This window comes from Papaver somniferum, chromosome 4, assembly GCF_003573695.1.
Source record: "Papaver somniferum cultivar HN1 chromosome 4, ASM357369v1, whole genome shotgun sequence".
Taxonomy (NCBI): Eukaryota; Viridiplantae; Streptophyta; class Magnoliopsida; order Ranunculales; family Papaveraceae; genus Papaver; species Papaver somniferum.
The window spans coordinates 157,418,690-157,490,778 of NC_039361.1; the positions used below are offsets into that span (position 1 = coordinate 157,418,690).

At 39.6% G+C, this 72,089-nt stretch overlaps 1 protein-coding gene, 3 long non-coding RNA genes, 1 other non-coding gene and 1 pseudogene across 6 annotated transcripts; 2 read left to right on the forward strand and 4 right to left on the reverse strand.

Moving 5' to 3' along the window:
• Window positions 1-12,192: 12,192 nt before the first annotated feature.
• Window positions 12,193-12,265, reverse strand: TRNAA-AGC. Its single transcript has one exon. It is a non-coding gene; the product is annotated as a tRNA-Ala (tRNA).
• A 3,529-nt stretch (window positions 12,266-15,794) lies between these two features.
• Window positions 15,795-18,284, forward strand: LOC113271709. The gene is made up of 4 exons (XR_003322287.1): window positions 15,795-15,807; window positions 15,903-17,570; window positions 17,673-17,758; window positions 17,954-18,284. It is a non-coding gene; the product is annotated as an uncharacterized LOC113271709 (long non-coding RNA).
• LOC113271710 lies at window positions 17,557-21,078 on the reverse strand. 2 transcript variants are annotated; one of them, XR_003322289.1, is made up of 5 exons: window positions 20,970-21,078; window positions 20,834-20,864; window positions 18,990-19,145; window positions 18,283-18,337; window positions 17,557-17,691 (listed from the first exon to the last, which is right to left on the reverse strand). It is a non-coding gene; the product is annotated as an uncharacterized LOC113271710 (long non-coding RNA). The 2 variants fall into 2 exon arrangements; XR_003322288.1 differs by having other exon boundaries at window positions 18,283-19,145.
• Window positions 21,079-50,072: 28,994 nt separating this feature from the next.
• On the forward strand, window positions 50,073-52,003 carry LOC113273339 (annotated as a pseudogene).
• A 668-nt stretch (window positions 52,004-52,671) lies between these two features.
• On the reverse strand, window positions 52,672-55,092 carry LOC113273342 (26S proteasome non-ATPase regulatory subunit 4 homolog). Its single transcript, XM_026523078.1, has 5 exons — window positions 54,854-55,092; window positions 53,887-53,958; window positions 53,678-53,768; window positions 53,380-53,565; window positions 52,672-52,824 (listed from the first exon to the last, which is right to left on the reverse strand). The coding sequence occupies exons 2-5, from the start codon at window positions 53,925-53,927 to the stop codon at window positions 52,672-52,674; spliced, it is 471 nt and encodes a 156-aa protein (XP_026378863.1). The 5' UTR covers window positions 53,928-53,958; window positions 54,854-55,092.
• Window positions 55,093-63,727: 8,635 nt separating this feature from the next.
• Window positions 63,728-64,641, reverse strand: LOC113274410. Its single transcript, XR_003323004.1, has 3 exons — window positions 64,519-64,641; window positions 64,284-64,411; window positions 63,728-63,851 (listed from the first exon to the last, which is right to left on the reverse strand). It is a non-coding gene; the product is annotated as an uncharacterized LOC113274410 (long non-coding RNA).
• Between the last annotated feature and the right edge of the window lie 7,448 nt (window positions 64,642-72,089).

Genomic DNA, 72,089 nt, shown 5'->3' on the forward strand with positions numbered 1-72,089 from the left:
TACCAAGGTTCCCGGACTTCAACTGACTTCACCAGTATGCATACAGGTATACATATTATAGCTCCCAGACTTCACCTGACCAACCAGTACGCATACGGGTATGCATACTAGATTGGCGGTCTTGGACGACACATATGCAAGTACGCGTACCGTGTTTATATCCAATCATGGTTAATAGTTCTAAACTCCATTTCAATCATTGAAAAATTCTTGGAAGACGATAATAGCTGTCTCACACAAACTATTAGCTTCAATGCAATTTTCAAGTGATTGAATGATCAATAAGAAACATTCTGAGTCTACATCAAATGACTGACTCACACAAATCATGTAAGATGTTACAAGGAGATTTTCACATGATCATATTTTGACTTTCGTCAAGAATATAATATGAACTCGGTTAAAGCGAAATCTTACCAACACATTTCGAGAAATATGTAAGCGAGTTAAACTTAGCTCGAAATATCAAATGTGTATAATTGAAGTCTATATAGCTATACGAATTTTGTCTCAAATAGGAGATAGAGTATATAGACTTTTGAGTGATAGATGAGTTCAAGTCTCCACATACCTTTTGTTGATGAAGTTCCACAAGCTCCCCTTAGTAGTTCTTCGTCTTCAATCGATGAACACCGTGAAGTCTAATGCTCAACTACACATTATATCCTAATCCGATACTTAGCTATAAGTAGACTATAAATCAAGACTATAGTTTTGACAACTAAACTTGACAAACAAACTTGAGATAGCAACGCTTGCGAGTTCGACCTAGCAGTGCTCTAACAAGATTGTCCCAGTTGGATTATAAATACTTTCTTGAACGATTTTCTGGGCTCCATGGTGTGTTTGAAGGGACCATTAAACTATTAGAGCATCCATTAATTAGAGATAAGAGGTGTCCTAGTGAGAGGAAAACCAACGAGCAAATTGTCCCTTTATTTTATTATTTATTGTTGTTTAAATTTATTTATTTTCCCTTTTCTTCAGAAAGAAAATATTACTTTTTTTTTAATTTTATTTTTATATATATCTTCTAACATCAATAGGTTCTCCGCAAACGACGAACAAACAGAGGTTCGTCTAAGTTATTTTTTTCCATAACAGAACATATGTTCGGCTGAGTCGTCTTTTTTTTATACTTCCTAGCCGAACTTCAAAAAGAATAAGTTATTACCTGTATGCAAAAAACAGATCGAGATTTTTTACTGTCGGATTTTTTTCGTTATTCTCCGTATGTAAAAAGTAGATTGGGAGTTTTCATTTTAGCCTAAGCATCGGTTGGATTTTTTTTCATTATTCTCCGTATGCAAAAAGCAGATTGAGATTTTTCATTTTAACAGAAGTATCGGTTGGATTTTTTTTTCTAAGGAACCTTAGTTTGTTCTTCACATATGAAGATTTTTTTTTTTTGAAGCATGTATTCATTGAGAAAATTATGAGGAAATTACACGAGGGTATCTAGTACCCATGGAGTCGCTGAGTACAATTTGATTAATGAAACTTGGGATTGCACGTTCCCATATTTTGGTTCCAAGATTCCCTATCTGGCTTCCATCCGCTGCGTGATTGGCAAGTTCATCTGCTGCTTGGTTTCCTTCCCTGTAGTTGTGTTGGATGGATGTGTGTGGTATATGATTGATATGATGTTTTATTTATGCTATCATTCGTTATAAATACCACGGTGGTGTTGTAGGTGAGGTAACAAAGCGCATTATATTTTCAGAATCTGTCTCGAAAAGAACTTTCATCCATTTTATTTCTTTCGCGGTTCTTGTGGCTAGCAGCAACGACCAGGTTTCTGCAATTATGGAAGTAGTAATTCCTAGTGGTTGCGTGAGAGCCATGATGACTTTTGTTTCTGAATTCTTTCAAATGAAGCATGCCCCTGCAATTCCTGGGTGTCCTCTGGCGGCGCCATCTATATTGATTTTTATCTAATCTAAGATGGGGGAGGACCATCCCACCATTACTGTTGTTGTTGCTGTTGTTTTGTTTCCTCTTGAGGGGGTGGATGTTGGGAAGTCACCCGGAAGGATTGGTGGTAGGGATTCTTGAGCCCATATGTACTCTTGTTGTTGCTTTAGGGTTGAAAATAAAATTTCATTTGATGCTGCCTGTTTTTGGCGGTAGACAAAGTCGTTTCTAGTCATCCAGAGTGACCAGAAAAGATAACAGAAAGAGGTGATAACTGCGGGAGGGTCTTGTTGTTGCAGGAGTTGGGAGATGTTATTTGAGGTGTAATTGTGTTTGGGATTGTAGTGTATGTATTTTGGGTGTTTGTGAGTTGATGAAGTAAGGTGTTCCAGGTTGTAATCGCTACGGGGCAGCGTAAGAGTAAGTGATCAGCTGATTCTATATCGGAATTACAACGAGGGCATAGATTGGAGTTGAAAAGATGGATTTTCTTTAAGATAGTGAAGGTCGGTGGTCCTTCATTAATTGCTTTCCACAAGAAAAGCCTAATTTTTGGTGGACATGGTAAGGTCCAAAGAAATTTGGCTGCTGGAAGGGGGTTATGTTGATGTTCTGCTGCTTCTTGGGTTAGGAATTTGTAACCAGAGGAAGTAGTGTATTTGCCAGATTTGGAGTGCGGCCAGATGATCTTATCCTCGTTTTCGCTTAGAGGGAGGTGAATATTCTTAATTCTTTGTGAAGCATGGATGGAGAGGGTGTTTAGTTTGTCATGGATCCAGTTATGAGAGATATGATCAATGATGTTTGCTACCATCTGGATAGGGTAGCATTGTGTTGGATCTAGGTTTGTAGAATGTGGGATCCAGTTAGCCTCAATAGGGGTAGTCAAACCGTTTCCTATTTGTTGTAAAGTATGTTTCTAGACTGCCGGTATGAGGGATGCCAGTTTTTTCCATTGTGGGTTAGCTGAAGGTGCAATGGTGATGGTTCCTTGAAGAATTGGCTGGTTTTAGGTATTTCTCGTTACATAGGCTTGTGTATATGGAGTCATTATGATCATGCAAGCTCCAAATTCTTTTCATGAGTAAAGCTTGGTTGTGTTCACTACTTTTCTTTATGCCTAGCCATCCCTCTGTTATTGTCTTGCTTAATTTATCACCACCCAAAGTATGAAGTTTCCTGACTGATGAGTCATGCCCCCAAAAGAAGTTTCTTGTGATTCGGTCAATTTGTTGATGGGCAGTTGTAGGTAAAATTTGAGTTTGCATAATATGATTTACGGTGGGTGTGAGAGAATTTTTTATGAGAACTAACCTTCCGGCATTCGTTAAGAATTTGGTCATCCAACCTTTCGCCTTTCGTGCTAATCGTCGGAGGAGGGGATCGAAGATGTTACGAGAGGTTCTTCCTGTAAAGACGTCGAGTTCATCAACGCTATTAGACTATTCAAGAGACGTCTTAGCCGATAATAACTTGATTAGTTTAACATGAATTAATAGGAATTAAGCTAACAACTATTTGGTTACGAAACTAGTACCGTTGAATAGATCTCGAAAAGTTACGCAAAATGGACTACTTAAACGTGTTATTCGGATACCGGCCGAAGGAGCAGGTGAATTAGAAGTTAGGGTTTGAGTAAAATCAGTGTTGTTTATGAATTTCTGATAGATGTTGAGGGAAATGATGGTTGCTATCTTAGTGTCATGGAGATTTTCTTAAGGTGAGTCGAAGGATTAAAGACTTAGGGTTTTGTTCTTCCCTAATCGGACAATAGGGTTTCTGTAAGTTGATTTGGAATTCGATTCGAGTAAGTTATAAGGTGAAGTTGATATTCAAAGGGTTGATTTGAGATGGGTTGGTTGATCTGGTGATAATGGCGGTGTTAATCCAAGTGTTGATTCAACATCAGGAAGAATCAAAAAGGTAACTAAGATTCTTTTGAATTGAAGATTAAATTGTGTTAATATGAGTATGAACCACTGTTATACCTCTTGTTTTTGTTATAATTGAAGTATGAAAGACTGTGTGTGATTTAAGATTGTTCTTTTTGTGTAATAGGGTATTTGTTGTTGGTTACAGATTTAAGATTTGGATGAAGCTGGAATTGGTTGTCTAGTTGAATTCAAGTAGGTGTATATGAATAACAGTGGCCGGACTGGGAAGTTAGGAATTGCAGGGTTCCTGTGAGTTTAATTGGGAATGAAATCCTATGAATAGGGATGTTGAGGTAAGTAACCTTATTTGGATTGTGATGATATTGATGTGTTGAGGCTGGTGGTGGTGTTGTTAGAGTCTGTTGAGCATTACAGAATGGGGATGAGATGGAGTGAATAGAATTAGAGCTACATGTAGTTATGAAAGGTGATGGTGATTAAATTCATAGTTGAATGTTGTTTATGAGAATGATTGCAGGTGGGTATAGTTTGTAGTATCCTTGATGAGTTTGATAAATGGATTCCGTATGTTTTGAGTTTTGAAATGAATTATGAAGAGGGTGTAATGGAACTGTGGTTGTAGTTTAGTCTGTGTTAGAGATGATAGAAGTAATTCCCTGTGAGGATGTACCTGGTGGTGGTTTGTTGAGTTTAAATATTGAACTGAAGTGATAAGTATGGATGATTGTTAGGTCTAGTGGTTACTGCGAAGTAGAGTTGAGTTAAATGTAGAAGTTGTTGGTGGAGCTGTAATTGTAATTGAGTTGGTGATTTAGGAAGGAATACTATAGTTTGTTATGATGGTGCTGAATTGAGATTGAGGTTGGCGGTATGTACTGCAATTGGGTTTTGTTCTAATGGTGTTGGTCTTAGTTGAGTTGGAACTATAAAACTGAAGGGAGAGTTGTGATAGTTATGTATATATGTCTGAGTTGAAGTTAGATATAAGAATTACAAGATTTATGAACTATAGAGGAAGTATGAATGTGCTGAATTGAGTCTCTCTTGGAAGCTTGCAGCTACTGCATTTGTAGGTAAGCTTGATTATTGTAAATGAAGTTTGAAATTATTTTAAATGAATGAAATGTGTTTTAATTGTATGAACTTTTGGTCTTGAAAACTTAGGCCTGCTAGTCATCCCAGTTAGCTCAGCTGAGTTAGTGTATCTGACCGAGTTGACTCAACTGACTCAGTCTAATGTACTGAGTTGATTCTTTTGACCGATTTAGACTTTAGATTTTGACTATTTGACCTTGTACTTTGACCCGACCTTGGACATTGACCATTAGTTGACCCTTAACCGTTAGTTCGACCGTTAGTTGACTTTGGTGGACTAGGGCTTAGGGTAGTTTTCTTAATTAGACATTTTGGACCTCTTATGGTCCGAATTAGCCTTTGGCTTAATCTACAAAGTTATAGATATTCACTAGACTTAGCTACGGACTATAGAATTAGCCTAATTGGATTAATAAACTCTTAGTTATGTTAAAGATAGAGAATGAGATACCATAATGGGCTTAGAACCATTAGATAGAATTGTATGATTCTTGTGTGAGCCTCTTTGGCTAGATTCTTAGACTTCTTGTGTGATTAACAAGTCTATATTTTAACAACGATCAACTCAAAGGACGAACCAGTGGAACGTGGATCTCGTCAAAAGAGGTGGGAATACATTTGACTCTCTTGTAAACGTTGATGTTTTGTTTTACAAAGATTTATGTTTATAAAATTCATGCATTGTTTGTCCTACATTCCATGCTTTGTTTAAATTGCATTATGATAATTATGTTGATTTTGTGAATCTTTCCACGATTTGGAAAGGAATTGTAATGTTTTGTTTGTCATTATGAATTGTTATGGGAAATACAAATTTCCACTTGTGGTATATAGGATACGCTCCTTCACATTTATATCTACATGAATTCAGTTTTTATTGCTTAGAGTGGGTCATCATGGTCTTGGTGATATCAACAGCTAATGAGTGTGGTTAGCACGAATATCATACATTGTTTGAAGAAGGAGTTTGTCCATATACATGTTTGTTTATTCAGTGACTTGGTCACTTTTTAATGTTTGGGAAAAAATTATTGTTTTCCAAATCTTGTCATGATTACTTGAAAGTTAAATGTTATTCCTACTGGGCACCCCTTTTAGGGATGATGTGCTCACCCATTCCCACTTTCAGTTTCAGAGACAGATCAGAGTTGCGCAGCGAAAGTTTAAGGGTTGAGTTCGCTAGTTGGTTAACTTTTGCGATGTTTATTATGTTTATTATGGTGTATATTTTATTTGTAAATTAAATGACTATTGTATATGTATCATTTGAGAGGAGTTTTCTTGTATATATATATTTCTAAGCGGGGCTAGTTTTGGGTTAAGTTTTGTAGCAGATCTCTTAGTTGATTGTTTAAATAAATGATTTAGATTCTTAGTGCCTCTTTATTTAGTTAATCTCTTGGATTAGTCAGCTGCTAGATGAGGGGGCACTACACTTCCCATCTTGAATTGGACCCCTAGATAAATTGGGGGTTCTGATGTTATTGGCATTTAGAAAAGTTGTTGTAGATTGTCTACCTTATGCTGCTCCAATCTTGGGTGGTGGATGATTATTGATTTTGAAGTATTAATAACCTTCACTGCTGATGAAATGTAGGATTGCAACAGGTTCTTTAGATGATTGATGCTTTCCGTAGATGCTTTAAAAGTGATGAGTAAGTCGTCTGCATACATCAGATGCAAGATTGGTGACGCCTTTTGAGATATGAGTAGTCCCCCTATGCTTTTGTGGATTTCCAAGTTCCCTAGGTTGGTGTAGAGAATTTCCGCACAAATTATGAAAACATAAGAGGAAAGCTGGTCGCCCTGTCTAATGCCTCTTGTCGGAGTAATATAGTCGTGCGGTGTACGATTGATGTTGATTGAATATGTGACTGTGGTGATGCATAGCATTATGTAGTCCACAAAAATTTTTGGGAATCCGTGTCTAGTGAGCGTTGTTTTGATGAAGCCCCAGTCGAAATTATCATAAGCTTTCTGAATATCCAATTTTAGTGGTATTTTTGGGTCTTTTGTGCGGGTCTAGGTTCTGATATGATGAAATAATTCTCTCGCGATTGCAATATTATCATGTATCGATCTTTAGGGAACAAATGCACTCTGATAAGGGCTCATCAAAAATGGAAGCAACAGTCTAATTCTGTTGACTAAAATTTTATCAATGATATTATATGTAACGTTGCAAAGTCCTGTAGGTATGAATTGTGATGGTTTTGAAGGATGTTCTACTTTTGGGATTAAGGTAATATTTGTATGTCTCATGAGTGGGTGTATGTTGAGAGAGTTGAAAAAACTGCGGACCATAGCAATCAATTGTGCGTGTGTAGTTTCCCAAAAGGTTTTGAAGAACTTACTAGTATATCCATCACGACCAGGGGAACTTTCGGAGTTTATACAAAAGAGTGCTTGCTTGATTTCCGCTGGTGTTACTCCTGCAGTGAGCGAGTCACATTTCCTGGGTTTCAGTCTGGAGTTGATTTCCACAAAGAGATCTTCATCGATTATTGTGTTGGGTGTCGTATAGAGGTCGGTGTAGTGGTTCAGTAGCAGCTGTACCACTTCATCTTTGTTTCTAATCCAGTTATCTTGCGATTCTTGTAGTTGGTGAATGTTGTTATGACTCCGATGAATGGTTGCTTTGGTGTGGAAGCAAGTTGTGTTGTTGTCGCCTGATTGTAGACACTGAATTCTAGATCTTTGCTGCCAGTAAGTTGCATGACATTGGAGTAGGGTTGTGTGGTGATTTCTTAATTGATTTTCTTGTTGCAACCAGTATTGTATCTCATTTCCTGAGTAGTTGCGCAATAGTGCTGGACAATTTTTATTTTCTCCTTTCATTTTTTAATCATTGTAGGGAAGTGACCGTATGTTTGCTTATTCCAATCCGAAAGAGCTTGGCTGGTTGTGATAAGCTTTAATTGTAGGTCAAGTGAAGATTTTGTATCATTTTGTTGAATCCAAGCAGTTTCTACCATTTTTCTGAGTTGAGGGTGAGATAATCAGAGATGCTCGAATTTGTAGTTTATTGCCCCCTTCCATTCCACTGCTTTAGTTTGCAGCAGAATTAGTGCGTGGTACGAGGCGAATCTTGGCAAGTGAGTAACTCCAGCATGAGGATTTGCAGTACGCAAATGTTGAGTTTCCAAGGCTCTATCTAGGCGCTCCATAATGTTATCTTTCCCCATTTGATTGTTGGTCCAAGTGTATGGGTCGCCTCGAAATCCCAAGTCGATAAAGCCCATCTGATCTACCATTTGGAGAAAATGTTGGGTTTGAGCATAGGTTACTTGCCTGCCTCCTTTTTTTTCTTTTATGATTGATCAATTGTGTCGTTGAAGTCTACCATCAAAAGTCATGGAGTAGTTGGGGTTATGTTAGGGAATATTGATGGAAAAGTTTGCCACAAATATGTTCTTGCTACCGGGTGTGGCGAGCCATAAATGCCAGAGAATATCCAAGGTTGTTCAGGAGCTGGGGGTGATTATTGCATGTATGTAGCTCTGGGTGTGTAGAGTTACTTGGATATTAATGTCGTTACTCCACATTAGGCATAATCCTCCTCGTGTACCGATTTTAGGAACAATATAGTGGTTTTGGAATTGTAGTGATTGCGCAAGGCCCATCATATGATTTCCATTAGCTAACGCTTCAGAGAGGAATAAAATGTTGGGTTTATGCGCAGATATTAGACTTCTTAGGTGTTGTATCGTTGTTGGTTGGTTAATTCCCTGACAATTCCATGTCAGGATGTTCATTGTGGTCGAAGGAGGAAATGGGGTGAAAAGAGGGATTATTTGTGGGAGCTGAATGACTATTTGTGACAGCTGATGGTGGAATGGGGGAATGACTTAGTGTTTGTGAATTGAATGGGTTAAAGGGCGGCTTGCCAGATGAGTGGATTTGAGATTGCAGCAGCTTGTAAAGTTACAGTAGCAATTACAAAGAAAATATCAGACTACAACAAATAAAGTTTTACAAAGACATTCTCTGAAGAATACATTGAGGTTTAGCTGAGTCCTTTTTTTAGTTGCCAAACATTACTCTGAAGAAAAAGACATATTGAACCAAATAAAAAAATCAAACATTTTCAAAAAGGTAAAACTAAAAAAAAAATTAAAATTAAAAAATAAAAATAAATATTAGAGCATTTTAGCTATTATCATAACTATATAAACAAGAGTTTTTCATTTTACTTCATAATATCAATAATGCTTTATATTCTGGAAAAAAATTCCGGAATTTACAATAAAACTTCGATAAATTAATAGCATTGGGACCAATGAAAATTATTATTTTAGCGAAGTAATCAATTTATCGAGATTAATTTATCGAAGTTCTGCCGTATACCGTGACTCACAGAAGACGGGACCCACTTCTGCCCGCTTATGTCCCAATGCTAGAGAGCATTGTTTTCATGCGTCCAATCCTTCACGGGATTTTTTACGGTTTTTCCGGGCATCAACGTATCATCACTCTCATCATAATGATCTACTAGATCAAGTAAAAATCTGAAGAATGGTCCCCTCAAATTTTTGATTGGTGCCCAAGAAAATCATTCATTTTCTCTGTTTACATCCTATCGGAAAGATCATGAAGTACTTGTCTATTTGCTTTTCAGTTTTTTTTTCTCTTAGAATAACAAAAGCTTCATATTTTTTTTCATCTCATCAATTCATAAGGTTTACATACACAGTGTGAGAACAGTACGTAATTTCTTACACACACGAAGCACCATAAAATACATCCAAAACTGAGCATATATAAGAACCGTCAAAGCTGGACAGGAAATGATTTCCGGAATATTTTGAGAATAAAGATTTCAGTGGCCAAAGTGTAACTGAAAATGAAGTAACTCCATAAATAGGAATTTATGCAATTGACTGATTGATCACGGAATCCAATGAGACACACACCTACTCTCTGTATATAAGACAAGACAGACAGAGAAATAAAACCCAAACGTTCTTCTTGCCTATTTCTAGTTCCCTTTGCTGTTGCTTCACTTCACTTGCACGGTGTTGTAATGTTGTTGCGTTGCGGGTGTTGGTGCGATTAAAGGTATTCTGTTCTACTGCACTTGACTCGAGTCTTCATCTCCATGCTTTTACTATTTTTTAAATTTTTTTTATGAACACTTCCATAATTTTCTAGCTAGAGATTGATGGACACCTGTCAGCAGTCTAACAGGAAAAACAAAAAAAAAAACACTTGTTCAAATGCAGTTGCTTAAACCTTGTTACTATCGACCCCTTGAAACTACTTGTTGTTACAAGTTTTGTATTTCAAGAAATTCAGTACAAAGGTAATGGATAATCACTTCTCCTCAACTCACTGACTTAATATTCTCTCGTGAAACCATTTTTTAATAATGAATTTGTGTTTTGGAATTGTAGGGAAGGTAAGAAAACTTTGTTAACCTCACCACCACCACCACCACCACTTTGCCGCCAGTGCCTCCAAAAGATATGGTAGCTTATTTACTCCAGTTTGATATTTGTGTTTTGATAATGTTTATATATGATCGATTTATGTTGTTTTGTATGTATTCTTGAATCTTGGGGATGCTATGCTTTTATGATTCAGAAAATTACAAAAGTTCTATAGATTAGCTGGATGCTGTTAAATGGTCGATTGTGATACTGCAGAGAGAGAGACGAAGGGATCAGCGGAAAGGCGAAAAGATGTTGCAGGACAGGAAAAAAAGTGATGGTGTTGATAATAATGAGGAAGAATTTGTTCCAAACACTACTACCGCAGGTACTACTAATGCTAATATGTTCGATGAAGATATGGTAGTATGTGATATACTAAGCAGAATCCCTGCCAAGTCACTAATGCGGTTTAAGTGCGTATCTAAACCTTGGTGTTCATTAATCAAAGATCCCTACTTTGTAGATTTACATTTTACAAGATCAAAAACACTTCAACGTTTCTTCATCATCGTTCCAAAAGTCGGAAATGAGATGGAAACCAGGATTATGGGAATGGATTACCAAGATCATGAGGTGTATTTCAAGACCACCGGCTTGTAATCTGACGAAAGCAACATAGTGGCATCAACCATAAGGAAGTTGAGGTTGGCTCGGTGTACCGAAATCATCGGAGCTGTTAATGGTTTGGTTTGCTTTGTTTACAGCTACGATGAAGCTGCTTGCATATATAATATTAGCACCAGGGAAATAACACCATGGATTAAATCGGCAGTCCTAATGGAAGCTGGAAAAGGTCATACTTGTTGCTATATTGGTTCTCCTACATATTGTTTTGCGACTAAGAAACACAAAGTCATGTGCATGTGGAATATGTCACGGAAACGGGATGATGGGACCATCGTTACTGGCCCAGTTTGTGAGGTCTTGACTTTAGGCCACAGTTCATGGAGAAAGATCGAAGCTGCCCCGCCTCATCATTCTTATCGCACTGTAAGTTCCGTATACGTGAACGGATCTATTTATTGGTTCCCTAAATATGTCTGAGTCTGACAATTGGAACAGTGGTGATAATTTGGTGGCATTTGATGTTGGAAATGAGACGTTCAGAACGATTCAAATTTCCAAGCCTTCTGATCCAGATCCTTTCCCCGGCCGCTGCCATTTGTTAGAAGTGAATGGATGTGTTGCCATATTACGTAGAAATACTGCCGACACGGCTGACCTATGGGTATATGAAGACAGCGACAAAGAGAGTACTACAACTATGGACTCTACTGACAAGAACTGGACTAAGCATACCATCACATTACCTGTCCGTTGGGTACAAGAGCGGGATATGTATTTTCATACTGCTACTGGAGCAGATCAAATCATCCTGGAAACTCATTTAATGAATTCTGATAGGCGCTCAAAGGCCGTGTCAGTTTATTCTTATGATTTGAAGAAAAAGTTCTTCGAGGAGATTAAGATTAGTGGTATTCCCTTGTCGGTTCCTTTATATTTCGATACTAGATTATGTATTTCGTTCTGCGAAAGTCTGTTGTCCTTATCAGAAGCCTAAGAAAAGCGTGGCGGTTTTTTTTTTTTTGTGCAACTGAGCTTAGTAGGTTGTTAGTGTCTTGGGAGTCTTTAATTTTTATTCTGCCATCTCCAACAAACTATGAAGATGGTTTTTTTTCTTCTAGCGTTTTGTTTAGGTGCTTTACAGTATCTCTCCTTTGTTAATCTCCTTGTTGCAATTGGTTTTGATCACTGACACCATACAGTACGCTGAACTCGGCCAAAATCCTTGAAAAGCCAGAAAAAGGCTTTCAAGCTAAAAAAAATTAAAAAAAAAAAAAAAAAACTACCTAGAGTGGAGATGCGGGGTATCGATCCCCGTACCTCTCGCATGCTAAGCGAGCGCTCTACCATCTGAGCTACATCCCCTTTGTCAAACTTCCGCTGGATTGCGAATAAGTTTGAAATGCTTAGAAGCCACTTAGTGCTACCCAAATCGGGGTACACCCAAATTAATTGGGATATGTTAATTATATATCCCTAGTTTTATAACACCCTACAAATATATCCTTATACAATTGGGGACCCTGGAAAAATAATTGGGGACCCTACCTACAGGACAAAAAAGGTCATGAAATAGTAATTAGGAGTTATCCCTTATCCCCAACTTTTTTAAATGGCTAAACTACCCCAAATCATTAGTGGTAATTAAGTTAATTAATTGCTAATTAATTTAGTTAGATTAAAATCAGATTTAGGGATAAAATTTTGATAAAAGAAAAACTGTGTTTTTGTGTTGTGGAGAGGAAGAAGTTGAGTTTTTGGGGGATTCCAGTAGAGGAATCATATTGCTCAAAATGAAGGAACCAATCCTCAACATGAGGAACCCGAAACTCAAAACAATCAGGTAAACTTCCTATACTCTTCAAATTGTATGAATGATGCCCCAAGTGGTCGATTCATGTATACTATGCAACTACTCGGAATGAGGGTCGTTAAGTCGAGAGGGTAATAAACGAACGACTCTAAGGAGTCGTCAATTACTTGACACAACCTTTGACGATTCAAACCTGTAACTTTTGCAGGTTATGAAAAATCGTCAACCAAGTGTGATATAATTGACGACTCCAGCTAGTTAGGTCATATAGAGTCGTTAACTTAATATGTTTAGAACCCAACGACTCTAAAACCTTTTACTCTCTGAAGATGTTATTTTTAGGGTCGTTAATTAGGCATTCCTATATACTAACGACCCTAGCAAGCCATTTCATAGATCAAGGGTCGTCAGGCAAAATTTATAAAACCAAGCGACTCTTCAATATCATTAACTACTTCAAAAATTTGACATGACTACCCTTCAACATAGTTAACGACTATAACCATTTGACATGACGACCCTTCCTATTTTTTGAACAGGGAACAAATTTTGTATCATATAGAGTCGTTAGCGATTTAGAAATCCCTAGACGACACTATTTTAGGCAGAAAACCAGGTTTAGGGTCGTTATCTAGTATACCCTAATGGTTAACGATTTTTTATCAATTCAACATGCATATCAAAAATCGTTAAGCAATAAAAAACCGTTGTTAACGACCCTGGAACTGTAACTGCAATTTTGCAGTTGAAAATCTATTTTTTTTTAGTTCATTTACGACGCTGAGTCGGTGAGATTTTTTTTCCTCAAAAATCGCTAATGGAATGGGAAACAGTGGGAGAGAGGGAGCGGAGGAGAAGAAGAATGAGAGGAGAAGAAGTTATTAGAGAAGGATAAAATAGTTATTTCACCATCATTTTGGAATCCCCATATATCTTTTGGTGTGGGTATAAAATGTGTCCTGGCCCCCAATTAGTTTCCATGGGCCCCAATTCAGCCCTGCAATAAATATATCCATACTTTTAAATAACCTTATCAGTTTAATACCCTCATCCATATAATATTTTACTTTATTTCAAAATGGAATAAATTTCTTCCTCTACCACTTCACTCGCACCACCACTACCACCACCACCACCACCAACATTCAACTATCATTCGACCACCACGGTTCAATGACCACCACCAATCTACCACCATTACACCACCACTCCACCACCATTACACCACCACCACCAGTTTGCCACCACCACCGACGCCACCATCGCCAGTCCACTGTCGCCGCCACCATCGTCGCCGCCACCACCACCACCAACGTCTCCATCAATCCACCACCCGTCGTCGCCACCACCACCACCTCTACCGCCGCTGCCACCAAAATTTTGTGTCAACAACAGAAGTTGATCCAAAATTAAAAGTAATAACTTTACTAATATATATTCTAGTTTTTTGTGTCAATAATGGAAGTTGATCCAGTGAGTGGAGTTAACAACAATAGTTGATCCATAAAAAATGGGATCAACAACAGTAGTTGATTCATAACAAATGGGATCAACTCTACTGAAGTCCAGAGATCTTTTTTATTTGGGATCAACAGCAGTAGTTGATCAATAAAAAATGGGATCAACGAAAGTAGTTGATCCATAAAAATTTGGATCAACAACAGGAGTTGATCCCACAAAAAACTGAAGTCCAAAGATCTTTTTACTTGAGATCAATAACAGTAGTTGATCCATACAAAATGGAATCAACAACAAGAGTTAATCACATAAAAACTGAAGTCCAAATATATTTTTTACTTACCATCAACACCGTCTGAATATATAAGCTCCACACACAAGCTCAGCTATTGGTTTTATTGCAAACAAAACTAATTCAGACTATTATTAATAAATCATACCAAATAACTAGCTTACCCAAAGGCAATATCACACACTACAGTGCACTAATTAAATACATATTTAAGTATTCAATCAAGAGCTAAACCCTAACCATAGCCGTAATTACTTAATTGTTACAAGTCAGCAAGTTTGTCAAATCAATATATATAGCTGCTTCTCAGAGAAATCCAAAATTAAATACTACCACCACTACAAGAATATCCACTACCACCGGTACAATACTAGTGAAAACAAATCAACTAAATCATTTCAGGAAACACTTAAACAAGAGGCCAATTATAAGCATATTAAAATGAAACTCATCATGTATTCAAGTTTACAGCAAAATAGTTTTACTTTTGACTTCTACTTCTTGAAAAACATGAACCACATGTAGAAATATATCCAAACGCGCTATTACCGACAACTATTGGTAGGTTGCACCTAATAACTGCAAATTGTCGTTAGGATGCAATTAGGAGAAGCCTTTCAGTACTGAATTATCTATCAATAGAAACCTATGTTATGAAACGGCTTTGTATATAGGTTGTAAATGCAATTGACCATGGGATCCAGTGAGCCAGACACACACTCTTGAATCTACAGAAGACCCAACGTTCATTTTCTCAGTCCCCGGAGATAACAATGTCAGTGCTGTTGTAGGTGTTGATGCGATTGAAGCTATTTCGTTCTACTGCTCCATGCTTTGATTTATTTTGTTATTTTATTTTTAACACTCCCATTAACAAAATCTCTAATATAAAAAGCAGAAAATAAAAATTAAAAATAAAAAGCAGAAATGAATACTGAAAAATCGCAAAGAAAGACCTAGCTAGTGATTGATGGACACTTGTTAGCAGTCTTCCATCGAAAAGAAAACACCTGTTCAAAATGCAGTACCTGCTTAAACCGTTGTTACTGTCAACCCCTTAAATCTGCTTTAGGGACCCCGGATTTATACCCCAAAAGTTCTACACCATTATGTCAACTTTTGGTTGGTTCATCCTTTAAACCGGCCCCCTGTTTTTCCTGTTGGGTAGTGTGGGAGGAAATCACGGTTGATGTAGACGCCACGTCGTGGTGTAAGATAGTGGTGTATAAATCCGGGTCCCCGTAGCACTTTCGTTAAAAACTTCTTCTTGTTAGAAAAAAAAAAAATTCTTTCAGAAACCCTAATTGATTCTAAATCCTACCAACAGGAGAAAGAAATACAAAGGTAATGTATAATCAATCCCTTCTCCTCAACACACTGACTTAATATCCTCTCGAGTAACCATTTTTTAACACTGAATTTGTGTCTTGAAATTGTAGACAAGGTCAGTTCATCTCACCACCACCACCACTTTGCCCACTGCCTTCAGAAGGTATGGAATCTTATTTACTCTATTTTGATTTAGTCTGTTAAAGTTTGTTTCATGAATTTGGAAGGGGTGGGTTGTGTGAATCATTTGAATTCTATCTGTTCTTGTATGTTGTTTGTGTGTGTTCTTGGGGATGCTGTGGTTTTATGATTCAGAAAATTACCATAAGTTCTATCGATTAGCTGGAGGCTGTTAAATGATTGATTGTGATATTGTAGAGAGATGAAAGGATGAGTGGAAAGACGAAAAAGATGTTGCAGAACAAGGAGAAAAGTAATGGTGATGATAATAATCAGAAAGAACTTGTTCCAAAGACTAGTAGTGTTATTAGTATAATTGACGAAAATATGTTATTATATGATATACTGAACAGAATCCCTGCCAAGTCACTTATGCAGTTCAAGTGCGTATCTAAACCTTGGCGTTCATTAATCCGAGATCCCTGCTTTGTCGATTTGCATTTTAATAGATCAAAAACACTCCAACGTTTTTTCTTCACCATTCCACAAGTTAGAAGTGGGACGGAAAAGAAACTTGGGGGATCTATTACCAAGATTATCGAGCGTATTTCAAGACCACTGGCTTATTGTCTAAAGAAAGCGGTAGAGTAGCGTCAACTATTCCCACCGTAAGGAGGTTGAGGTCGGCTCACTGTAGTGAAATTATTGGAGGCCTTAATACTTTGATTTGTTTTGTTTACAGCCAGGATGATGCTGCTTGCATATATAATATTAGCACCGGAGAAACAACCCAGGCTAGCAAATGGAAAACTTGTTATATTGGTTCTCCTACCTATAGTTTTGGATACGATCCTGCCACTAAGAAACACAAAGTCATGTGCATGTGGAATATGTCACGGAAACAGGGTGATGAGACCATAGTTGATGGCCCAATTTTTGAGGTCTTGACTTAGGCCAAAGCTCATGGAGAAAGATCGAAGCTGCGCCTCCTCATCATTTTTATCGCACTGTAAGTTCCGTATATGCGAATGGATCTGTTTATTGGTTCCCAGGTATATTTGAGTGTGGAGATTGGAACAATGGTAATGATGTATTTATGGTGGCATTTGATGTTGGAAGTGAGAAGTTCAGAACGATTCAGATTTTTAAGTTCAGATCTGTTGATAGGCCTGCTGACCCCATCCTAATTTCAACCGTTGTTATTTATTAGAAGTGAATGGACGTGTTGCTATATTCCGTAGATTTACCGCTGACACTGCCAAGCTATGGATATATGAAGAGGATGACAAAGGGAGTACTTATAAAGCTACAACTATGGATTTCACTGACAGGAATTGGACTGAGAATACTATCACGTTACCTGTTCGTTGGGACTAGTGGAAGAAGAGTTGGAGAAGTCATCTTATTTAAAAGATCATCAGAAGGTTTCTTCTCTGCACTTATCCCTATAAAACTATATTTGCAGCCTTCAATCAAAGAGAGCTTTTGATATGATATATAAATTTATAATATTTCTAGAGTGAGATTTATTGGCAGACGTAGTCTTTTTTGTTTATCATGTAGATCAAGGCAAAACGTACCTGGATGCAAATGGTTGCTGCAGATTGGTTAAGATCTGACAAACGAGAAGATAATCTTGGGATGGGAGCATTGTTCAGGTACATCCATAAATCAATTATGTCATCTCTCTTTCCAGATACATGCTTCACAGATTCGAAAGACATAAAAGAGTGTGCATTAACCGTAGGATGGTTTTGCAGAAATAGGGTGCATCATCTCCTGTAAATGAAGAAAATCTTTTATTGTTGATCTTCATCAATGGAAATGACGCATATAGGAATTCGAGGTTCAAGCTTATATTATACCTTACATTTCGAAAATAAGTGCAAGCAGAAGTTAATTTTTTACTTCAGACTTAGTGGATAACTCTATCAAATGTAGTTCTTATTTTATAATTCATTCGTTAACTAATTATTGTGACATTCAGAAAAACTGTTTATTGGATATAAAAACTAGGACTCATTGGGTTCTCATTCTTCAGGGGTCATGGATAGTAAAGCAAAGTGCTGGAAAGAATTACTTAGAGGACACTACACCATTTTTTCCGATCCGAAAACGTTACGAATCGGAGTTGTAATGGTTCATGACCGTTACGAAAAGGGGTGCCACAAATTTTTCGCGACGGCCCAGCAGCCATTACGAAGTTCTTTCGTAACGGCTCTTGTAACAGCTGCGAGCCGTTACTACGTGGCATGGTCGTAACGAGCAGTCAAAACATACTGATGAAATTACACAAAAATATCAATTGTAGCTGTCATAATTTCACTCTCTGAATACCAACATACTACATGAATAATGAGATATACTTACAAGAGCTGTCATCATTTCACTCTCTGAATCATAAGCATATATACCAACCTATCACCTATGTTAAAAGCAGACAAAACTAAGATGTTATACCACATAGGGATGCAATTACAAAAACATATCAATTGGGGAAAAGAACAATGAGAAATACTTACAGTGGTTTTGTAATAAAGAACAAGTCATTTACTCGATGCCCTCTGATGTATATACGTATTTCCAGTACTTAAAAAACAAATAAAAATTTACAAGAAATAGTAATTTTTTTTGATACATTTTTGTACAACACACTTGAACTAGGTTACATAATTTTCCCAGTTCACGACTGATGGCAAAAGTCGAAAAGACTTGTCCAAGAGTTAGGTTACATAAATTTTTTTTTTGATTCTGCTCCCATGTAATTCTAGTATTTAATTTAGCATTCAACTCAATTCTGCATTAATCTGCCTTATACATCTCTTTTGATATGCTATGATAGAAGTGCGGCAAGAATTAAGTAAAGACTCAACCAAGACAATGACCTGGTTATCAGATTCTAAAGTTCACTTCATTAGGGAATATGGCAGTCCAAAGTAAGGAAGGTGATAATGGTGGCAGGTCCTATGTCTCATTGTCTAATACAGATAGGTGAAATTATTAAGATTTGAAACTGAACAAAGATGTACGAATATACACAGAAACACAAAAATTTGCAACAGATATAAGTCATTTACCTGATGCCCTCTGATGTATATACGTATTTCGAGTTGCACCTACATACACTTCAGCGAACCAGGTAGCTAGATTTTTACAACTTGGTCAGAAGCAAGGGTCAACTCATCACTTTCCGAGTCTTCCAAAACACGCCGAATGGGTGCCAGACCATAAATCTAATTTCAAAAGAGATAATTTATCAGACCAACCTTAAGGAAGATACAAATTAAAATGACATCACAAGTAATCTCAGTACCAATTATGCAAAAACTAATTACTGCATAAAACTGAATAATCAACTGCACAAGATTCAGTTCTGAATAATCAACTGCACAAGATTCAGTTTTTGAAAAAAGCTAACTAGTTAAACTCTATAGCAGTCATAAGATCAGTGGCATGGATAGACTAATAGGTAGAGACAGTCCCGAAAAAGAAAGAGTTCATGCCAGTTGAGTGGTCCAGTGTCCTCATTCATGTAAGTAATACAGGTTAATCTTGCGGAAGTGGTTAAGATACAATGTTTGCTCCTCTATTAAAGTTATCCATGGACGCAAACATAATGGTTAAGTGTCCAGGAACTACAGATTTATGGAGGAAATCTGTACCATGGAGAATGCTCTAACGTAGTTTTAAGTTAACCTGCTAAGTTCCTCAACAAATTACCAAGCAGAAAGAACCATGGGAAATTTCCAGCAAAGAAAAGACAAGCAGACAAACAAGCATCTATCTCGGCTGTCAGTATGTAACTAGTAAGAATTCATCAAGTAAGGCCAACTCTAAAGAAGATACAAATCTAAATTGGCATACAAAGTTACGCCAGAAGTCATTACTGCATAAAACTGAATAATCAAATGCACAAGATTCAATTTCTTAGAAAACGTAACTAGTTAAACTCTAAAGCAGTCCTAAGATGGATGGCATGGTTAGACTAAAAGGTACAGACATCCCTGAAAAAGAAAGAGTTCATCCGAGCTGAGTGGTCCAGTCCACGTTTATTAAGTAATACAAGATAATCTTGCAGAAGTAGTTGAGATAAAATTTTCGCTAATCTATTAAAGTTATCCGTGGATGCAAAAATAGTGGCTAAGCGTCCAGGAACTATAGATCCACAGATGAATCTGTACCACAGAGAATATTCTAATGCAGTCTTAAGTTAATCTACTAAGTTCCGCAACAATTTACCAAGTGGAAAGAAGCATGAGAGTTTTCCAGCAAAGCAAATATATGAATACAAACAAGCACCTATCTCGATTGCCGGTATATAACAGGTAAGTGAAATTACTATTTCTTGTAAATTTTTATTTGTAACAGAATCTACTAGCAAAATTCAGAGAGAATACAAAAAACTCACAGGAATACAAAAGATGTATAGGCTGAACCAAATCTAAAGAGAAACTAAAGTTTACAAATTTACAAAGCCTATTTAAGGTCCAATTTAAAATCGTTTTTTCTTTTAGGAAAATTAACAAACAACATAGCACTGAAAGCAAGCATAGTTAGAAAATCTACTTCTCGAAGATTATCACTGATTTTATAAGCAAAATAAGAAATGGGAGAAAGCAATTGTAGCTGAATTCTATTAACATCACTCCATTTATAGGATTTAAAACTTACTGGGATGGAAAACTAGAATTAAGAATCACAAAAAAACACCCTAATCTCAACATGCTAATAACAAAACAGCTTCACATGAAACAATACCTAAAGAAGAAGATATACCAAGTTCAAACTCCGATGAGCAAACTGAAATGAACAACAAATCAATTCATATTTTGAAACCCTAAAATTAAATTAAACAACTCAATTCATAATTTCATACTAACTAAAACCCTAAAATTGAAATTAAACAAATCGATTCATATACCTTCAACTTCAATTCTTCACTCTTTCAAACCCTAAAGTGAAATCACAAAATCAGATTAGATCAATTAGTATATATCCTTGAAACCATATATCCTTCAAACCCTAAAATTTGATTCCACAAATGATGAAACAAAAACCTTCTAAGATGAGATTTCATATCAGATCTTCAAATTTCTTCAGTTCTTCAACAAATAAAACCCTAAAATGAAATCAGGAGAAAAAATCATATTATATTTAAGATGAAACACTAAGTGAAAGACGAATGATTTATCAGATGAAAAAACCCTAAAATGACATGACGTCACTAGGACCACTAACGCATTTATTGAATCATTCAACACGCCTACGTAAACATTACCAGGGTACCATTTTTTACATATATACGTGTCATGTTCCACGGTAGAACCCTTAGTAATGACCGACATCACCTTCGTACACCAAACCATAAATTCTTACTCCACCGCGCCAATGGCAAACCATGCCAGCCACGTCTCCGCGCCAAGGCATGCCAACCATGCCAGCCGCACCACCGTGCCAATGTCAAACAATGCCAGCCACGTCTCCGTGCCAAAGCATGCCAACCGTGCCAATGGCAAGCCGTGCCAGCCACATCTCCGCGTCAAGGCATGTCAACCATGCCAGCCGCACCATCGTGCCAATGGCAAACCATGCCAGCCACGTCTCCGCACCAAGGCATGCCAACCATGCCAGTCGCACCACCGTGCCAATGGCAAACCATGCCATCCACGTTTCCGCGCCAAATCATGCCAACCATGCCAGCCGCGCCACCGTGCCAATGGCAAGCCGTGCAAGCCACATCTTCGCGCCAAGGCATGTCGACCATGCCAGCCACGTCTCCGCACCAAGGCATGCCAACCATGCCAGTCGCACCACCGTGCCAATGACAAACCATGCCAGCCACGTCTCCGCGCCAAAGCATGCCAACCATGCCAGCCGCGCCACCGTGCAAATGGCAAGTCGTACCAGCCACATCTCCGCCCCAAGGCATGTCAACCATGCCATCTGCACCACCGTGCCAATGGAAAACCGTGCGAGCCACGTCTCCGCGCCAAGGCATGCCAACCATGCCAGCCGCACCACCGTGCCAATGGAAAACCATGCCAGCCACGTCTCCGCGCCAAAGCATGCCAACCATGCCAGCCGCGCCACCATGCCAGCCACGTCTCCGCGCCAAGGCATGCCAACCATGCCGACCTTCCCTTTACGGCTACCAAAACGAAGGCGTGCGACAATCAACGGCTACCCTTCCATATAGATGCAAATCTTAGCCGTCCAAGGTCACCAGCCAACGCATGGTAACCTTTGGCCCAACGCCAAAACCCTAGTTTTGGCCACGCCTAAACCGCGCGAAGGCATGCCGACCATGCCACATGTGACAATGGCATGCCGTTCCATCCACCTTGTCGCGCCTAAACCATACCATGCCGGTCTTGCCCTCACGGCTGCCAAAACGAAGGTGTGCGACAATCAACGGTCACCCTTCCATCTTAGATGCAAATCTTAACCGTCCAAGGTCACCAACCAACGCATGGTAACCTTTAGCCCAACGCCAAAACCCTAGTTTTGGCCACGCCTAAACCGCGCCAAGGCATGCTGACCATGCCACATGTGTCAATGGCATGTCGTGCCAGCCACCTTGCCGCGCCTAAACCAGACCATGCCGGCCTTCCCCTCACGGATGCCAAAACGAAGGTGTGCGACAATCAACGACCACCCTTCCATCTTAGATGCAAATCTTAGCCGTCCAAGGTCACCAACCAATGCATGGTAACCTTTGGCCCAACGCCAAAACCCTAGTTTTGGCTACGCCTAAACCGCGCCAAGACATGCCGACCATGCCACATGTGCCAATGGAATGTCGTTCCATCCACCTTGCCGCGCCTAAACCATATCATGTCGGCCTTCCCCTCACGGCTGCCAAAACGAAGGCATGCGACAATCAACGACCACCCTTCCATCTTAGATGCAAATCTTAGCCGTCCAAGGTCACCAACCAACCCATGGTAATCTTTGGCCTAACGCCAAAACCCTAGTTTTGGTCACGCCCAAACCGCGCCAAGGCATGCCGGCCATGCCACATCTGCCAATGGAATGCAAGCCACCTTGCCACGTCATACCATGCCGGCCTTCCCTAAGCGGTTTCCAAAACAAAGGCTTGCGACGATCAACGACCATCCTTCCATCTAAGATGCAAATCTTAGCCGTCCAAGGTCACCAACCAACGCATGGTAACCTTTGGCCTAAAACCCTAGTTTTGGTCATGCCCAAACTGCGCCAAGGCATGCCGGCCATGACACATGTGCCAATGGCATGCCGTGCCAGCCACCTTGCCGCGCCTAAACCATACCATGTCGGCCTTCCCTTCACGGCTGCCAAAACAAAGATGTGCAACAATCAATGGCCACCCTTCCATCTTAGAGGCAAATCTCAGCCGTCCAAGGTCACCAACCAACACATGGTAACCTTTGTCCCAACACCAAAACCCTAGTTTTGGTCACGCCCAAATCGCGCCAAGGCATGTCGGCCATGCCACATGTGCCAATGGCATGCCAGCCACCTTGCCGCGCCATACCATGCCGGCCTTCCCTATGCGGTTACCAAAACAAAGGCTGGCGACGATCAACTGCCATCCTTCCATCTAAGATGCAAATGTTAGCTGTCCAAGGTCGCCAACCAACGCATGGTAACCTTTGGCCCAACGCCAAAACCTTTGTTTAGGCCACGCCCAAACCGCGCCAAAGCATGCCAGCCATGCCACATGTGCCAATGGCATGCCAACCACCTTGCCGCGCCATACCATGTCGGCCTTCCCTATACGGCTACCAAAACAAAGGCTTGCGAAGATCAACGACCACTTTTCCATCTAAGATGCAGATCTTAGCCGTCCAAGGTTACCAGCTAACGCATGGCAACCTTTGGCCCGAAGCCAAGCCCTAATTTGGTCGCGCCCAAACAAAGCCAAAACCCTAGCTTTTGGCTGCGCCTAAACTAGGCCATATTAAAGCCATACCGACCATGCTTTCATGCCAATGGCTACCAAACAAAGGGTTGCAATAATCAACGGCTACCCTTCCTCTCAAGATACAAAATCTCGACCGTCGAAGGTTACCACCGAGCCGACAAGTCTCCCAAGCTCAACTTGCCGAACAACAACATGCTACATGTTTTCCACGAATACACTCGAGACATCAACACATGTAACAAACTGGGGGATGCTCATTGGGTATTGGATTGGCGGTTTACAACATGCGGCGTACACTACGCCCGTTATAAGACAGTGTCATAAGGATGAGGCGGTTATTAAATACAGGAAGTAATAGTGAAACGCTTTCTTTTATGCAACATCAATTCTAGGCGTTACCGGTTACCACCTCCTCCCATTTACTCATCTGTTTTCCATTTCTTACGGGACCAGAGTACGTTTCACTTCGACTTGTATAAATAGGTTTTACCTATTTCCACCGAACAACAAGTTCAGGTCAGGAGGATACAACACTCAGCAAATATTTGCAAGCTTTCCATCTGTTAGCTTCCCACTTTCTGATACAAGTCGTGAAACAACTACTCTTCCAGAATCAACTATTCTGGTCTCAACACTCTCTTCACTTCCCTCCCCAAAACCAACCTTTCTCCTTCACTTTGTGACCGAAGCAAGTCTGGAACGACCATTTCTTGGTTTAGGACGGATTTGTACAGATTGATCTCTTGAATCTAAAGTACTCCCTTGCAGTACATTGTTTGGGGTTTAAACTCGTTTCTCACCCACACACCCGAAATTACCAAAATCAGCAGAAATCGTTTTCACCCTCAAACAATTGGCGACCACAGTGGGAGATTGATCTTTCGGTTACAATGTCAACTTTCATCCTCGATCTCATATTTTGACCCAGACGTCAGGACGGTAGAATCCAAATGACCCGCCCAGGGATCGACGGCTCAGTTACCAGACGACCCGGTTACCAGTCATGACATGACAAAGGATGACTGTGGACTTTCCATATTCACGGCGGTGCTTCCCACAAAACTCGGTCTTACACCCGGGATATTCCTTTTCATCAAGAGATCCAAAAAATCGAGTAAGTCTTGCTAGACAAAATACATGGTCTACTACTTCAAATCTTCACAGGGGAGATAAAAAACTAATAGCCATATTTTTCCCGTGTTTCATGCTTTCTACTATCGCACAACATTCACATTTCCATGAATTCCCTGGGGTACTCATGCCACTTATATTCATAACCAAAAACATCAATATTCTAAAACAGCTCATTCCAAATAATAATCCAAAACCCTCAGGGGTAATACTTGTCTACCAATCCAAAAATCCAGAAAATAAAAACCATAAACCAAGCACTTTGTTTGCCTTTCAAAAAAAAAAAGCAGTCACCTACCCGTACGTGCCTACTTTGCATAATAATGATTACCCGTCACTATTCATGAGGCATCCGACGTTATTACGGTGATATTTAAAGAGGAATTGTTTATGACGAAGTGTTTCTACAAGTTCATGAAAGGCATACCCATGTCTAGGGTTTACACCAGTTCAGAAGAACAATATTTTTACAGATTTATGGAAGGCATACCTATGGCTAAGGTTTGCACCAACACAAGAAAACAAGAAAACAAATTGAAAGAGAAACGCTGGAGTACATAGCTGGAATATGCTTTTCCACTTTATTGCTACCGCTAACACCAGGACGTGAGAACAAAGATACGAGATAAAAAGGAGAGCCAACCCCTTTCAAACGCATAACACTTTTGTAATTTGAATAAGTAAATGATTTCCTATTTGAGCTACATGGAAAGAGGCAACTGGGCCCGCAAGAACAAGCCCGCGCCACGCCAATCCAGCGCCGTGCCAAGCTAACAGTCCGTGCCATTCCCAGCCGACAGTCCTCACCATACCAAATCCAAGCCAGCGTCCATGCCAAGCCAGTGTCGACGCCAAGCCAGCGCCCATTCCAAGCCGATCTATCGCTAACAACTTGCATCCTTCCAGCGCTAACATCTTGCATCTTTCCAGCGCCAGCAACTTGCATCCTTTCCAGCGCTAACAACTTGCATATTCCCTGCGCCAGCATCTTGCATCCTTCCAGCGTTGCTCTTGAACGCCCAGTAGAATGGAATCAACAATCTAATTTCATGACACGAAAAGATCAGGAAAGACTTCTCCAAAATCGAAGCAAAGAAAATTCAGCAGCCCCTCTGAGTTCTCAAAGAATTTTTTCCCTGTCGAAGATGCATGATTTCTGGGGACTTCGCCTGCAAAATTGTGCAGTTTAGGATGAAACATTTATGTGATATTCTATATTTCCCCAAGGCGCAACGTCAAGGCATATTTTCAGCCCTCAACCGCACTGCATCAGGGAAGCAGCTGTTTCCAACCAGAGAAGACATCCCCAAACCCCAACCTTTCCTGGAAAGAACGAGTGATAGATGGAACTGGGGACTCCTAACCATTGTTCGCTTGAAGGGTGTCCAGTTTGACAACACACTGATTAACACAACCGCTCTGTTTCAACATCCTACAGCAGCGACTCCGCTTCAATGATCACTCCGACAGCCGCCCCGTTTCAGCGTTCTCTCCATAAGCTTCTCCAGGATCCGAATACGAGTCTTTAGCGTTCGGCTTCTTAAGTTTCAACATCTTCTCCAAGAGTCGAAGATGCTTCAACGACGCTTCTTCCTGCAAAGGTTCGTACCACCACGCTCCCCATGTCAAGGATCATGATCAGAGCCAACCAATCTTCGTAGTCATTGACAGTTTGCTCGCTTACGCATCCATCCAATACTTTGACTTCCACGGATGCCCGTACAACTCCAGCCAATCCTTTTACTTCCATGGATGCCCATACCATTCCAGCCAACCTACTTTATTACCACGACATTGTGGTCTCTTCTGATTACATCTGCTACCAAGAATTGTTGCCGCTCATTTGTTGATACCAGCCAGAGCTTCACCACATCAGCAATCACTATAAAGATGGAAACATGTAAAGCATACTTGAGGACTGAGGATATACACGAATCCCTTCACTGTCAAAGCTCAGAAGACACGGTCAACCAAAAGACCATAGCCGCAACAAGGTCATCTACTCTTCAAGGGTATAGCGCAAGAATACCATCACCTCTCTGTCTAGAAGACGCCTTCAACACTTTACGAGGCCGCGGAGGATCCCAAGCCTGCCCAGAGGAAAATAACTTCAGAAACTGAAAAAAATGCGACCGGGGACTTCTCTTCGCAGTCCATCGATGACCATCAAAGACTCATGAGATAACTCCAGAGACGCGGCTGAAAAAATTTCTTGAAGAAACAGAGGGAGCCATGATAAACAACATAACTCTCGCATTCCTACATCTTCGCTATCCAGAATATTTCGTTTATGCGATATCCTTAGCATCCCAGCATCCCATCCAGAAGAGTACGATAAGCTTGTATCAAATCACGTGGACATGGATTCAAGGAGATTCAATGAAAATAGGATACACATGGGGACTACCAGCATGAGACGCTTTCACTCCCCTCAACCAGGTTATTTCTGATTTCAACATCATCATTGTCGAAGTTTCACGAGCCGCAGGAATTTCTCAACACGAAGCCGTACATGTACACCGAAGACTTCAAGAGCACGCCACAAATATACATTCATATATTCATCCATGCCATCGGATCAAACCGAAGTATAACTGGGGACTTCTTACCACATCGCATTTCATACGATAGTCCAAGATTCAGAAGATGGTTCGAAGGATGTCGCTTGGAACAAAGTCCTAGAATACTTGATAGCAGCACATCGGAAACGGAACGTCTCCCTATTTCATCCGGGGGCGCCAGAAGTTTTCGACCATACAAGCATTCACAACACATCATCATCGCGGTCAGAAGGTCCAGGCACTGAACAACCTAAAGCCGAGGATGGACCGACACCGCAACCACAATCTCCAAGATTAACCCTGATATGATCGTTGCCGAGCATATATTCCATCCATCCGTCCCAAGAATGCAATGGAGTTTGGTAAATTTTGGAATCCACTGGAGAGACACTGCAGTCGAAAGCGCGGATACAAACGAGCAACAAAAAACAGAAGAAGGTCAATACCTCTTTTCATACGGACGGAGTTTCTAGAGTTTTGCACAGAATAAAGCTCCCTTCTTGCTCCATGAACGGGAACAGATGACTCGGCGCGACTATGCTACCCCGGGCCCGCAACATCCCTCCTGAATTCTTCCCGAGTTTCACTGTCGGGCCGTTTTTACCTCCTAAACGAGTTTAAAACCTAAATATTCTCGAATACAGAGATAGGAAATTCTTTTCCGGTCAGATGGAGGGGCAGACCGTCAAAATCCGAGTTTGTACGAGAATTCTACAACGATTTTAGTAAGGAGCGCTAATTAGGGTTTCGGCATCCCAAACACTGATTTCGACAAAGTTTCCAGGCGCCATCACTACCATTTTATAACCGAAGTTCCAGCGTCATCACCATCCTTTGGTAGCCGAACTTCTGAAACCAGTTTACACCATTCTGCGGACAGAAGACAGTTTCCACCATTCCGCTGACCGAAAGCCAGTTCCTCCCATTCCAAGACGACAAACGCCTGCGGCTCCGATTCCAAGCCGACCAACGCCTGCGGCTCCCATTACAAGACGACAATCTACATCTCACCACTTCACGGTCTAGCCAGCAACATAACAAGTAGAATCTATGCAAGGGCGCCAACACGAGAATCACGAACTCTCCTTACCTCTCGAAAAAGGTTAGTCGGGTCTTCTTGACCATATTTTCACGACTTGTCATTTCGATTTTGTCCTCTCCTGTCACCATCTTATGCTTGCCTCGCAACAATGCTCATGTTCCGACCTAAGCAGGGGACTTAATGTTGATGGTGGTTTTTAGATTAGGGTTAAAATCGTAAAACCTTACATCTGACATGACGTCACTAGGACCACTAGCGCATTTATTGAATCATCCAACACGCCTACGTAAGAATTACCAGGGTACCTTTTTTTTTTACATATATATGTGTCATGTTCCACGGTAGAACCCTTAGTATTGACTGACATCACCTTCGTACAACAAACCCTAAATTCTTACACCACCGTGCCAATGGCAAACAATGCCAACCACGTCTCCGCGCAAAGGCATGCCAACCGTGCCAGCCGCACCACCGTGCCAATGGAAAACCATGCCAGCCACGTCTCCGCGCCAAGGCATGCCAACCATGCCAGCCAAAACGAAGGCGTGCGACAATCAACGGCCACCCTTCCATATAGATGAAAATCTTAGCCGTCCAAGGTCGCCAGCCAACACATGGTAACATTTGGCCCAACTCCAAAACCCTATTTTTGGCCACGCCTAAACCGCGCCAAGGAATGCCGACCATGCCACATGTGCCAATGGCATGCCGTGCCAGCCACCTTGCCGCGCCTAAACCATACCATGTCGGTCTTCCCCTCACGGCTGCCAAAACTAAGGTGTGCGACAATCAACGACCACCTTTCCATCTTAGATGCAAATCTTTACCGTCCAAGGTCACCAACCAACGCATGGTAACCTTTGGCCCAACGCCAAAACCCTAGTTTTGGCCATGCCTAAACCGCGCCAAGGCATGCCGACCATGCCACATGTTCCAATGACATGTCGTGCCAACCACCTTGCCGCGCCTAAACCATACCATGTCGGCCTTCCCCTCACGGATGCCAAAACGAAGGCGTGTGACAATCAACGACCACCCTTCCATCTTAGATGCAAATCTTAGCCGTCCAAGGTCACCAACCAACGCATGATAACCTTTGTCCCAACGCCAAAACCCTAGTTTTGGCCACGCTTAAACCGCGCAAAGGCATTCCGACCATGCCACATGTGCCGATGGCATGCCGTTCCAGCCACCTTGCCGCGCCTAAACCATACCATGTCGGCCTTCCCTTCACGGCTGCCAAAACAAAGGCGTGCAACAATCAACGGCCACCCTTCCATCTTAGAGGTAAATCTCAGCCGTCCAAGGTCACTAACCAACACATGGTAACCTTTGGCCCAACACCAAAACCCTAGTTTTAGTAACGCCTAAACCGCGTCAAGGCATGCCGGCCATGACACATGTGCCAATGGCATGCCAGCCACCTTGTCGCGCCATACCATGTCGGCCTTATCTATGCGATTACCAAAACAAAGGCTGGCGACGATCAATGGCCATCCTTCCATCTAAGATGCGAATATTAGCCGTCCAAGGTCGCCAACCAATGCATGGTAACCTTTGTCCCAATGCCAAAACCTTTTTTTGGCCACGCCCAAACCGCGCCAAGGCATGCCAGCCATGCCACATGTGCTAATGGCATGCCAACCACCTTGCCGCGCCATAGCATGTCGTCCTTCCCTATGCGACTACCAAAACAAAGGCTTGCGAAGATCAATGACCACTTTTACATCTAAGATGCCGATATTAGTCGTCCAAGGTTACCAGCTAATGCATGGAAACCTTTGGCCCGACGCCAAGCCCTAGTTTGGTCGCGCCCAAACAAATCCAAAACCCTAACTTTTGGTCGCGCCTAAACTAGGCCATATTAAAGCCATACCGACCATGCTTTCATGCCAATGGCTACCAAACGAAGGGTTGCAATAATCAACGGCTACCCTTCCTCTCAAGATGCAAAATCTCGACCGTCGAAGGTCACCACCGAGCCGACAAGTCTCCCAAGCTCAACTTTCCGAACAACAACATGCTACATGTTTTCCACGAATACACTCGAGACATCAACACATGTAACAAACTGGGGGATGCTCATTGGGTATTGGATTGGCGGTTTACAACGTGCGGCGTACACTACGCCCGTTATAAGACAGTGTCATAAGGATGAGGCGGTTAGTAAATACAGGGAGTAATGGTGAAACGTTTTCTTTTATGGAACATCAATTCTAGGCGTTATCGATTACCACCTCCTCCCATTTACTCATCCTTTTTCCATTTCTTACGAGACCAGAGTACGTTTCACTTCGACTTGTATAATAGGTCTTACCTATTTTCACCGAATAATAAGTTCAGGTCAGGAGGATACAACACTCAGAAAATATTTGCTAGCTTTCAATCTGTTAGCTTCCAACTTTCTGATATAAGTCGTGAAACAACTACTCTTCCAGAATCAACTATTCTGGTCTCAACACTCTCTTCGCTTCCCTCCTCAAAACCAACCCTTCTCCTTTACTTTGTGACCGAAACAAGTCTAGAACGACCATTTCTTGGTTTAGGCCGGATTTGTACAGATTGATCTCTCGAATCTAAAGTACTTCCTTGCTCCCTTGCAGTACATTGTTTAGGGTTTAAACTCGTTTCTCACCCACACACCCGAAATTACCAAAATCAGTAGAAATCTTTTTCACCCTCTAACACCAGCGTTTTGCATGGCTTTGGCATGTGTAGGGTTTAGTACAAACCGTGATGTTTGGCATTGGCCCGGAAGTTGCCATGCGTTAGGTGTCAAACTTGGACGGTTGAGATTTGCATCTCAGATGGAAGGGTAGCCGTTGATTATTGCAACCCTTCGTTTTGGCAGCCAGCATCGTGTCATGGTTTTGGCATGTGTTAGGCGCGGCCAAATTTAGGGTTTGGATGAACCGTGATATTTGGCTTTGGGCCACAAGTTGCCATGCATTAGGTGGCGAACTTGTGTGGATGAGATTTGCATCTCAGAAGGAAGGGAAGCCGTTGATTATTGCAACCCTTTGTTTTGGTAGCCAACATCGTGCATGGCATGTTGGGACGTCTGGCATGGTCAGCATGCCTCGGTGCGGAGATGCGGCTGGCACGGAACGCCATTGGCACATGTGGCATGGTTGGCATGCCTTGGCGTGGAAAGGTTGCACGGCATGCCATTGGCACATGTGGTGCGGCTGGCATGGTTGGCATTCCTTGGTGCGGAGACGTGGATGGCATGGTTGGCATGCCTTGGCGCGGAGATGTTACTGGCATGGTTTTCTATTGGCACGGTAGTGCGGCTGGCATGGTTGGAATGCCTTGGCGCGGGGACGTGGCTGGCATGGTTTGTCATTGGCACGGTGGTGCAACTGGCATGGTTGGCATGCCTTGGCGCGGAGATGTGGATGGCACGGCGTGCCGCTGGCATGGTCATGGAGGCGTGGCTGGCATGGTTTTCCATTGGAACGGTGGTGCAACTGGCATGGTTGGCATGCCTTTGTAGTGATTTCTACTGCGGTGAAGCATTGTCTGGTATTAAAAAATGAGCGTCAACAGTTCTTGGTAGCGGATGTAATCATAAGAGACTATGTTGTCGTGGGAACAAAGTTGGTCGGCTAGAATTGTATGGGCATCCATGGAAGGAAAAGGATTGGCTGGATGCGTAAGAGAGCAAACTCCATGGTCACGAGTTTTGGCGGGATGGATCAAAAGGTGGCCATGACTACGAAGATTGGATGGCTGCGATCATGATCCTTGACATGGGGAGTGTGGTGGCACGACCATTTGCAGGAAGCAGTGGTGTTGAAGCGGCTTCGGCTATTGGAGAGAACGTTGAAATTAAGGAGCCAAATGTTGTTTCGGATCCTGGAGTAGCTTATGGAGATAACGCTGAAACGGAGCGGCTAATGAAGCGAACGTTGAAGCGGAGCGGCTGCTGAAGCAAACTCGAAGCGAAGCCGCTGCTGGAGAACGTTGAAGCGGAGCCACTTCTGGAGGGAACGTCGAAACGGCGCCTTGAAACTCCCAGAGCCTTGACGGTTACAATATTGAAGCCGGAGACTGCATCACTCAGCGTTATGTCAAACTCGACATCCCTCAAGTGAACAGTAGCTAGGAGTCCCCAGTTCCATCTATCAATTATGCTTTCCAGGAGAGGTTGGGGTTTGGGAACGGTTTCCCTGGCTGGAAACGGCTGCTTTCCTGATGCAGTGCGGTTGAGGGATGCAAATATGTCCTGACGCTACGCCTTGGAGAAATATAGAATATCACATAATTGTTTTATCATAGACTGCACTATTTTGTGGGCGAAGTCCCCAGAAGTTATGCATCTCCTGACGGGAAGAGGGTCTTTGTGAATTCAGGAGGGTTGGTGATTTCCTTTGCCTCGATTGTGGAGAAGTCGTTCCTGATATTTACATGTGATGAAATTGGATTAATGATTCCCTTCTACTAGGCGTTTAAGAGCAATGCGAGCCCCTTCATCTATAAATGCACGTCCTGCTGAAGTGCCTGCGCCGGATGTTAAAAGTATTCCTTGTCAGCTCCCTATTGGGTTGACATGACTCTTATGGTGGCCGCTCCGTCGGTTTCTTCAGGAAATAGGTATCTCTTTCCGAGTTATAAACATTCCTGTCTGAGCCTTACGAGAACCTTTTGTCTTTCCATCAAATCAACGGTGGTAAAAGGAGGTCGGCTTCTTCCGGCTCTTCCAGTATCTTTCCCTGATGGTGGAGTAGCAGCGTCTCTGGTGACGGTTGGAGCTTCCATACTTGAAGAAACGTTGGGGGTGGCAGAAGCGTCTCTGGTTCTGGTGATCATAGGTGTATCGTGCAGAGATGGCATGGTTTTGATCACGGAGTGTTGGAGCCATAGCGCTGTTTCGAAGGGTGAAGATGGCACTGCTTTGGCTGGTTGTGGAGCGGAGAAGATGGCCCTAGAAGGGTGCAAGCTGTTAGCGCTGGAAAGATGAAAGTTGTTAGTGCTAGAAGGATGCAAGCTGCTGGCGCTGGAAAGATGCAAGCTGCTGGCGCTGGAAGCATGCAAGATGCTGGCGCTGGAAAGATGCAAGTCATTAGTGCTGGAAGGATGCAAGCTGCTGGCGCTGGAAGGATGCAAGCTGTTAGCACTGGATCGGCTTGGAATGTGCGCTGGATTGGCGTGGGCACTGGTTTGGATTTGGTATGGCGCAGACTGTTGGCTGGGCATGGTGCGGACTGTTGGATTGGCACGGCGCTGGCTTAGCATGGCGCGGACTGTTGGGCACCGTGAGGCTTGTTCTTGCGGGCCAAGTTGTCTCTTTCCATATGTAGCTCAAACATGAAATCCTTTCCTTATTCAAATTCCAAAAGTGTTATGCTTATAAAAGGGGTTGGCTCTCCTCTTCTTTTTTTTGAAAGGCAAACAAAGCGCCTGGTTTATGGTTTTATTTTAATTGATAGATAACTGTTATCTATGAGGGTTTTGGATTATTCTTTTGGAATGAATTGTTTTACAATAATGTTGTCTTGATTACGATTGCAAGTGACGCAAACATCCCAGGAAAACCATGGAACCGTGAGTGTTGCGTGTTGGTAGAGAGCATGGGATGAAACGTAACATGGCTATCGGTTTTATCATTCCCGTGAAAGCTTGAAGTAGTAAACCATGTATTTTGTCTAGGCAAGACTTACTCGGTTTTTTCGGATCTCTTGACGAAAAATAAATCTTCCGGGTGTAAGTCCGAGTTTTGTGGGAAGCACCGCTGCGATTGTGGAAAGTCCCTAGTCGTCCCTAAGCCACCTGATAACCGAGTCGTCGATCCCTGTGCGGATCGTTTGCTCCTACCATCTTGTAAGTCCCCAGTCACCTCTTTTAGTGTTATGACTGGTAACTGAGTCGTCGATCCCTGGGAAGATCGTTTGCTTATACCATCTTGGAAGTCCCCAGTTACCTCTTGTCGTGTTATGACTGGTAACTGAGTCGCCTGGTAACTAAGTCGCCGATCCCTGAGCGGATCGTTTGCTTCTACCACCATGAAAGTCCCCAGTCACCTCTTGTCGTGTTATGACTGGTAACTGAGTCGTCGATCCCTGAGCGGATCGTTTGCTTCTACCACCATGATGTCTGGGTTGAAGTATGAGATTGGGAGTTGTAAATATGTATTGTAATCGAGATATTAATCTCCCACTGTAGTCTCCAATTGTATGAGGGTGAAAACATATTTTGCTGGTTTCGGTAATTTCGTGTGTTGTGGGTGACAAACGAGTCTTAACCCTAAACAATGTACTGCAACGGAGTACTTTAGATTCGAGAGATCAATATGTACAAATCCGGCCTAAACCAAGAAATGGTTGTTCCAGACTTGCTTCGGTCACAAAGTGAAGGTGAAGGGTTGGTTTTGGGGAGGGAAGCGAAGAGAGTGTTGAGACCAGAGTAGTTGATTCTGGAAGAGTAGTTGTTTGACTTGTATCAGAAAGTGAAAGCTAACAGATGGGAAAGCTAACAAGTGATTTCTGAGTGTTGTATGCTCCTGACCAAAACTTGTTGTTTGGTGGAAATAGGTGAGATCTATTTATACAAGTCGCAACGAAACGTACCCTGGTCTCGTAAGAATTGGGAACGGTTTGAGTAAATGGAAGGAAACGGTAATGGGTAACGCCTGGAATTGATGTTCCATAATGAAGGAAACGTTTCACCATTACTCCTTGTATTTACTAACCGCCTCATTCTTATGACACTTTCTTGTAACGGGCGTAATATACGCCGCACGCTGTAAACCGCCAAACCAATACCCTAATGAGCATCCCCAGTTTGTGACATGTGTTGATGTCTCGAGTGTTTTCGCGGAAAACATGTAGCATGTTGCTGCTGTTTGGAAAGTTGACCTTGGGAGACTTGACGGCTCGGTGGTGACCCTCGACGGTCGAGATTTTGCATCTTGAGAGGAAGGGTAGTCGTTGATTATTGGAACCCTTTGTTTGGTAGCCAGCAGTATGAAAGCATGGCCGGCATGGCTTTAACATGGTTAGGCATGGCCAAGCTAGGATTTTGGCATAGTTTAGGCGCGGCCAAGAACTAGGGTTTTGGCATAGTTTGGGCGCGGCCAAAATTAGGGCCTGGCGTTGGGCCAAAGGTTTCCACGCGTTAGCTGGTGACCTTGGACGGCTAATATCTGCATCTTAGATGGAAGGGTGGTCGCTGATTGTTGCAATCCTTCGTTTTGGCAGCCAACGACGTGAAGGAAAGGCTGGCATGGTTTTGGCACAGCGGTGCGGCTGGCATGGTTGGCATGCCTTGGCGTGGATATGTGGCTGGCACGGCATGCCATTGGCACATGTGGCATAGTTAGCATGCCTTGGCGCGGAGATCTGTCTGGCACGACACGCCATTGGCACATGTGGCATGGTTAGCATGCCTTGGCGCGGAGATATGGCACGACATGCCATTGGCACATGCGGCATGGTTGGCATGCCTTGGCGCGGAGATGTGGCTGGCATGACATGACATTGGCACATGCGGCATGGTTGGCATTCCTTGGCGCGGAGATGTGGCACAGCATGCCATTGGCACATGCGGCATGGTTGGCATGCCTTGGCACGGAGATGTGGCACAGCATGCCATTGGCACATGCGGCATGGTTGGCATGCCTTGGTGCGTAAAGGTTGCACGGCATGCCATTGGAACATGTGGTGTGGCTGGCATGGTTGGCATAGTTTAGGCGTGGCCAAAATTAGGATTTAGTACAAACCGTGATGTTTGGCCTTGGGCCAGAAGTTTCCATGCGTTAGGTGGAAAACTTGGACGGTTGAGATCTGCATCTCAGATGGAAGGGTAGCCGTTGATTATTGCAACCCTTCGTTTTGGCAGCCAGCATTGTGCATGGCTTTGGCATGTGTTGGGCGCGGCCAAAATTAGGGTTCAGTACAAACCGTGATGTTTGGCCTTGGGCCGGAATTTTCCATGCGTTAGGTGGAAAACTTGGACGGCTGAGATCTGCATCTCAGATAGAAGGGTAGCCGTTGATTATTGCAACCCTTCGTTTTGGCAGTCAACGTCGTGTCATGGCTTTGGCATATGTTAGGCGCGGCCAAAATTCGGGTTTGCATGAACCGTGATGTTTGACTTTGGGCCACAAGTTGTCATGCATTAGGTGGCGAACTTCTGTGGCTGATATTTGCATCTCAGAAGGAAGGGAAGCCGTTGATTATTGCAACCCTTCGTTTTGGCATCCAGCGTCGTGCATGGCATGTTGGGACGGCTAGCATGGTCGACATGCCTCGGAGCGGAGATGCGGTTGGCACGACATGCTGATAGACACATTTCTGTGTCTGATATAATCTCAATTATATATATTGTTAGTGCTCGATTTTGTATTTATTTTGGCTTTTTATGTCTTTGTAGGTGTTTTTGGAAAAATAAGATTTTGCGGTGAAATTGGCTCGAAAAGTGTTTTTTGCGTTCATGGGAGGACATTTGCTATTCGGACCCTCACTTTGGATAAGGGGTAACCTAATTACTAAGGGGAGTCCCATTTCCAGGCATCTGCTAATCGCACCCCTACTCTGGATAAGGGGCAACCATCTTCAACATTCAAAAATCAGGTTTTGGCGGAAAAAAGTGTAGTTAAAGAGCAGTTTTGGCAATCGTGATTTGGAGGAGTTTGAGGTCGATTAAACCTCTGATTTTCATAGGATAGACTCCTTATGGGTCTAGGAATCTGATATGGGTGTTTAAATCGATTAGATTTGGCTCAAACGACGGATTTTTCTCACAACAAGAAAATATGGAAAGTCACGTGTGTGACCTGTTTTAGGGAATTTTAGAGTGATTAAAACGCTGTAAACCTTCAAAAAGATTTGTATCCATCTAAGGGAGAGTTTAGAATAAAAAGGAAAGCTCAGAAACGCGTAGAAATCCTAAAAAAAAACAAGAAATTGTCGCAAGTTGGCCGTGAAGAGAATGAAATAGATTTTGGAAGATTTGGGAGAGATTTAATCGGTATTTTTGATATAAAAAGATGTCTTGGGTCATATAGAAGAGGTCTCGAGAGTTTGGGAACCTAAGGAGAGCCAGAGAAGAAGAAATCAGAGCTTTACCAAACTCTGTTTCTGCTGTTGAAGAAGAAGAACAACTGAAGAACATTGACCCTCGATAGACAGTCGCAGAAAAGTGTCACTATTTAAAAGCTGAAGAACATTAAGTTGTTCAGATAAGTCTTATTCTTGGGTCTTAAAATCAGCGACAAAGCAACAGTTTTTCTGTAACAGTTCCATTGTAACAGCTGTTTTGCAACAACAGTACACTGTTGCAAACAATCTGTGTTATTACTTTTCACTCTTTTAATCATCTTTTGAGCAACAAACATATATTTTGAGATCATGATCAATATGAGGAACTAAACCCTAACACTGGGATGACGGAGGAATCCATATTTCATGCATGTGGTAATTATATTTAATTCTTTTTATGACTTTTTGCATTAATTTAATGTTTTATGATTTTTCTTAATTAGTTGTGAAGTCGTATGATGATGTATGCTTGGTCTAAGTACTTTTGATGCATCATGCCAGTGATTTACAGTTAATCTTTTTAAAATCTACCCTGGCAAAGAATTAGAGTCAATAAACAAGAGCTATAATTGTCTAAGAATTCAACCACATGGTATGAGGTTTGGTGGAATCCCGACTCTCAGTAATCTCTCGACATTGTGACAAACCTTGTGTATATATTTTCTTTATTTTTATTGTTTTCTATTATTAAGTCTGAAATTGAGTCTACACAAGTCCGAGTTGAACGAACTTTATTTACCACTTAAAAACAACATCAAATTTTGGCGCCGCTACCGAGGATTCAAAAACCAGACCATCTGACCAACTGGAATAAATTCAATAAAGACGACACTGGAACCCTTGTTATGCCAGTTGTGTTCACCTAGAGTTATGATTATCAATCACTGGTTCCTTTGTATATGCCAGTGTTTTGATATTAGTCAGACTAGTATCTCAGTCCATTAGGATAGGTTCATTTTGGCGGAGGCCTTCAGACAGATATGAGAAACACCGTTCACCTAATAAACATCAAAACCATCTATGTTTTTCTATATCCATCTTCTTGATCTATCCATGTGATTAGTTTTGACTGTGGATATTGATATCCATAGTGCGACTATCTGAGTAGATCTCTGTCACTTCATATGAATTTTAGTATGGTTGAGTGCAAACTCGTGTACAACAATTGGAATTTCACATCAGGGTACTTCCTCATGTAGTCAATAAGTATGCCAACCAAGGAGATTCTTTAGTGCCTTCCAAGGTTCTGTGTAGATAGCTAGGGTCTGTAGTAAAAAGGTTTTGTGTGTATACCTATGGTAAGCCCTCCGGAGACAACACTCCGCCACTAGGGACACCTAGGGGTTTAAAGGCTTATTGCATACGCTATATGCAATCGACGATGCCTGCGACAGTGAGTTAGGATTTTATTTCTATTTTATTTTTTCTCGAGGACTAGCAAATAATAGGTTTGGGGGTATTTGATAGACACATTTTTGTGTCTGATATAATCTCAATTGTATATATTGTTAGTGCTCGATTTTGTATTTATTTTGGCTTTTTATATCTTTGTAGGTGTTTTTGGAAAAATAAGATTTTGCGGCGAAATTGGCTCGAAAAGTGTTTTTTGCGTTCATGGGAGGACATTTGCTATTCGGACCCTCATTTTGGATAAGGGGTAACCTAATTACTAAGGGGTGTCCCATTTCCGGGCATCTGCTAATCACACCCCTACTCTGGATAAGGGGCAACCATCTTCAACATTCAAAAATCAGGTTTTGGCGGGAAAAAAGTGTAGTTAAAGAGCAGTTTTGGCAATCGTGATTTGGAGGAGTTTGAGGTCGATTAAACCTCTGATTTTCATAGAATAGGCTCCTTATGGGTCTAGGAATCTGATATAGGTGTTTAAATCGATTAGATTGGGCTCAAACGACGGATTTTTCTCACAAAAAAAAATATGGAAAGTCACGTGTGTGACCTGATTTAGGGAATTTTAGAGTGATTAAAACGCTGTAGACCTTCCCAAAGATTTGTATCTATCTAAGGAAGAGTTTAGACTAAAAAGGAAAGCTCAGAAACGCGTAGAAATCCTAAAACAAGAAATTGTCGCAACTTGGCCGTGAAGAGAAGGAAAGAGATTTTGGAAGATTTGGGAGAGATTTAATCGGTATTTTATATAAAAATAAATGTCTTGGGTCATATAGAAGAGGTGTCGAGAGTTTGGGAACCTATGGAGATCCAGAGAAGAAGAAATCAGAGCTTTACCAAACTCTGTTTCTGCTGTTGAAGAAGAAGAACAGCTGAAGAACATTGACCTTCGGTAGACAGTCGCAGAAAAGTGTCACTGTTTAACAGCTGAAGAACATTAAGCTGTTCAGGGCAGTCTTATTCTAGGGTCTTAAAATCAGCGACAAAGCAACAGTTTTTCTGTAACAGTTCCATTGTAACAGTTGTTTTGCAACAACAATACACTGTTGCAAACAGTCTGTGTTATTACTTTTCACTCTTTTAATCATCTTTTGTGCAACAAACACATATTTTGAGATCATGATTAATATGAGGAGCTAAACCCCAACACTGGGATGACGGAGGAAGCCATATTTCATGCATGTGGTAATTATATTTAATTATTTTTATGACTTTTTGCATTAATTTAATCGTTTTATGATTTTTCTTAATTAGTTGTGAAGTCGTATGATGATGTATGCTTATTATAAGTGCTTGTGATGCATCATGCTAGTGATTTACATTTAATCTTTTTAAAATCTACCCTGGCAAAGAATTAGAGTTAATAAACAAGAGCTATAATTGTCTAAGAATTCAACCACATGGTATGAGGTTTGGTGGAATCCCGACTCTCAGTAATCTCTCGACATTGTGACAAACCTTGTGTATATATTTTCTTTATTTTTATTGTTTTCTATTATTAAGTCTGAAATTGAGTCTACACAAGTCCGAGTTGAACGAACTTTATTTACCACTTAAAAACAACATCAATTTTTGGCGCCGCTGCCGGGGATTTGTATTTAGATTTGTTTTAGGTTTATTTTTATTTTTATTATTTATTTTTGTTCTTTTTTACGCGTTTTAGTATTTTTCGATTCTTTTCAGATTTGGAGCGAAGCTACAAGGAAAGAAAAGTACTATAAAAGGAAAGCATCGCCAAAGAAGGAAAGAAAAGAGGAATCTGAAAGGAGTGAAGAAGAAGATTTTGTATATAGTTGTTTTGTTTATTTTTAGAAACTGTAAATAGGATTTTATTTTTCTAATTTTTCTTTTCCTTTTTGTACATTTTTATTTTTGACTTTATTTTTGGACTGGACATTATTATTATTTTGAAACCCTAAGGAAGGGTTAAAAATTAAATATAAATTGTTTGCAGGGAAGGACGACAGTTATGATACTGTCTCGGCCCCTCGGGTTCGTACACTGACATTGGAGTCGGTGGACTGAGTCGACTTCAACGGTTCATTGCCCGTCTGGTACAGGAGGTTAGACTATATCCACCCACGAATCCCCTGTCAGTGGGTTTTATTTTGTGTGACAACTCACACCCCTGCAGTAGAATGTCGAACTGGTATTACAATAGCCAATACAACGAATATCCGACTGAGTTTCAAAATGGACGTTACTACTTTGACCATAGTGTGAATAGTGGTTGGGAACATCAGCCTTTTGAAGATTATGGTCCATACCATGGTGAACCCAATTACTATCCAAATACACACCGGTCATATGAGAAAAATTCTTATATTTCTCCTTTAGAAGAGTCTCTCAGGAAGTTAGAAGAGTCGACCGTAGGATAGCTGAGATGAATAACTTAGTTTATGACGAAAGAAAACTTTCTTTAGAGGAATCCCTCAAGCTGATAGCTGAGACGAACAAAAGAATTGCTCGAAATAATCTTAATTTTCAATACAGTGTCTCCAATAATACCCTTGAAAATGAGGATAGTTATTTGCATACACAGGATGACGAGGATAAAATTGGTTACACTACTTGTTTAAATGAGGTTCAACCATTTTCATGTTATTATAATGATTATGATGAGGATGGTGTTGATGAAGAATTTGAAATAAATAGGCATAGTGATCAGGAATTTGCTACTCCAACTGAGCTTAATAATATTATTATTTCTAGTTCAAATCCAAATAATTTTAATAATTATTCACCTATTCAAAAGGACGAGGATTTGACTAGAGACCCCCGTTTTAGACGATGTAGTATTTCCTTTTGATTACGAAGCTAATAATGGTTTAGAGGAACGAGTATATTTTGAGTCTAGCGATTTAGAAACAATAGACTTAGAAAAAGAAAATGAACTCGTCGAGATGAGTGAGGATGTACCGACTTAGAAGAATCAATTGACCATTTTCATGAATTAGATGACCTTGAAATTAGGGAAGTTGTGACTAGTCTTTCTAGAGACACTGAAAACTCTAAGTTTGGGGGTGATTATCATTCTCCTGTGATTTAACTCTTAGAATCCCTCACTTGGGACTTGACATATGTGCCTCAACCATTTTACAAGATTATCTTCATACACGTTTTCCTGAACCTAGTGATGTCCACAAGAAATTTCAGTTATTAGAAACCCATCCTCTGGTTGATGTGGTTTACCCAGGCTATGATACCCAGATTGACTTTGTTTTCCCACCAAATATTTTTCTTCCAAATGTGGGAATGTTTGATTTTCAAATGTGTCGAATATTAAGTTTTGAGACTAAACCTAATTACTTTAGGAGATTAGGTCGACATACTTGTTTAAGGAAGATCACCACTCTCATTGTGGTCAGCTGTGTAAGTCAAATCTGATTGACTTAGAGGATCCTCAATTATTCAGGTTATTATTATGTGCTTCTAAGTTTTATTTGAGTTTTTCCAGACTCTAGAACCTGAACATTTGGATCTAACCTATGAGGAAATGCAACCCATGAAAATATTTTATTTGGACCCAGTTATAGATCCTGAACCTGAACCACAACTAGATGTAGTGTCTTAAACAGGAAACTAGACAAGGGTGTGCTTTATTTGTTCATTTTCTTGGCATGTTGCAGATTCCTTTTACTTGTGATAGCTCTATTTGGTTTTGATGACCCACAGATATTTCGGCTATTACTTTATGATTTTATAAGGTGACTAATCCTTTCTTAGTCTTGTTGAAGACATTAAACTTAGCACTTCTTGGGAGGTAACCCATTCTCATGCAACATGGTAATATCTTTCCTTATCTCTTTTGCTTCAAATGGTAATAGTTTCTCCTTGTTCATGCTTTTAATTTGATCTTTAGAACATTGAGGAAAATGTTAGATTTAAGTTTGGGGGTATAGGAGAAACTTTTTAGTTGCACAATTAAACTCCAGAGCCTAGAAATTTATGCTTATTAAGGATGGCACTAACCAATCTAAGTGGATGGAAGCATTTTGGTTGTAGGAGTTGAGGAACCAATCTGACTAGATGGCAACATCTAAAGAGTATATTCATAAAATCACAGAGCTCAGGTGTTAGAAATAACATGATAGTTTCACCATATCTCGTTGAGTCCTTTTCACTTCTGTTTTTATTTTATTTTGTTTTTAAACTATGTTTCTCTAAGTGATTAGGTGGGGCTCACGATTCAAGTTGTTACCAATGCTAGGGTGAATTAGAGTAATTGAGATACAAATAAAATTAAAAAAGACCATCTGACCAACTGGAATAAATTCAATAAAGTCGACCACTGGAACCCTTGTATATGCCAGTTGTGTTGACCTAGAGTTATGATTATCAATCACTGGTTCCCTTGTATATGCCGGTGTGTTGATATTAGTCAGACTAGTATCTCAGTCCATTAGGATAGGTTCATTTTTGCGGAGGCCTTCAGACAGATATGAGAAACACCGTTCACCTAGTAAACATCAAAACGATCTATGTTTTTCTATATGCATCTTCTTGATCTATCCATGTGATTAGTTTTGACTCCGGATATTGATGTCCGTAGTACGACTATCTGAGTAGAGTTCTGTCACTTCATATGAATTTTAGTATGCTTGAGTGCAAACTCGTGTACAACAATTGGAATTTCACATCAGGGTACTTCCTCATGTAGTCAATAAGTATGCCAACCAAGGAGATTCTTTAGTGCCTTCCAAGGTTCTGTGTAGATAGCTAGGGTCTGGAGTAAAAAGGTTTTGTGGGTATACCTCTGGTAAGCCCTCCGGAGACAACACTCCGCCACTAGGGACACCTAGGGGTTTAAAGGATTATTGCATACGCTAAATGCAATCGACGATGCCTGCGACAGTGAGTTGGGATTTTATTTCTATTTTATTTTAGCTCGAGGACTAGCAAATAATAGGTTCGGGGGTATTTGATAGACACATTTTGTGTCTGATATAATCTCAATTGCATATATTGTTAGTGCTCGATTTTATATTTATTTTGGTTTTTTATATCTTTGTAGGTGTTTTTGGAAAAATAAGATCTTGCGGCGAAATTGGCTCGAAAAGTGTTTTTTGCGTTCATGGGAGGACATTTGCTATTCGGACCCTCACTTTGGGTAATGGGTAACCTAGTTACTAAGGGGCGTACCATTTCCAGGCATCTGCTAATCGCACCCCTACTCTGGATAAGGGGCAACCATCTTCAACATTCAAAAATCAGGTTTTGGCGGAAAAAAGTGTAGTTAAAGAGCAGTTTTGGCAATCGTGATTTGAAGGAGTTTGAGGTCGATTAAACCTCTGATTTTCATAGGATAGACTCCTTATGGGTCTAGGAATCTGATATGGGTGTTTAAATCGATTAGATTGGGCTCAAACAACGGATTTTTCTCACAACAAGAAAATATGGAAAGTCACGTGTGTGGCCTCTTTTAGGGAATTTTAGAGTGATTAAAACGCTGTAAACCTTCCCAAAGATTTGTATCTATCTAAGGAAGAGTTTAGAATAAAAAGGAAAGCTCAGAAACGCGTAGAAATCCTAAAACAAGAAACTGTCACAACTTGGCCGTGAAGAGAAGGAAAGAGATTTTGGAAGATTTGAGAGAGATTTAATCGGTATTTTTGATATAAATAGATGTCTTGGGTCATACAAAATAGGTGTCGAGAGTTTGGGAACCTAAGGAGAGCCAGAGAAGAAGAAATCAGAGCTTTACCAAACTCTGTTTCTGCTGTTGAAGAAGAAGAACAGCTGAAGAACATTGACCCTCGGTAGAAAGTCGCAGAAAAGTGTCACTGTTTAACAGCTGAAGAACATTAAGTTGTTCAGGGCAGTCTTATTCTAGGGTCTTAAAATCAGCGACAAAGCAACAGTTTTTCTGTAACATTTCCATTGTAACAGCTGTTTTGCAACAACAATACACTGTTGCAAACAGTCTGTGTTATTACTTTTCACTCTTTTAATCATCTTTTGAGTAACAAACACATATTTTGAGATCATGATTAATATGAGGAGATAAACCCCAACACTGGGATGACGGAGGAAGCCATATTTCATGCATGTGGTAATTATATTTAATTCTTTTTATGACTTTTTGCATTAATTTAATCATTTTGTGATTTTTCTTAATTAGTTGTGAAGTCGTATGATGATGTATTCTTGGTCTAAGTTCTTTTGATGCATCATGCTAGTGATTTACAGTTAATCTTTTTAAAATCTACCCTGGCAAAGAATTAAAGTCAATAAACAAGAGCTATAATTGTCTAAGAATTGATTTTTGAACCACATGGTATGAGGTTTGGTGGAATCCTGAGTCTCAGTAATCTCTCGACATTGTGACAAACCTTGTGTATATATTTTCTTTATTTTTATTGTTTTATATTATTAAGTCTGAAATTGAGTCTACACAAGTCCGAGTTGAACGAACTTTATTTACCACTTAAAAACAACATCACATGCCATTGGCACATGTGGCACGGTTGGCATGCCTTGGCGTGGAAAGGTTGCACGGCATGCTATTGGCACATGTGGTACGGCTGGCATGGTTGGCATGCCTTGGCGCGGAGACATGGCTGGCATGGTATGCCATCGGAACGGTTGTGCGGCTGGCATGGTTGGCATGCCTTGGCGCGGAGTCGTTGCTGTCATGGTTTGCTATTGGCACGGTGGTGCGGCTGGCATGGTTGGCATGCCTTTGCACGGGGACGTGGCTGGCATGGTTTGCCATTGGCACGGTGGTTCGGCTGGCATGGTTGGCATGTCTTGGCGCGGCGATGTGGCTAGCACGGCGTGCCATTGGAACATGTGGTGCAACTGGCATGGTTGGCATGCCTTGGCGCGGGGACGTGGCTGGCATGGTTTGCCATTGGCACGGTGGTTCGGATGGCATGGTTGGTATGCCTTAGCGCGGAGATGTGGCTGGCACGACGTGCCATTGGAACATGTGGTATGGCTGGCATGGTTGGCATGTCTTGGCGCGGAGACGTGGCTGGCATGGTTTGCCATTGGCACGATGGTGCGGCTGGCATGGTTGGCATGCCTTGGTGCAGAGACGTGGCTGGCATGGTTTTCCATTGGCACGGTGGTGCAGCTGGCATGGTGGGAATGCCTTGGCGCGGAGACGTGGCTGGCATGGTTTGCCGTTGGCACGGTGGCGTGAGAATTAGGGTTTGGTATTACGAAGATTATGTCAGTCAATACTAAGGGTTCTGCCGTGGAAAATGACACATGTATAAAAAAAAGGTGCCCTGGTAATTCTTACGTAGGCATGTTCATTGATATAAATGCGTTAGTGGTCGTAGTGACGTCATTTCAGATGTAAGGTTTTACGATTTCAACCCTAAGATAAAAATCACCATCAACAACACGCAACTCAAATATGAACCAGAGAATGTTATGCATGTTCAAAAGTTAGAAAACAAGGAGATTCAGACATGAAGGGCAAAACCGATCCAAATCAGCAGATGAAACAAACAACAATCTAAACCACCTTAATCCCATTCAATTGCCTTTTCATCCTCTACATCAATACTTGTCATCTTCTACAAAGTAGAAAGATCCACCACCAGGAGATGAGTGAACCTTAGTCGAAGGTCGATCATGGATCCAGAAACGCATACACAAGCAGATGTTATTGTAACAACAAAAATCTAAGCAACGTACACAAAATTAAAAATATTCAAATGCAACATAACCTATATAGAGCATGGGTTAACAATGCGAATGGCTTACGCAAGATGACTAAGCCATTTCGACCTAGAGGGTAGCAATTACAATTTTAATAGACAGAAAAATCAGGGTCTTGCAGTATACCTCAACAAAGAAGTAGTACTGTTGTAGGCACCTTATCACTTGGCTCGTGAGATCCAACAATCACTAGCATGTTATTCCCGATAAAGAATCATCAACTTTACCAAAAGAACAATGCCAATCAAATTGAAAACTTGAATCATCTATCATGAATTCATCATTCATGGGTCATGAAATTCCCAAGTAACCATGTTCCAAGATCCAGAAGAATAACAAGTATCTCAAAGTAAAACCCAATAGGAACGCAGCGAAAACTTTGTCGAATCTTGTAACTATCAAGTACCAATACTACAACCTTAATTCTTACTCGGCTGTTAAACAAGCAACACGTATTACACTTAAGTTGTCCAATTTAGAACAAAAAAACAACAAAGACAAAAATATATCAAAGTTTCTACGAGTTTCCCATTGAAACTCGTCCTCCATGTGGAACAAACTAAATTCCTATGAGAAATTTCATCAATCAGTTAACATGCATGTTAATTTCTCATAATGGCAATCATATTACTCAACTGCTTTCAAATAATTTCTTCAAACACAAATGAAACCACCAAGCAATACAACATACTCCAGATATAAAAAGAAAAACCCATTCAAATTATTACAAAAAAAAATGATTTGTCGGAATTAGACTATGATTATTATGGGCTTACCTAAGATTGGACGTTAATTCAAAACTTCTCCATCAGATTTGCCGGAATTAGACTATGAGGGTTTAAACGAATCAACTGAGTAAAGGGTTTGAACGGAGACCTTAAAAGATGAACATGAATTCGAGAAGATTAAGGTCTAGGGTTAGAACTGGGAAGGAGATGGGTTTCTGTGTTCGATTCGATTTGAGGTGAAGAAGAGAAAAGAGATAGGTCGAGGAAAAGGCAAGTTTTTATTTTACCCCTGATATGTTTTAAAATAACGAAAAAAATGGGAAGGAGAAGAAAACAATATAAGGGTTACTTTGTCTTTTCAGTATTAGGTGGGTAGGATAGGATAATTTCGAGCTTTACCCGTCACCCTACCCATTTAACGACGGATAAGAAATCTCTAACCGTTACCCTACCCATCAAATGGGGGGTAGGATAGAATACGGGTAAAATAATGACGGATAGGATAGAAATACGGATGTGGATAGGATATGTGCACCCCTAAGATTCATTTCGGAATAGTTAGTGTATTTATTATCAGCAACACTAAGTTTGAAATTTCAATCTTTTACCAGGATAGGACTAGGCCTGGTCAACAACATAGGCTGTTAATGGACAGGACAGCACACTGGAGCAGGAACCGAACCTTGTACCTCATCCATTTTTAATGTTTTTTCTTATTATTTTTTGCTTTTTACCTCATCCATCAAATGCAGGAATTTGTACTTAAAGCATGTTAAAAAAAAAAAGAAAAAAAAAAGCTCCCAAGTGTATACTTATAGACTAAAGTGAACCCATTATTATGATTAGAGCTGGCAAACGGGCGGGCCGGGGCTGGCTTGTTACGGGTTACACGGGTTCGGGTTAACACGGGTCAAAACCCGCGGGTTGATATTCTTCACGGGTGGTCATTTCTTTAACCCGCACCCGTAACGGGTTAAACCTGCGGGTTCACGGGTTAACCCGTTTATGGTGAGTCAACTCGCCAGAAACCGATTTGACAGAGTTTCCTCTGATTTATGAATCAATCCAATCAACAGATTCAACATTCACATACTCACATTGACAGTTTCAGCCTGTCACGCGCCAAAATTTACAATCCAATGCCGATAGAATGAAGAACAAACAAATAATGGCAATCACAAAAACTTTGTATCATTTAAATTATAAAATCTTCTGCTCTCGAAGAAGAACCCCTAAAATTTTGATCTAAATGAAAGCTCATGCACAGGCTTCTGTTATCCTCCCAAACCATGACCTGCGAAAAAAAAAGTGTAATAAAGATCAGAATTATACCATGGGAAATGTTTTGTAGATCTGATGTCCATATTCATATAACAAATTATTATGCCAGTTGTTATGTAGAAACAAATTGTTGCTGTAGAAACAAATTATGTATACTCAAAAGAAAACCAAATCAGAAATATCAACCATCAAAACCACTTCCCGTGAACATCTCCAATTGTTGTTGTAGAAACAAATTCGACATAACCCATCATGAATTCATCATCAGATCTCAGATCACGCTTTTACAAATCGAAATCTCTGATTTCTCTTGATTCAAACTTGACAGTCGCAGCAGCTGCTCATCTCTCACTTGCACTGCAAAAAGAAAAAATAAACATCAACAATATCAAATCTGCAACCCTATAGTATAAGGAAATAAAAAGGATAATAATTGATATGAGAATGAACGGAGAATGAAGGAGATAACAAACCCTGAGAGATATAAAGACCTAGCTTTTACTCACACAAGTCGCAACCTAATAAAGATGGGGTTTTTTTAGTACATGCATTTCAAACAACAGCAAACCCCGATTCCATGTTAATCTTCGTCTGCAGATCTGTAGAAAACCACCGGTAGCAACAGCTTCACCGATTAACTGGCTGTGGACGAGGCAATGAAACTTTCCTAGAATTCAGCCAGACTCGATTTTAAATCAGTACACTTGAAAGTTCTCAAACAGACACTACTAACCTGTAGAAACGAGTCTAAACATCAGCTACCATCAAAATTACAGTAGGGAATTCAACAAACACAACCATAAATCTAAAACAAAATGAATTCAATCACTACAAAATTTCATGATTTCATCACATTAAACCCTATTATGATTCTATCACAAAACCCAGAACTAACACAAACTATAAAGAATGATCGTAATGTCTCTTTGGGGAATTTAAACAAACAGTTATCATCAACATACAAGAATTTATGGAAACACACAGAATCTTATCAAATAAAGAATAACAAAACCATGAACAATCTAAGAATTCAATCCATACTTTTTTTTCCAATTCATAAGATTCAAGATAAACCCCTACTTCTATTAATTCAAAGAACATTTTTACTCAAAAAGAAATTAAATTTAACAGGGAAACTCAAAAAATTATGTGATGAATACAAGAAGAAAATGACAATTAAAATGGAATTGCTCACCGTAAATTTGTTTGTGAATCTTGATTTTACTCCAAATATTACAGTAGGAAATTGGGAAAACTCTTAGTAGTTGAATAATACTCTCAGAAAAGAAGCATTTTGTTACCGAGAGATGAACCCTAAAACCTAAAGAGTAATGGAGGTTAAGCGGTTTTAGGGATTTGATGGATAGGAGAAATGGGATTTCCTGTGAAAGAATGGATTTAAGGGTTTTTGAGATTCTTGATATTCTGAGAGAGGGACAGAGTCCGGTTCTCCGTTTGAGCGAACAAACAGTATGTGCCTTGATTTTTCCAAAGATTCAACTTGGTTCTCAGTATCCAAAGATTATCCAACTTCCAGAGAATCGTGCCAAATGATTCATTGTTTATCCGAGATTCAATTCACAACTGAAGAACGCAGAAGAAGGGAAGGAGGCAAGGAGCAGAAGAAGAAAAGAGAGAGATAAAAACGAAAGATATCTCTTCATTTAGTTCTAGGGTTTCGCCTTTTATACCTTAATCGTGTGGATGTGATTAACCCCAGATAATCCGACGGACAGGATTATATAAAAATTACTAATTAGTTATTGTGAACGGGTTTACGGGTTGTACCCGCGGTTTCACGGGCCGGGACGGGTTAACCCGTTTATTCACAAGCCGGCATTTCTCCAACCCGAACCCGGCTTGTTTAGAAACCAGCCGAGCCGGGTTCGGGTTTTTACGGACCGGGCACGGATTAACCCGCGGATTTCAGCTTGTTTGCCAGCTCTAATTATGATGCAAGGACTTTCAAAGTAAGTAGGGTTGGTTTTGCTTTATGTGCACGAGAATACGTCCCATTTCAAGGCTATCCTTTTATGCATCACTCCGGAAGTTCCATTCACTCTTAACTCAAAATGGCATACATGTGCATAGCAACTTATCATCATTCCTCATTAGTATTTTTACTCCTGCTTTGGTTCATTAGGTATGTCCTGTAATCTACTTTAGTCATCAAAAAAAGAAAGAAAAAAAAAAGAAGAAATTTCTTGAGTCTTTACTTTGTGGTCCTATTCTTCTCTCTTCTACTATAAAAATTCAGCTAATGCAAATGGGATTTTGCAAAGCCAATTGTCTGTGAGACTTTCTCCTGTTATTCTTGCCACAATGCAGAAACTACAACTTTCATTCAAGCTTGTCACAAGATTTTCTCCAACACAAACACAAACTCATCATTTCAAGATTTCAATGTCTGTACTAAAAACTCGGTACTTTCATCTTCACTCACCGGAAAAACCACCGGAAGAGAGTTATTCAGCTCTTCGATTAGTACTACTAAATTTCTCACTAACGCCTCACCTATCCCACAAAAATCTCACCGTAACATCATTTATGAGGCATTTTCCAAGAGTTCTTCAGCAAACCATCTAGTCCTAAACCCCCATTTGAAGAATCAAAACATTAATCGTGGGATTCTTGTTGCGAGAAGTAGTAATTTGCCTGGAAATAGTGCTGGATCAAACCATCAGAGATACCGCAACTCGAGTCGTGGCGGTCGTAAGTACTCGTGGTTTCCGTCAACGGATGGTGTTCTTTGGGGGTTAATCGTAGCTAATAATGGCTAGTTGTTTGCACATTGTGGAACGGTGCTGATCCGACATTTATGAAACAAAATCTTATGATTTCGATAGAAAACTTCAAGACCGGCCGTGTGCATACACTGATTACTTCCGCATTCAGTCATATCGATGTCGGGCATCTTTTCAGCAACATGATTGGTCTTTTATTCTTTGGAAGAACAATCGGACGGATATTCAGACCACAGTTGTTGCTGAATTTGTATTTGGCCGGGGCAATTGGTGGCTCGGTGTTCTACTTGGTGCATCATGCTTTCATTGACCCGTCAAAAAAGGGAAGGCAAGGATTGGGTTCAAGTGGTGCTGTGAATGCAATTCTCCTGCTGTACATATTTCTGTTTCCGAAATCTAAACTCTACTTGTATCTCGTTGTGCCGGTCCCGGCGATGCTAGCGGGGGGCATTTCTGGTTGGAAAAGATTTGTATAGGATGAAGATGGCAGATGGTAAGATCTCAGGAGAAGCTCACTTAGGGGGTGCGGCAGTCGCTGCAATCGTATGGTTTGGGATCCGAAGAGGATGGTGGATTTGATTGAGTCCATTAGTATAGTAGTCTAGTAGTAGTATTTTAATCCCCGGACATGTTTAACTCAATAGAAGTAAGCAATGGTTGACAACTCAAAGTTATGTGGGAAAAAAACGGTGTAGTTCAAAACCGAGTAAAAAAATACAGATTAGTCCATACCGAGTTAACTAGGTACAATTTAGTTCAAAAATTATCTTAAATATGAAAAATATACATATAATCTTCATGATTTACAATTTAATCCAAATATTTACAGTTTAGTCCAAATTGATTCATGATAATGTCACCAGTTTCAAATAATAAAGAAAAAAACTTAAAAGCAATTTATCTTTCGAACCGTTTGTCCAAAATTCACAAACTTTATATATTCGGAAAGCTCTTTTTGATAGCTACAAAAAGAGTACCCATATGACTATATAATTCTCATTTTTTATAAAAACCTAGTTTACATTAGTGTACAAACATGTACACATCTATAAAAATCCAGAAAATCCAAAGACGAGACAAAGTGCACCATTTTGTACAACACATACAACTTGAATCGCCTATAACGCGATCCATATTAAATAACACAACATGGAAACTTAAATGGATTTGAACCATCAACCTCCGCAAACCTTGTGATAGGCTTGGGCGCTCTATCATTTTGAGCTTATGAGTGACATAAATCATTGCTATGCAAGTAACTTACCAAGTGCCAGCTCTTGATCTTCTTTAGTTGCCTCAGACATATCAGCGTCTCCCATTAATATTCCACCAGATGGAATAGACTGATGATCTTTCAGTGACATTACAAGTGCTCGCTCTAGCAATGCAGTGTCATCATCCTGTTACCATATTTAGATGAAAAAGAAAAAATAATGTTAGATAAATATCAACATACTTTCATGGTAAATTAAGCAGAAAATATGCAGGCAACAGTTGTGCAAATTTCCAAGGATCAATAATAACTTAAAAGAGCCTGCGTGTTCTACATCAAGATTTTTGTGACAAGACAAAACAGATTGTCTAAAATGATATTAATATAAACAGTGGATCCTAGAGAGTGCATGGAGAAAATGCAGTTAATCAGTGCCGGATACAACAAGACGCACCGCAAGAACAACTTTACGAAACTAATAAAGTACTGGTACAGATGTATATGGAGATTAAAGAGGTGACGAGCGAAAATTACCTCGGAATTTTTACACAATTGTAGGAATTCGTGGTGTTTCCTAAAATTGAAGAAGCTAAACTCTAAGCTACTCTAACAAGACATGGTAGTTCCAACTATAATCAGATGTGGACCTCAAGGATATAATATCCTCATTTTTGAATATCATGTAATTCACATTCACAGTAAGAAAATCAGATGATACAAATATCAAAAGCATGAGACCTACCATCAAATCGCATGTATTAGCTCCATCAGACATAATCCCAGCGTTTTCAGTCATAGTTGTATCATGTGAAATTGACGCATGCCCACATTCTTTTTCTTCTGCAACCCTTGCAGCAACATCCTGGCTTGCCCTCTCTTCCTCCACTGAAGCTCTAAGAGCAAGAGCAAGGTGTACAAGCATATACACCTGGTATAACAAGCACAAAAAAAAGTAGTGCAATTTTATATGCACCCATATAAATGGTGTACAAGAAAATACACCGGTTAATACTTAAGTACTTTTAAGAATATGTGCTTACCAATACTTTTGTTGAATGATCTTTTATGTTGCATATCTGACCGAGATTCAAGAGGTTGGCAATTTGGGTTGCATCCATTGATATGGAAGTTCTTGTGAAAAATTAATTTTTTTTTTAAAAGTTTGGTTGCACGAAAAAAAAATAGAAGTATTAACTAAACCAGTATGAAAGCAAAAAACGATGTAATAAACAAAACCAAACACCATTACCTGATCTTCCTCGTAAGCCCTTCCCATGATAGATCCGTCATATATGGTGCGTGTTAACCTGTCATCACCAATCTAAAATAACAGCAGGTGTATAAGTACCTACACATTAACTGCAATATGTGTATAATAATGTACACATATATACAAATATGTAAACATTAACACCAATCTAAAATAACAGCAGGTGTATAAGGTGTATAAATATGTACACATTAACAGGTGCGTGTTAATCAACAGGTGTATAAATATGTACATATTAACAGCAACTTGTGTACAATAATGTACACTTGTATATGCAAATAAAGTATACAATCTGCAAGCTTAGAATAACAAATAAAGTAGGTGCGCCCCATTAAAGTGGTTATGAGATTTTTATCCTGTGTAAATTTGTGAAAATGCAGACAATTTTAATTCTACAGTTAATCGGTAAATACTGCACAAAGCAACTGTATAAATAGCCAACTGATGCTAAAGCCAAATGGCTGCATGAAAACTTGAATACGATAATAGAACTTGGAAACAAAAATAGTAAATGCATATAATTAGTGTACAATAAAATACACCTTGTAGAGCGGGTACAAAAATATGTAGTACACATAAAAACCACCAGTTTCAACTAGTCAATAATGCAACAATTTGTTAGAAAAACTTGTTAGATGATCTCAACTAATTTTCTGAAGACATTAGCTGCTCCACAGAAAAGGAGTAGTATCAGAATACAATAAAGAATTATCAACTAATAAAAATAGTATGAAATAGGATGTTGATCAGTTGTCGCGAGGAATCATTGAAGCCAAGAATTTTTGGTTATCAACTATGTACACATTAGTGCGACTCCTAATTTCTTAGACTTCAAAATGAACAACATGTTTACAACTATGTACACCTAAGTAAATAATATGTGTACAAATATGTACACATTAATAATTCATAAACAAAATGAAACTTCTGAAAGAGAAGAAAGTACCTCCTTCTGAAGCCAAGAATTTTTTCCACTCTGTAAATGCAATACTTTTTTCTCCAAAACATCATATAACGTCATCTGAGGCACTTTCAGTTGGAGTGGGGGGAGAACCCACAAATGGATGAAAAAAAGAAAGAAAAATAAAACAAAAACAAGTAGTACACATCATGATGCATGTCTAGCCAATTATAATCAATCTTCTAACTATTGTTATTCTTAACTTGTACTAATTATGGGTCATTATCAACTATTAATAATCCTCTCTATTATTAACTTAGAAACTTCATCGTCAATTCTCCTCTCAAAGGATAAAGTGTGTAATGAATGAGGTTGAGCTAGAGCAAGCTTTTATCTACTATGTTAACAGCTAGGAGGTGTTGTAAATAATGCAATTTACAGTTTTGAATGGGATCTGGTTGTTCATTACGCATATGTCATGATGAATGATGAGTTACAGAAGAATAAAAACGTGTCACTACCAACCACTAAGGACGTTTAGCAACATTCGCACTGTACCATGACCTATAACATACATGCAGATGATCAAGGAACCACTTTCACTATATAACCCTTTTCAATTATTGCATCTCCAAAGGAATTCACTTAAAGAAGGACTTGCCACATAAAAAGTCCATATACAAATTAATTGTTCCATGCAATTTGCTTAAAAAACGACTTGCCAGATGATAATATGCTATGCAGTACTAAAAACTATGTGCCATATAGACTCCTGCATTTTTGTTATGCGTACTTAGAACCCTCCATACGCGTATTGACCATGGGATGAACAAAATGATCGTTAAATATAATAATATTTTTGACAATTCAATCCCGAGCTATTGAAAGTACAGTATTTTTATTGTAACTGCAATATTTTATCCAGTACTGCCTCGATCCTTTTGAAGACTAAAGACAGCAGAATCTGAGTGGAACATTGAGAATAAGCCACACTTAGTCCGGCATTAACAGAAATGGGCTACCGAAAACGGCTCAGTTTCGCCTCTAATTCAGCAACTGTGGTTGACCTTTTCCAACTCTAGTTGTATCTATTTTTAGGACATGCTTGCTAGTTGCAACAATCAAAAAATCCCGTGAAACAATCCAAACCAATAAACTAGCAAAATATCTGGATAAATTAATATGCAACTAACTCAGATAGATGCAAATACATACTTAAAAGATCCCAAATCCTGAAAAGAAAGTTTTAAAACACCATTGCAGTTTTAGGAATACAAAATTAGGTTCTAAATGCATGACATTACTTGTTTATGTGAGTGCCAGCAAACTCATGGATGAATGAATTCCTCTTCGCCCATTATCTGGATGACAGTGACGATTTCCCATGTTTTTCGTGGCTTATTATCTTCATTAGCGCCTTCCTTAATCTCCCATACAAAAACCTTTCCGTTTATGCTTGCACTGCAAAAGAAATTAACATACCGAAAAATATCAAGGACCATATAAGCAAATCAAACCTATATTAAGTAATAAGATTAAAAAAAAAAAGAGGTATTACCTTGCCAAAAGATGCACATCTTCCGCAAAGAATGCCATGTCTGTCACCCTCTGATAGGAAAACAATAATTAAGATGATTACTGGAGCTTGTACAGAGAAGAATTAATAACAAACTTTTATCCGTAGCATTTCCAACGCTACATATTCTCTTAAACCAGAAAGGGAGAGATTGAAGAAATGAAAGGCCACACTAATTATAAATTGGTGGTTCTCCTTGCTTTGAGTTCCCGCCTTAGCCATCTCTGCATCACAATCCACAACAAACTGCAACTGGTGAAGGCCTGAACCACAGTTGCTGAATCTGACCGAACCACAATCTTCTTCACTCTCCACCTCTTGGCCCATTCCAAGCCAAAGATGACTGCATAAAATCTCTGACATATAATTTGTTTGGATACCAAGGCCTATGCTCAAAGCCCCCAAGACCACACTGTCAGCTCCTCTTGAAATTGCTCTAGCTCCAGCCAATCCTGGAATATCCTTTGCAATGCCAAGTGCAGCCTGCACACCCTCCGCTTCTGATGAAGGAACAAGGTGTCGAATCTCATTTTTGCTTTTACCTTTGGATTAAAGAACACTGGCTTGAGGATGCCATTTCAAAACTCTCTCCCCCTTCTCTTATACATCGAAAGTCATCCCTCTATCTTCAGCCATTTTCCTAACCTTCTGGGTAATCTCCGCAGCAATCTGTGTTGTACAGCTTGTTCAAACCTCATTTAAGCTTCACAAAGGTGTCTGGTTGTGGCATAACACCAGCGTCTATCATATCTAAACAATACGAGTAAGCTTCCTTCACATGGCCATTACAAACAACGCATGTATCCGAATAGTTCACGCAAGTACATTAAGATCACACCCTTTACCCAAAATGCAACTCCAAATATCCTTCGCCATCTCAATCATCTTTGCTCTCTACAAAGTATTCTGAAGCTCTTTCAGGGTGACTGTGGTCTAAACATGGTGAGGTGACAGGTTGCTGAAATTGGGTATGTAGGTGTAGCAGGCAATATCCTTTGCTAAACTAACATGGACTTACAAATGCATTATTCGTTTCTTTGGTTGACTTGATAAGATATCATGTATAAGACATGCATAGCTCAACTAAACGAGATGGCAGTATAACACCACATATATAAAACACATACTAATCGAACATTAAGCGATTTCAATGGAAATACTAAATTAGAACACATTCCAATAAAGGGCATATCAGTTTCATAACACATAACAAAACTAGATTTACCACAACAATAGCTAGTTCTTCTTAACTTCTGCATTGCAGTTTTACTATGTCGATTAAACTATAGAATGAAGTTAAACAATAGCATCATTTGATAGTTTGTAACTTAAAAGATCTCACTATTCAGAAATACTCGGGTAAGATTGCTCCACGGTCAGCAGGGATACATTGTCCTCCAAACTCTTTAACATCCATTAAAGCAGCACCTGCATCACAAATAGAAGTTAATTAGACACAAATCAATAATAAAAAAGAGATAATTAACTGAAAAAATAAAATTAAATCCATTAAAACATCACATACCACAAAGTTTCCCCCCAACTTCAGGATGGCAACCTGGTGGTGTCAAGTTCTCAGCCGTCCCGCTTGCCAAACATACACATTTGTCTATCAATGCCGATCCAAGATCTCTTCCCATCTGTCTGTTATAGTTCCTTCTCACATATTCATCCATGTTGTCAAAACATCCTCCTCCAAATGAGAAACCACGGTAGACTTGTGTCACTGAACATTCCCAAGCATTGCATTCGAAAATCACTGGAATTGGCTTGCTGTAGGAGAAATCAAAGTATCCAGCAATTGCCTCCACTGGGGTGAATTTGTAGTTCCGGAACAACCTTCTTTATCTCTTCCATACAGTAAATCAACTTTTCACGAATCATGTCAGATGGATCTTCTGTTAAAAACATAATTTGTGAAAACCCAATAGTAAGGCCCAAATAATCATCTACTCTAAGTAAAGCCCAAATACTAGAATCTTCTAGGCCTTCTTTACATCAAGTATTATCTAGAGAATTCTTTTCTCTAGAATTTTCTTATAATATCTAATTTGAAGAAGAGTCTAGATAGAACTATCTAGAAAAGTAAGGAGTTGGTCATGAAGCCTATAAATAGGCATAGGATGGATTCATTTGGGATCATCCAACAACAATCAAAAACTCAAGTGAGTAACCAAGTAGTAGAGTGAGAGCTAGAGTTAGAGTAAGAGCCAAAGTGCCTCTTTGTAAACAACTAGTGGAAGCCAAAGTTGCTACACAAACCTCTTGTAACATTTTCATTTTCATATTAATCAAAGCCTCACTTTCCAATTAACCAACCTCTCTTTCAAAATCATTTCCATAAACCCATCACATTTCCGCATTGCGCCAACAAATTTGGTATCAGAGCAAACCTAACCCAGTAATCCTAAAACTCTACTCATGGCAATTAACCAAAATATTCAAGGTTTCAACTATGCCCAAAGTCTAATTCCAATTTTTGATGGTGAGAGTTACGATTATTGGAGTCTACAAATGAAGACACTATTCATTTCACAAGACCTATGGGATTTTATAGAAGAAGGTTATAAAGTACCAGAGTCGGCAGAAACTCTGTCGTCATGGACGGACGCAGAGAAAAAAGAGTATAAGGAAAATAAGAAGAAAGATGCTAAAGCATTACTGTTTCTACAACAGGGCGTAAGCAAAGCTATTTTTCCTCGAATTTCGGTGGCAAAAACTTCACAGGAGGCCTGGAATATTCTCAAAGTAGCATTCCAAGGATCAGAAAAGGTAATCTCCATTAAACTACAAAATTTATGGCGAGATTTTGATAATTTACTTATGAAAGAAAATGAAACTATCCAGAACTTCTTCTCAAGAGTTACTGGCATAGTAAATCAAATCAGTAGTTATGGAGATACCATTGAAAATAAAAGAGTGGTAGAAAAGATATTAAGAAGCTTACCATTCAAATTTGATCATATCGTCGCTGCCATTGAAGAATCAAAAAATTTATCGACTCTCTCGGTACATGAATTAATGGGTTCACTCGAGGCGCACGAGAAAAGAATAAATAGGTTCGCGGAGCAACCATTGGAGCAGGCATTTCAATCAAAAATAATTTCAGTGAGAAGAAAATACAGAAGCCAAAAAGAAAGCTCTAGAGGGGGATCGTCATCCAACTCGCAGTACGAGAAAGGGTCGACGTCAAATCAAGGACCCAGAAATTTCTACCGCGGACGTGGAAAAGGAAAAGGAGGTTATAGAAACAACAATCAAAGGTACGGAAAAAATAACTCCTCAAATCTCCGATGCAATGTTTGCAAAAAGTTTGGACATGCAACTGAAGATTGCAAGTATAAGTGCACCAAGTGTGATAAATTAAATCACATGGAGAAAGATTGTTGGCTTAATGAAGCAAACTATTCCGAGAAAAACAATTCTCAGAATCAAGTATTCTATTCCTGCCTCACCTCGCAACAAGAATCGCAAGGTATATGGTACGTCGACAGCGGATGCAGCAGCCATATGACAGGAAACAAAGAATATTTCGTAAAATTGGAGGAACAAGAGATTCCGCCAGTCAAACTTGGAGATGGAAAGTTCCAGAATGTTGAAGGAAGAGGAGTCATATCCGTACGTACAAGGTCAGGTAAAACTCGATACATATCTGATGTTCTTTATGTTCCTGGCCTAGCTCAAAATTTATTAAGTGTTGGACAACTTATAAGAAAAGGGTACTCACTACATTTCGAAGACGGAGAATGCACAATTTACGATAAAATTAATAATCAATTGGTGGCAAAAGTAAAAATGTCAGGAAATTTTGTCTTTCCCCTATCTATGCCATCAATTGAAAATTGTGCAATGAGTACCAACCATATTGACGAAGGAAAGCTATGGCATTTGAGATACGGGCATCTCAACTACAGATCCTTAAAGGTTCTAAAATCAAAAGGCATGGTAATTGGTCTTCCCAATATCGACGGTGGAGATAAAGTATGTGAAGGTTGTATTCTAGGGAAGTTTCATAGACTTCCATTTACGAAGACATCGTGGAGAGCAAGAAGGCCCCTCGAATTGGTGCACGCTGATATATGCGGTCCGACAAGAACAACTTCACTCAACAACAAAGATATTTTCTCTTATTCGTGGACGATTATACCAGGATGATGTGGGTGTACATTCTTGAGCAAAAGTCCGAGGCATTCACTAAATTCCTAGAATTCAAGGCGCTGGCAGAGAAGCAAAGTGGCCATCAATTGAAAGTTTTCCGTACAGACCGTGGTGGAGAATTTACTTCAAAAGAGTTTATCAACTACTGCAAAGAAAATGGAATTAAAAAGGAGCTCACCGTCCGATACACTCCACAACAAAACGGCGTCGCGGAAAGGAAAAATCGTACGATCGTGGAAATGGCTCGCAGTATGCTAAAAGCAAGGAAGCTACCCAACACCTACTGGGCGGAAGCAGTCAACACAGCAGTGTACATCCTTAATCGCTCGCCAACAAAAGCGGTTCACAATAAAACTCCATACGAGGGATGGCATAAGAAAAAGCCTGAGGTAACTTCTTTCAGAATTTTTGGTTGTGTAGCATACTCACATATTCCATCCCAACATAGAGAAAAGTTCGATGAAAAAGGAGAAAAGCTTATATTCATCGGATATAGCGAGGAGTCTAAAGCCTATAGACTTCTAAATCCAGATACAAAGGAACTGGTAATATCAAGAGATGTTATCTTTGATGAATTCAAAGCTTGGGATTGGAATGATGAACCAGATAACCACGAGTCTCCACTACTCATCGAAGAAGAGCCATATCTGTCACACCAAGAAGAAAACACCCACCAGCAAGCCCGAGATCTCCTAGTCCAACACAACAAAGTCCAAGCTCATCTGACTCAAGTGCCCCACCTAGAAAGGTGCGTTCCCTAAGAGATATTTATAATGTATCTAATTGTGCTTTTATAGCACTAGAACCTCAAAAATAGAGGATGCGGCAAAGAAGAAAAATGGAGAAACGCCATGGACGAAGAAATGCGAGTAATTGAGAAAAATAAGACATGGGAGCTCGTCAATCAGCCAGTTGATAAAGAAATAATTGGTCTGAAATGGGTCTACAAGACAAAATATAATGAAGATGGGTCAATTCAAAAGCACAAAGCAAGGCTAGTTGCAAAAGGATATTCCCAGCAACCAGGAATTGACTACAACGAGACATTCGCCCCAGTCGCTCGCATGGAAACAATTCGGATGGTGTTAGCTTTGGCAGCTCAACTCAAAATGAAAGTCTACCAATTAGACGTAAAGTCGGCGTTCCTAAACGGAGAACTAGAAGAAGAGGTGTACGTTGAACAACCTCAAGGATATATCCGAAAAGGAAAAGAAAAAATGGTATATCGTCTCCGCAAAGCACTATACGGTCTTAAGCAAGCACCGCGTGCATGGAACAGCAAAATCGACAAGTATTTTCCGAGATAATCGATTTGAGGAAAAGTCCAAGTGAGCCATCACTCTACATCAGAAAACAAGGTACGGACTTCCTAATTGTCTGTCTCTATGTTGATGATTTAATTTATGCCAGTACAAAACAAGAGAGATGACAGAAAAAATTTAAGAAGGAGATGATGTTGAGAAAGAATATTGAGATGACAGACTTAGGACTTATGCGATTATTTTCTTGGGATTCAAGTAAAACAATCTCCAGAAGAAATATTCATTTCTCAAGAAAAAATATGCGGAAAAAGGAAAGGACTTACTGAAAAAGGTTCAACATGATGGATTGCAAACCAATTGCAACTCCAATGGGTACCAATGAGAAATTGGTAAAAAAAATGATGGGAGCGACAAAAGTTGATCCAACCTTATTTAGAAGTCTAGTCGGCTCACTGATCTACTTAACAAATACAAGGCCAGACATAGTCAATGCAACCAGCATTGTTTCTCGGTATATGAGAGAGCCAAGCAAATTACACTATGTCGCTGCGAAGAGAATTCTTCGATATATCAAGGGAACAAAGAATTTTGGCATCAAGTATCAAGAGAAAAAGACAATGATTAATTGGCTTCACAGATAGCGATTGGGCAGGTTTATTGAGATCGAAAGAGCACATCAGGCTATGTTTTTTATGTATGGGAACAAAAGTTATCTCTTGGAGTTCTAAAAAAGCAAAGTACGGTGGCACTATCATCAGCCGAAGCAGAGTACATAGCATCAACAAGTGCAGCATGTGAAGCAGTATGGTTGAGAAGAATAATGACCGACCTACAAACAAAGGCAAAAGCAGCCGACGACTATCTACTGTGACAATATGTCTACAATTGCAATGACAAAAAAATCCAGTCTTTCACGGACGGACGAAGCACATAGAGCTACGACATCACTTTATCAGAGAGCTGGTCGAAAACAAAGAAATTGAGCTCCAATTTTGTCCAACACAAGAGCAAAATGCCGACATCTTCACAAAAGCAGTCACAGTGGACAAATTCAATCATTTTAGAGAAAAACTTAACATCACAAATTAAGAGGGGGTGTTAAAAACATAATTTGTGAAAACCCAATAGTAAGGCCCAAATAATCATCTACTCTAAGTAAAGCCCAAATACTAGAATCTTCTAGGCCTTCTTTACATCAAGTATTATCTAGAGAATTCTTTTCTCTAGAATTTTCTTATAATATCTAATTTGAAGAAGAGTCTAGATAGAACTATCTAGAAAAGTAAGGAGTTGGTCATGAAGCCTATAAATAGGCATAGGATGGATTCATTTGGGATCATCCAACAACAATCAAAAACTCAAGTGAGTAACCAAGTAGTAGAGTGAGAGCTAGAGTTAGAGTAAGAGCCAAAGTGCCTCTTTGTAAACAACTAGTGGAAGCCAAAGTTGCTACACAAACATCTTGTAACATTTTCATTTTCATATTAATCAAAGCCTCACTTTCCAATTAACCAACCTCTCTTTCAAAATCATTTCCATAAACCCATCACATTTCCGCATTGCGCCAACATCTTCCAGAGCCACCTACAACAACACATTTGATGAGCATAAACCCACTGGATTAGGAAACAATGCTCCAAATTGATCACATATATAACCAGCATAACCCTCAAGGAATTACATAAGACATCAGTAAATTTAAGGAATTACTTAAGTGGAAATTACCATCTGAGACATCATATTCTGCAAATTTAAACCAAATCCATGTAGTCCACAAATGGCCAACACTAATCTTCCCACCACCCGAATTTTGCAGTGGAGTTCTTCCCCTATTAGTATTCATTATAAACATCAATCAACCCAAAGTGTTTGAAAGTAAATATTTCAAAAAAAAGAAGATTCAAACCTACTTTTAATGCCGAACTGGGGATCTAAGACAACCATGTCTTTAAGTTTGTAATTGCTTCGAGCAGACATGCCACTTAGTGTCGGCACCAAAACCAATACAGTTACCTAAATCCAGGGCCATGATATAGGTTCCGCGGCTCTGCAAAGAAAGAGTTTTATGGGTACCATCAACACAAACAAGCTTAAAAACATTTGTTCTTTAGACACAAACAATCTATAGTAAAATAAACCTAAAGTAGGAAACAATTAGACTATCAATTAGCACAGAGAATAATAATATACAAGAAATTAAAGTGAAGATTCAGGGAGAAGCTAAGAAAGGAAAATAAAAATCCTTATAATGGAAAAATAAACCTAAACTAGGAAACAATTAGATCAACGCAATTTACATCAGTCACTAATAAATTGTGATTTTGTACCGAGAATAATAGTATACAAGAAACTAAGGAGAAGATTAAGGGAGAAACTAGGAAAGCAACTAAAACATTTCCGATCTGAGTTTGGCTAAAAAAAAAATCATCAATCCAGTTAAAACAACAACAGATCTGAAAGTTATCAAATATTAGCTTACTCATTTCGAAAACCCACTACGAGTCTCACTCATGGAACGAGTTTTGGAATCATAGAGAGAGGAACCGCGGTATGGACTCAATAATTTTGGTTCATCAACCTCTCGTCCACCTTTCCTTGTGCTCTCAGCTGCAACCAAAACAAACAGTTGGTGAAAACCCATATTTAACACAAAAAGAAAAATCAGATTAACCTAAAAAAAAACCTAACATAAAATAAAAATTAAAAACTAATACCTGTTGTTTCTTCATTAGTATTCCCTCCTACTTCTTCAAATCGATTCATAACTAGGGTTTTTTCTTATCTTTTCTACCTCTTTGAACTCTTTATTTAGGTTGGGGTTTTCTCTGTGGCTGTGGTTTACAATATGGTGGAAGTTTGTAGGAAATGGAAGTGGGATTTAGATCTAGATGAATATAATTAGCATTTTTTATTTTTTGTTATCAAAAAAGGTAAGATTTTGAATTTTGACGAAGTTCCGTACAGTCCAAATATAGTAATTTGGCGCGCTCTTACGCTAAGGATGTGTTTGGATTTAACCAAATCGGCTTTTTAACTTATTTAGCGGGACCCAGCTTTTTGTGACCTTTCAATTTTCAGCCTAAGAGTCAAAGTAGATATTAATTATTTATTTAAGTTATTATTATTAGACAAATCAGCACAAAAAAAGTAAAAAAAAAAAAAAAATTGTTAAAAGGGGAGCGAAAAGTGATATAAGGAGAGCAAATATTATAGTCAACTCGTTAACTAGGCCGATCCAATAAATACACGTTCCCGTCGTATGCTCATTGTCTACTTCACATACTTCTTTTAATGTTGGACGTGTATATGGAATGTGCCACAGTTGTGCCGTAACCACCAAGCGCAAGTCACTACAGTCATCACAGCAATGCAAGTCTTCAGTTGAGTCCGAGTCCCGCGCAGTCATAGTTGTTTTAGACTAGGATTGATTCTTTCAGCTACTCTTCATAATTGTATTCATATAAATACCTAATGAAACAGAAACAGTCTACACAATTTGTGAGACTTTATATCAATATATCTAGATTCTAAGATGGTATCCTTGTAGATCCTAGGAACCCTAAAAAAAAGATTTGCTTCATCTCTGATTTTTTTATCTAGATATGTATCAAGATGCCTGGATCTGATGCATCTTCGCCTTCTTCTCCAACCCATCACTCAAATCAAACCAGTAACCCTAGAATCCAAGACCCATATGTTATTCATCCAAGCGACAACCCTGACACTGTTCTCTTTTCTCCATTACTTCAGGGAAATAACTATGGAGCTTGGGTCAGGGGGATCATCAAAGCCTTGAATGCAAAAGGCAAACTGGGTTTTGTCGATGGTTTTCTACCACCACCTGAGGACGATCTCAATTCAGTCCATACAGATATTCATGCTAGCTGTTTATATGCAGCTTCTTCATACGCCGGAAAGATTTACAGGTAAGGTTTTCTATCTCCAATGCTCCGATTATGTTTCGTTTGAAATCTTCTATTGCATCCATTTGGCAAGAGTCTATGCCAGTTTTTCTTTACTATACCAAGATAAAGACTATTTGGGACCAGTATGATTCACTGGTTGCTTCCACTGAGGCTTGTATTTGCGGCGCTGGTAAGCATATGATAGAACGCCTTGAAAGAGATCGTGCTATGGAGTTTTTGCAAGGTTTACATGACAGGTTTTCGAACCTGCGAAGCCAAATCTTGACTATGGAGCCCTTTCCAACTGCTATGCGAATCTTCAACCTAGTTCAACAGGAAGAAGAACAGCAGAACATCAATGCACCTCCACTGCCTACCGTTGATTCAGCTGCATTCAACACTAATCGGCATCTTCCTCAATCATCTCGTGCTCCTGCTAGTCATAACAAGCGTGAGCGACCTCACTGTGATTACTGCAACCACCAAGGTCACGTTCGAGAGAACTGTTACCATCTTCATGGTTTCCCTGCCTCTTCCAGTACTTCGTCAACCATTGCTGCTGCAACAACAATATCTCATGATGCTCAGGCCATTCAACCATCCATCCCTGCCCTCTCTGCTGACCAGTATGCACGGCTTTTAAGTCTTATCAATTCATCACCTGATGTTGCACCAATAGAGAAGCCTCGTGCAAACTTTGTAGGTAAACTTCTCACCACTGCCTTATTTGATCCGTGGTTTATAGATAGTGGTGCAACCCACCATATTTGCAATTCTTTACGGTTTTTTACCTCTTTCGTACCTGTTAAAACACTTATTCAAATGCAATTGCCAGGCAGCTCTTTCTCAATTGTTAAACACATTGGCGAAGTTGTTTTCACGCCTACTCTTAAACTGTCGGATGTACATCACCTTCCAAACTTCAAATTCAATCTCATATCTGTAAGTCAATTAACTAAACAATTAAACTGTATGGATTACTTTTTCAATAGTTCTTGTATCTTTCAGGACCGACTCACGAATCGAGTGATTGGTCAGGGTAATTATTCTCCGGCTTGTATCAACAAGTTCAACAGCAGCCACCAGTGACGCACAAAGCTCTCTGCAATAAAGCGTCTTTAGATATTTGACATTGTCGGCTAGGTCATCCTAGCATATACCGTTTTAAGTTTTTATGTCGTACTTTTGATTATATTCATTCTAGTAATTCTACTTTTTGTGATGTATGTCCTTTGGCTAAACGTTGTTTTGAGTTAATACACTGTGATATTTGGGGTCCATACTCGACACCCTCTTTTACTAGAGCAAGACATTTCTTGACCATAGTTGATGATTTCTCTCGGTGTACATGGGTTTATCTCATGTATACTGTTGATACATGAAAAATAATACCTCTTAATGGGTTGGGCTGCCTCCGTAGGGGTGGCTCAGTCGAGTAGGAAATATGGGGACTTGGGAACTAAGCCCAAGTCTAATAAGAAAGTGTCAATTGGAAGGAGAGGACAAGGAAGGGATTAGTGAATAAGAAAGAGGTTATATTAAGGAATGACATTAGAAGTAATTAAGGAGGTTTAGGACACATGGGATGAGGTCATAAATGGAAGGGGCTTTTGGAAAGTCTATATAAAGAAAGGTACAATGGAAAGTGAAAAAGCGGGGACTCACTCAATATTTCGATTACCAATCTGTATGGACTAACTCCAATATACTTTCTAGAGAATCAACTAAACAGACAAACTCAATCTAGATAAAAAGTATATCAAGGAGTTAATATCTCTCAATTTGATCTTTACTCAAGCAAATGGAAATCTGCGAGTCTTTATCAAATACTTGAGAGATAAACTTGGATGGTACCAAAGACCAATATCCAAGTGACAATCAATTTAAATCAACAACCAAAGTTGGATATTCTAATTGATTGATCTTAACGCGCAACCTGTGACATTTCAATTATATAACAAAATATAATGCGGAATAGAAATAACGCAGACACCAGAAATTTTTTTAACGAGGAAACTGCAAATGCAGAAAAACCCTGGGACCTAGTACAGATTGAACACCACACTGTATTAAGCCGCTACAGACACTAGCCTACTACAAACTAACTTCAGTCTGGACTGTAGTTGAACCCTAATCAATATCACACTGATTCAAGGTACAGTTGCGTTCCTTACGTCTCTGATCTCAGCAGGATACTACGCACTTGATTCCCTTAGCTGATCTCACCCACAACCAAGAGTTGCTACGACCCAAAGTCGAAGACTTTAATAAAAAAAATATGTATCACACAGAAAAGTCTATTGATAATAGATAAATTTGTATCCCACAGATAAACCTAAGAGTTTTGTTCCGTCTTTTGATAAAATCAAGGTGAACAGAAACCAATTGATAACCCGGACTTATATTCCCGAGGAACATCCTACAATTATCAATCGCCTCACAATAATCTAAATCGTATGGTAGTGAAACTAGATTTGCGGAATCACAAACGATGAGACGAAGATGTTTGTGATTTCTTTTTATCTTTCCCTATCGGAGATATAATCTCAAGTCAACCACCGTTAGTCAATCAAATCAATGAAAACAAAAGATAAACCGCAATTATCTAGTTTCCCACAAACGGTACACGCTAGAGCTTCTTAATCCCAAAGAAGACTTTAAACTGAGCGACCATAAGAGATTTCGCCTAATTAGTTTACTCTCCTCTCCGAATAGGCGGCTACACCAGTATCAACACAACAAAGAGGAAGCTTGTTGTTACGAAGGATTAGTTTGCTAGAAAGGCAAACTTCAAGTATTTATAGACAAGGAAGTTTGGACACCAAGGAATTTCCAAAACCGAAAATATTCTCAAGATATTCATCAAAGCACAAATTCGGTTGTCATAATTCCTGGAAATGCTCTGTCCAAAAATAATGATCGAAATCTCTCGGAAAATCTAATTAGTAAATGCACATTACTAATTCTAGTATTTCCCTACAAAATGAAATTAATAACCTTAATTAAAAGATTCTTAACTTATTTATGTTTCGATTCTGGGATTCTCTTCCCTTATTTATTAAGGAATAACTTTGAAAAATTAAAGAAATAAACATTCATAGCACGTGTTCAAAGTACGTCGACATCCTTACTTTGTAAGTTCTCTTTCACACTTACAACCTTGAAACCGATTTGCCACACTTCCAAACAAGTTTAGAATTGGTTCATCTGACTTTCAAGAACTATGTGATTGAATAAATAACATTCAATCACAATCATGGGTTTAACGGTTCTACCAAAACAAGTTTCGGTTCTACCTCCATGTGAGTACTGTCCATAGTCACACTAGATTTCCAAAATTCGGTTGACTAGGTGCTAGGATCGGATCCCCACATATATATGGTATCTAACTTATATGTGTTGCACATGTCCATAGAATCGGTTCCCCTTTGCCTAAAAACGTGTTGCACATGTTCATAGGACCGGTTCCCCTTTCTGCTATAAACCTTGTTGCACCCCATACAAGGATTTGTTCTCCTTTGTGATGTACTTCACCTCTTACTAGGATCGGTTCTCCCTTCCCATATTTGTCCAGACATAAAATCACAAACCCGATCATACCATCTCAGGTGATTACTTAAGATCGAATTCACTAATAAAAGTCATACCAATACATAAGTCAGGCCTTTGTGAATAGTTCTACAAAGAACACAAACAAGTCGTGAACGGTTATACTCAATCACACATATTGGTTGTTTCTAAGATATGCAATGAATAACAAAACCAATAACACCTGGCAATTTCCTTTTCGGTTCGCAAACAAGTTTATGAACTTACTTCCTTAGAACACATGTAGAACATTGTTCCCTAGGATGAAATCCTTACCTCATATCCATACATAATCACAATAGCATTCAAATGATTATGGCGATGTCTTATCTACAAAGTTTAATGGTTAAGCAATAAACCTCGTATTTTATTCCTTAATATTATGTCTATCTAGAGTTCAAATATGCTTCGCAGTTTTGTTTTCAATATGCACGACTTGAAAGATATGTTAGGGAATGAAACAGTTCAAGTCAAATTTCACTAACCTCAAGTGGAAGGATGATTGTTGTCGTTGTAGCTCCTTGCTTCTTCACATCTTCCAGACTTCGCAATACTTGTAATGTCTCATATCCTAATACTTTCAAGCTAACCTATACGAAGTTTACTCTAGTACATAATCAAGCGACTCTTAACATGAGTTTTGATTCACTAAAATATGACAACCAAACTTGACATACCAACGCTTGGTGGGTTCAACCGAGCTATGCTCTAACAATGAGTTATCAAGATATCCATCTGAAAAATCAGGATCAACAAGATCATCTCCAAAGTTGTCAACACTTCCACTTTTAAGAGTTTTAGTGTTTTTCAGTGCGTTGAACCCAATATCCTTTCCGGATTTGGATTGAAGTTCGTGATCAAAGATCTTTAACTTTCCAACAAGAGTAATTCTGGAAAGAGTTTCAAGGTTGTTCCCTTCCATGATGGCATGTTTCTTAGACTCGTACCTTGCTGGTGAAGATCAGAGAATTTTCACCACAATGTACTTTTGGGGAATGGTCTTCCCTAATGCAAAACATGCATTAACAATTCCAGACACCTTTTGATTAAATTCATTAAACGAGTCCTCATAGACATACGAATATTTTTCCAGTCAGAATTTAGGTTTTGAAGCCTAGCTTATTTCTCTGAGGTATCTCATTCAAATACAGTTTATAAGATATCTCAAGCATATTTAGAGTTAGTGCACGATGTCACATGATGTTGAAGATCTGGGCTTATGGCGTGGATAATATCATTTAACCCATCAGAATTATAATTTGCGGAACTTATCTCAGTTTCACTATGTCGTCCTAATGGATTCGCAACAGCGTTTCCGTCTCTAATAATTGTCGGCACATCGTATCCAATAACTACAAGTTTTCATGTCTCAAAGTCACGGGTTTGTAAAAATAGACGCATAGAAATTTTCCACCATAAGCAATTTTTGCCATTAAATGCTAGCGGTACATTTATCGAGACTGCACTCTTATCCTTAAAGTCAGACTGCTTGAAACACAGACTTATTAGGTCTTGACGTGTTTTCCTGCTTTGATACCGGGGGGTACCAAAATATACCACCAACTTTTTCTTAGGAAATCTGTATGGACAAACTAAATACAACTCCGAGATTCAACTCAAACAAGGAATAGTATCTAGATTCTAGAGTTAAATCTCTCTCTCTCTCTCAATTAGAAAGTTTACAGAACCAAATACGTGAATCTAATTACAAAGAGATTACTTGAACATTTACAGACTATGACCGGTTCCGGAGTCCACAGAACTATTTTGGTACGTGTACCTCTCTCAATTAGAAAGTTTACATAACCAAATCCGTGAACCTAATTACAAAGAGATTACTTGAACATTTACAGACTATGACCGGTTCCGGAGTCCACAGAACTACTTTGGTACGTGTACCGATTTGGATACACAACCGAATTCCGGTACATAACTATTTTGGTACGTGTACCGGTATGGATACTCACCCGGTTTCGTGACCACAGTTCCTTTACGGTTTGCATACGAGTATGCGTACCAATCTGGTTTACGAATTAAACATATTTTAACATGGTGTGCATAAAAATATGTGCAAGTCGATATATATCTACTCCGCTACTTGTACGAGTACATGTAATATGGCTTCAAAATTATAATAGTTTTCCCATTTTGTAAGACTAATAACACTTTCTTGTATCTGAATCTATAGTAGTTCTATATTTCTCTCTAAATCGATTCGAAACATTCCTGAATAATATCAATGACACTTATTATTGTTCCAGGATATTTTCGAATGATAAAACTTGAATCATGATTTTGATTCCGAACAATAAATTATCCTTAACCGAAATTCATCAAGTATGAACAAATGTTCATTAAGCTTAGTTATTATATTTCGAGAACTAATTACCAAAATAAACTTGACTTGAAATTCTTGTATATACATGATAGTCTAATTAGTTATGCGAGATCGTCTCAAATGATAGAAAAGTGAATATAACTTGAGAAATACTAGGTGGTTCAGTCTTCACTTACCTTTTATTGATGAAGTTTTCCAAAAGCTTCGGTTGATCTTCGCCTTCAAACGGTAGAACGTGATGATGACTGTCGTGATTTACTGTTTCCTAACTACATTTCTATCATAGTCTGAGAATTAATTAATTGTAGACTAGAAATCAATATATAGTTTCGACAACTAAATTTGACAACAAATGTTGTTAACTTCCGTTTGAAAACATCTAATATATACATCATTCTATATTATTGTATCATATATGATATCTTTTATAGGAACTCACTAATATTAGGTGATT

What these genes read in the sequence shown, in the direction of transcription:
- LOC113273342 (XM_026523078.1), bottom strand. Translation starts at nt 53,927, where the DNA reads ATGACGGATCTATCATGGGAAGGGCTTACGAGGAAGATCAG. An exon ending in ATCATTCAACAAAAGTATTG is followed by an intron (nt 53,566 to 53,677) that starts GTAAGCACATAT and finishes TTGTTATACCAG; the next exon opens with GTGTATATGCTTGTACACCT. An exon ending in CTAATACATGCGATTTGATG is followed by an intron (nt 52,825 to 53,379) that starts GTAGGTCTCATG and finishes ATATGGTAACAG; the next exon opens with GATGATGACACTGCATTGCT.